This window comes from Triturus cristatus, chromosome 6 (genome assembly GCF_964204655.1).
Source record: "Triturus cristatus chromosome 6, aTriCri1.1, whole genome shotgun sequence".
NCBI classification, from domain to species: Eukaryota; Metazoa; Chordata; class Amphibia; order Caudata; family Salamandridae; genus Triturus; species Triturus cristatus.
In genome coordinates, this window is record NC_140589.1 from 983,891,170 (window position 1) to 983,963,258 (window position 72,089).

Here is a 72,089-nt window from a genome sequence, read left to right on the forward strand (position 1 = left end):
AATACGATCCTTTATGTAAAAATAAGGTATATATATCTCAACAGACTTATCACAAGACCAATAACGTTTTCGCTAGGCCGCCAGGTTATACAGCAGGCAAATGTTCTGGGTTCGTAGTTTCAAATGGATACTTTGTAGTCTCTTTACTTGTAGTTCCAGTACTCACAGAGATCGACTCCTGCGAACGGGGAAATAAGGCGTTGCGGGCCCCGAGCCCGATACTGGAGCTTCTTTCCTGATGTGGAGAGTCGGCACAGGTCGGTGCGACTCTCAGCTTGGGAAGTGTTCTTGGGTCCTCAATCAGCAGGTGTGGGCAAGTAGGCAGGCGCGGCCAGCGACCCTTTAGCACGGCGGTGCAGGAGGGTCTCCACAGCGGGGGCGGCGCGGCCTGAGATGTCCGGGGACAGCGAAGCGGGGCCACAGGGCACAGTCAGTGCAGCTGGATGACCCGGCGTAGATCACAGTCGTCGGACGGCTTCCGGCAGGAGGGGTGATAGCGCGTTCAGCGCACTCCAATGGCAGGCGGTGACAGGGGCGCAGGCGGCCTGGCCCGGGGACAGAGAGCGGCTCCGGACGGAGCGGGGCTCTCACGGGATTGCGGCAGGCGAGCTCCTGAGTGTCACGGCCCTAGGAGGGGCGATGAGGGGCGCAGTCTCTTTTCCAGCGGGATGCCCACACGGCTCGGATTGGAGGATGAGCAAGAAGCACAGAGAACCCACTGTTCCTGGGGTTCAGTTCAGGGGGCAAGCTCAGATCAAGCCCTTGGAGAATGTTCAAGCACAAAGTAGCAAAGTCTTTTCAGTAAGTCTCTTCCTCTCCTTTCTCAGCAAGGCAAGCAGCAGGCCAGCTCCTCCAGCGTCTTCTTCTCCTTCTAGTCGGGCAGAGGTTCTTTGTGGTAAACAGGATTCTGATTTCTTAGGAGCCAGGCTCCTACTTTTATACCATGATTCTTTTGTTCTTTAGCGCCAGGGGGCCTAGGCCTGGCTCAGTCCAGTTCTGGAGCACTTTGTTATGGTGACTCTGCTCTTTCCTTTCAGCAGCAGGGCAGAGACATCAGCCGCCCCACAGGGGGTGGCGCCGGCTTTGTGGTGGCAGAGCACAGGTCTATTCAAGAGTCCAGGTGTACTCCTCCCACCCATCCAGGTGTCACCTCTCTACCCACCACCTGGCAGCCAACCTGTCTCTGGGGATTCCCCAACCCTGCTCCTTACTGTTGCCAGGCAGAACACATACACACAGCAGAGGCGGACTGAGATGGTCAGGTCAGTAAATACTAACTTTCTAAAAGTAGTATTTACAAACCCAGGATATTAAAATAGACTTGACTACAAGAAGTATTTTATCATCCTGAGTTCAGGCATACCAAACTTGACACTTCTACCATGCTCTCTGAGTCCACTGGGGTCACAGCGTTGGCGTGATCCCGGCAGCCCATTCTGGCCTATGGAGAGCAGGTAGCCTTCAATAGTGAAGAACGAAAATGGCTGTAATTCACTACTAAGACATGCCACACACATCAGGGCATGTCCTACCTTATGCCTACAATGCACCCTGCCCTTGGGCCTACCAGAGGGGTGGCTAATATGTAGGTAAGGGAAGGTTTAGGGACTGGCAAGTGGGGGCACTTGCGCAGTCAGCGCGACGGTCCCGGACCGCGCACAGGGTCTGCGGTGGCAGACCCTAGACACACTTTACACGGCCGCTTCCGTGGGTGGCGCAACCAGCGCTGCAAGCCCACCAGCAGCATTGGCATTCACAAGCCCTGGCACCCCTGGTGCACTTTACTGGGGACTGACAGTGAATCCAATAAACCAATCATGGACATCAATTACAGGTACACTTTTGTTGGACAGGCCTCACAGACGGTTTGCTCCCTCCCCGCACGACAGGGCCCGAACTCCGGCCCACCTGGCATACCCCCGCGACAAGCACCCGTACTCCGTCTTCCGACGGACCCTCTGCCCTCGGACCCCTACTCATCACGGGGTCCAGCCCCACCGGCTTCCCCGGCCGGGTCAAGCCGCCCTCTTGGGCCCTGCACCACGCGGCCGCATGGCCTCACCTCGACCCTAACCCCGGGCCTGGCCGGCCCCGACATCCCGGCACCACCATCCACCCAGGAGGTGAGCGGACCACTTGGCAGGTCAATGGGAGAAAGAAGTACCAAGGGCTCTCCCCCGCCAGGTGCCGATCGCCCCCAGCTCCCCCAGGCACTGGCTCCACCCCCTGCTGGGTGTCTGGACACCTTCATCCCGGACCCTCCGACCTCCAAGTGCGAGGGTCCGGACATCAAAGGGCACCAGCCCTATAACTGAGGCAGCTCCGGAGCAGGAAGGCAGTTGTATCCTGGAGTCGAGAGACACCGAGTGAACTCAACCTTGACGGTCTACTGGCGCTGCCGTAGCCGCTCTTGTGAACCATCGTCCTGCCTGCTGGCGCTGCCGCGGCCTTCTGCAACATTCATCTTCCTGGGACCTGCTGGCGCTGCCGCGGCCCGTTGTAACGACCATCCTCACCGGGACCTGCTGGCGCTGCCGCGGCCTTCTGCAACATTCATCTTCCTGGGACCTGCTGGCGCTGCCGCGGCCCGTTGTAACGACCATCCTCACCGGGACCTGCTGGCGCTGCCGCGGCCTTCTGCAACATTCATCTTCCTGGGACCTGCTGGCGCTGCCGCGGCCCGTTGTAACGACCATCCGCACCGGGACCTGCTGGCGCTGCCGCGGACCGTACCACCTAACCACCAAGCTCGAGGATTGTGAGCTCATCATCCTCTCATCCGAACTACCTGATTGGTAAATAGACTGTCCCGCTACCCCCTTCCCTACCTTGCGAGACTCTAATCGAGGGGACCCCTGAGTCCAGACCTCCTTGTACCATTCAACCGTACCTTAAATAAGTGCTTATAAAGAACACTGAACCTTATCCGTGTGTGATATCTGTCTGTGGGGGGGAAGTTACTTGTCTGTACGATCACTGGAGACGGCTCTCCCCGGAGACCTCTCCCCCTGACCCCGGCCGGCCCTCCCGGTCCGTCTACCTTTTCTAACATTGGTGGCCAGCGGCGCGATCCGAATCAACGCGTAATCGTACAGAGAGTAGCTCACCCCACGACATAAGCACGATGTCGACCAAAGATAGCAGCTCCACCGAGAAATTCCAAATGGAGAAATTAGAAGAATACAACCACCGCGAACTGAGACAATTTTGCATAGAACTTGGCATTGCTACCACCGGCCTGAGTACCAAGGATGATCTAAAGCGCGCTCTTGAGTCATGGACAGAAACTGGGGTCACAGGACCCTCCGACCAAAACAGCGTCACACCAGAGGAGAACGCCACGGCTCCCGAGGAGCGGGGAACGGGCCTCCCACAGGAGGAGATCCGAGAAAGAGACAGAGTCAGATTACACGAGTTGGAGATGGCACGACTCAAGATGGATGGGGAACTCAAGTTAGCTGAACAGAAACTCAACCTCGAGCATATGCGGCTTCGAGAGGAACGAGAAGAAAAGCAGAGACAGAGAGAGCTGGAAGAGAAAAAAATAACGCTCGAGCACGAGCGCCGACTAGCGGAAATAGAACTGCGCAAACAGAATAAGGAACTGGGAGTGCCTGAGCGACCACACACCCCGGGGCCAAGTGAGAAAAAAGTTCACATCCCCAAGGATGTTGTCCGCGAATATGTCCGAGAAGACGACATACAACAGTGGTTTAAAGCCTATGAGATCGCCATGACCTCCCACCGGATCGACCGGAGTGATTGGGGAGCCGGACTTTGGGGGAGATTTATCAACGAGGGTCGCGATGCCCTGCTGCAGCTCCCCGATCACCAAATGTCGTCCTACGACCACATGAAGGCTGCCCTCCTCACCCGCTACGGCCTCACGCCCGAGATGTACCGCCAAAGGTTCAGAGATTGCACCCGGATCCCAGGTACAACTTGGGTGGAATACGTGAACTATTTCAGCCGGGCCTTCGAGGGTTGGATCAAGGGAAGTCAGGTCACCACCTACGAACAACTCTTCAACCTTATGGTATGGGAGCACCTGTCAAACAACTGTTTCGTCGAGCTCAGGCAGCACCTACTCGACAGTAAGCTGACTGACCCCCGGCAGCTCGCCGCCGAAGCTGACCGGTGGGAAAGCACCCGAGTGGGCCGGAGAGGGCCCCACGACCAGAACAGAAGCAACCAAGGCCAGCACCGTCCTCGGGGAGGAGGAGGGGGCCCGGGGCGAGGGAGAGACGCCTTACCAGCAACACCCGTGGCCAGCACCCCGCCTCCGGCCGGCCGGGGCAACCCCCCGATGCGGCCTGGGTACCGAGCCAACGTCACGTGCCACCGGTGCCAGCGACTAGGCCACTACGCCAACGACCCGAACTGCCCGCTAAACCAAACACCCAAGCCCCGCCAGGTAGCTGCCGCTGCCCTAGGGGAAGAGCAATCATCGGAGGGACCCGAAGAGTATGAGCCGGCCCAGCAAGGGTGGGAACCGGCCGCCATGGTCCTGGCATGCTTAGGGGGAAGAGACATGGTTCCGCGGGCTCCCCTACCCGCCAACACCAGAAAATACGGTCAGTGGGTGACCATTAATGGACAGAGAGCCGAGGCCTTGCGTGACACCGGCGCCAGCGTGACGGCCGTCCGCTGTCATCTGGTGAAGCCCGAGCAGATCCTGCCGAACATTCTCTGCCCCGTCCGCTCGGCAGATAACTCTGAGAGTATGTGTAAGATGGCCTGCGTCCCGTTTGAATGGGGGGGGGTCTCCGGCCTACTGAAGGTGACGGTCCGGGACGATGCCCCCGTGGACTGCCTCCTGGGGAATGACCTCGAGAGTTCCCCGTGGGCCACCGTCGAGAAAAGAGAGCACCTGGGGATGCTGGGCCTCCCGGACTGGGCCTGCATAACCACCCGATCCATGGCCGCCCGTGCCGCCCCCCGATCCGAAGAAACCGAATGGCCAGCACCTCCGCCCCCGGTTGCCCCCGTAGAGGACAACGGCGAGTCCGACCTCCCGGACCCGACTACCGAAGAAGACGCGCAACACCAGGACCTTCCGGATCTGGCTCAGTGGCGTCAAGAAGGGGGGCCCACCCAAGAACAGTTCCGCCAGGAACAAAAGACCTGTCCCTCCCTCGAGGGACTCCGCCAACAAGCCAGTACCCAAAACGCCGGGGACACCACCGGAACCCACTGGGTCTACTGGGATAACGACCTGCTCTACAGCGAGCAAAGAATCGCCGAGCTGGGGGCCGGTCGAGTTCTGGTGGTACCGCTCCGCTTCCGAGACTTTGTGCTCAACTTAGCCCACGATGTCCCCCTGGCTGGACACCTGGGCCAGGACAAAACGTACAGTCGCCTGGTGACCCACTTTTTCTGGCCGAAAATGAGGAATGACGTCCTGAACCACTGCCGATCTTGCCCCACATGCCAAGCCAGCGGGAAGAGTGGTCGGAAGCTGAAGGCCCCTCTGCAACCCTTCCCTGTGGTCACCACCCCGTTCGAGAGGGTGGGGATAGACATTGTGGGGCCTTTGGACCCCCGCACGGCACAAGGACACAGGTTCATCTTGGTACTAGTGGACCATGCCACCCGCTACCCCGAGGCGGTACCCCTACGGACAGTGACAGCTCCGGTGGTTGGCCGGGCCCTGATGGGGATCTTCTCCCGGGTAGGCTTCCCCCGAGAAGTCGTCAGCGACCGAGGTACGAATTTCATATCTAAATACATGAAGTCCCTCTGGCAACAATGCGGGGTCACCTACAGATTCACGACCCCCTATCACCCCCAAGGGAACGGACTAGTGGAGCGTTTTAACCGCACCCTCAAGGGGATGATTGGGGGATTGGAAGAGCCTCTCCGTCGCCAGTGGGATGTACTGCTCCCGTGCCTCCTCTTCGCCTACCGGGAAGTTCCCCAGAAGTCCCTCGGTTTTAGCCCCTTCGAACTCCTGTACGGACACCCTGTGCGAGGGCCCCTCAGCCTAGTCAAGGAAGGTTGGGAGATGGCCCCCTTAACGACCCCTCCAGACGTCTTCAAATACATCCTGGCCTTACGAAACCAGACCCGGCGCTTCAGGGAGATGGCCAAGGCGAACCTCGAGGCCAGCCAGGAGGACATGAAGAGGTGGTATGATCACAATGCCTCCTCCGTTGAATTCGAGCCTGGGCAGCAAGTATGGGTGATGTCCCCCACCGAACCATGTGCCCTGCAAGATAAGTGGACGGGGCCCTTCAAAGTGGTCGAGCGTAAAAGCCCCGTCACTTACCTCATCGACATGAGGTCCCCCCGGAACCCCCTTCGGGTCCTCCACACCAACCGGCTCAAACCACACTTTGTGCGCTCCGAACTAAGCCTCTTGATGGCTACAGACAGTGGTACAGAAGAAGACTCCGAGCCCCTCCCGGATCTCCTGAAGACTCAGGAGAAGGACGGCTCCGTGGACGGGGTCCGGCTCTCTGACGCCCTCACCTCGGAGCAACGCCAGGACTGCCGGGACCTCCTGCGGCAGTTCGCTGCCCTGTTCTCCCTCACCCCGGGGTCACCCCTTGGTGTTTGCACGACGTAGACACCGGGGACAGTCCCCCTGTCCGGCACCGGGCCTACCGCGTACCAGATCGGGTACGGGCCTGCATACAGGCGGAAGTGGCCAAGATGCTCACGATCGGGGTCATCGAGCCCTCGGACAGTCCCTGGGCCAGTCCGGTTGTATTAGTTCCCAAGGCCGCTGCCCCCGGCACCGCACCTGAACTAAGATTCTGCGTCGACTACCGGGGCGTGAACGCTGTCACCCGGACCGACGCTCATCCCATCCCCCGAGCAGACGAGCTGATCGACCGGCTGGGGGCCGCCCGCTACCTTAGTATCTTCGACCTAACGGCGGGCTACTGGCAGATCGGCCTCACACCCAGGGCTCAGGAACGGTCAGCCTTCTCCACCCCCGATGGCCACTATCAATTTAAGGTCATGCCCTTTGGCATGAAGAATGCCCCCGCCACGTTCCAACGCCTTGTGAACCAAGTCTTGGCGGGGCTCGAAGAATTCAGCGCTGCCTACCTGGACGATATCGCTGTATACAGCCGCCACTGGTCCGACCACCTCCGTCACCTCCAAGAGGTCCTACAAGCCCTCCAGCGGGCCGGACTCACCATTAAGGCCGGCAAGTGCCAAATTGGCCAAGGGTCTGTGACCTACCTTGGGCACCAAGTGGGAAGCGGGCTAGTGGCCCCACTACAACTTAAGATTGCGGCCATCCAGTCCTGGCAGCCCCCGTCACCCAGACCGAGGTCCGAGCCTTCTTGGGGCTCACCGGCTACTACCGGCGGTTCGTGAAGGACTACGGCAGCATCGTGGGGCCCCTCACGGGTCTCACATCCAAGAACCAACCGAAACGAGTCAACTGGACTCCTGATTGTCAAGCGTCCTTCGAGGAGCTGAAGGCCGCCCTGTGCACCGCCCCGGTGCTCCAGGCCCCCGATTACAGTCGGGAATTTGTGGTGCAGACCGACGCCTCCGACCACGGCATCGGAGCCGTCCTCTCTCAGTTGAACCCCGAAGGTCATGACCAGCCAGTGGCCTTCATCAGTCGACGTCTCCTGGCCCGAGAACAGCGTTGGAGCACCATCGAGAGGGAGGCATTTGCAGTAGTGTGGGCCCTCAAAAAGCTCCGACCCTATCTCTTCGGTACCCACTTCCGGGTACAAACCGACCATCGACCCCTGCAATGGCTGATGCAGATGCGGGGGGTGAACCCAAAACTCTTGCGCTGGTCCATTTCCCTGCAGGGAATGGACTTCACCGTGGAGCACCGACCAGGCCAAGACCACGCCAACGCGGATGGCCTGTCCCGCTTTTTCCGCCTCGACGAAGAGAGTCCCCAAGGAGATGGGTGACTCTCCCCGCCTTCAGCTGGGGGGGACGCATGTTGGACAGGCCTCACAGACGGTTTGCTCCCTCCCCGCACGACAGGGCCCGAACTCCGGCCCACCTGGCATACCCCCGCGACAAGCACCCGTACTCCGTCTTCCGACGGACCCTCTGCCCTCGGACCCCTACTCATCACGGGGTCCAGCCCCACCGGCTTCCCCGGCCGGGTCAAGCCGCCCTCTTGGGCCCTGCACCACGCGGCCGCATGGCCTCACCTCGACCCTAACCCCGGGCCTGGCCGGCCCCGACATCCCGGCACCACCATCCACCCAGGAGGTGAGCGGACCACTTGGCAGGTCAATGGGAGAAAGAAGTACCAAGGGCTCTCCCCCGGCAGGTGCCGATCGCCCCCAGCTCCCCCAGGCACTGGCTCCACCCCCTGCTGGGTGTCTGGACACCTTCATCCCGGACCCTCCGACCTCCAAGTGCGAGGGTCCGGACATCAAAGGGCACCAGCCCTATAACTGAGGCAGCTCCGGAGCAGGAAGGCAGTTGTATCCTGGAGTCGAGAGACACCGAGTGAACTCAACCTTGACGGTCTACTGGCGCTGCCGTAGCCGCTCTTGTGAACCATCGTCCTGCCTGCTGGCGCTGCCGCGGCCTTCTGCAACATTCATCTTCCTGGGACCTGCTGGCGCTGCCGCGGCCCGTTGTAACGACCATCCTCACCGGGACCTGCTGGCGCTGCCGCGGCCTTCTGCAACATTCATCTTCCTGGGACCTGCTGGCGCTGCCGCGGCCCGTTGTAACGACCATCCTCACCGGGACCTGCTGGCGCTGCCGCGGCCTTCTGCAACATTCATCTTCCTGGGACCTGCTGGCGCTGCCGCGGCCCGTTGTAACGACCATCCGCACCGGGACCTGCTGGCGCTGCCGCGGACCGTACCACCTAACCACCAAGCTCGAGGATTGTGAGCTCATCATCCTCTCATCCGAACTACCTGATTGGTAAATAGACTGTCCCGCTACCCCCTTCCCTACCTTGCGAGACTCTAATCGAGGGGACCCCTGAGTCCAGACCTCCTTGTACCATTCAACCGTACCTTAAATAAGTGCTTATAAAGAACACTGAACCTTATCCGTGTGTGATATCTGTCTGTGGGGGGGAAGTTACTTGTCTGTACGATCACTGGAGACGGCTCTCCCCGGAGACCTCTCCCCCTGACCCCGGCCGGCCCTCCCGGTCCGTCTACCTTTTCTAACATCTTTACTTAGGGAGCACTTGCACTGCGGCACGGATTAGCCGTGGCGCAGTGCCCTGAGCGGACAACACCAGCAAAACAGTCGAGGCACACCATCAAAAAGTGGGAGGGAAACTCACGCCAAGGTGCCAGGTCTAACAGCACCTCTCTTGCCTCTTTCTGCACCTTTCTTCCTCTTTATGTACCTCTCTTGCCTCCTTCTGCTCTTCTCTTGTCTCTTTTTGCACCTCACGTGCCTATTTCTGTACCTTTCTTCCTCTTTCTGCACCTCTCTTGCCACTTTCTGCAGCTCACTCTTTTCTTTCTGCACCTCTCTTGCCTCTTTCTGCACCTCTCTTCCCTCTTTCTGCAGCTCACTCCCTTCTATCAACACATCTCTTGCCTCTGTATGCACCTCTCTTGCCTCTTGTGGTACCTCTCTTGCCTCTTTCTGCACATCTCTTGCCTCTTTCTGCAGCTCACTCTCTTCTTTCTGCACCTCTCTTGCCTCTTTCTGTACCTCTCTTGCCTCTTTCTGCACCTTTCTTCTTCTTTCTGCACCTCTTGCCTTTGCACCTCTCTTGCCTCTTTCTGCTCCTCTCTTGCCTCTTTCTGCACCTCTCTTGCCTCTTTCTGCACCTTTCTGCACCTTTCTGCACCTCTCTTGCCTCTTTTTGCACCTCCCTTGCCTCTTTCTACAGCTCACTATCTTCTTTCTGCACCTCTCGTGCCTCTTTATGCAGCTCACTCTCTTCTTTCTGCACCTCTATTGCCTCTTTCCGCAACTCTCTTGCCTCTTTCTGCACCTTTCTTCTTCTTTCTACATCTCTCTTGCCTCTTTCTGCACCTCTCTTCCCTCTTTCTGCAGCTTACTCCCTTCTAATAGCACCTCTCTTAGCTCTTTCTGTACCTCTCCTGCCTCTTTCTGCACATCTCTTGCCTCTTTCTGCAGCTCACTCTTCTTTCTGCTCCTCTCTTGTCTCTTTCTGCACCTCTCTTGCCTTTTTCTGCACCTTTCTTCTTCTTTCTGCACCTCTCTTGCCTCCTTCTGCAGCTCTCTTGCCACTTTCTGCAGCCCACGCTCCTTTTTCTGCACCTCTCTTGCCTCTTTCTGCACCTCTCTTCCCTCTTTCTGCAGCTCACTCCCTTCTATCAGCACCTCTCTTGCCTCTTTCTGTACCTCACTTGCCTCTTTCTGTGCCTTTCTTCCTCTTTCTGCTCCTCACTTTCCTCTTACCACTTTCTGCACCTCTCCTGCCTCCTTCAGCTCTTCTCTTGCCTCTTTTCTGCACCTCACGTGCCTCTTTCTGCACATCTCTTGCCTCTTTCTGAATCTCTCTAGCCTCTTTCTACAGCTCACTATCTTCTTTCTGCACCTCTCCTGCCTCCTTCTGCAGCTCTCTTGCCACTTTCTGCAGCCCACGCTCCTTTTTCTGCACCTCTCTTGCCTCTTTCTGCACCTCTCTTCCCTCTTTCTGCAGCTCACTCCCTTCTATCAGCACCTCTCTTGCCTCTTTCTGTACCTCACTTGCCTCTTTCTGTGCCTTTCTTCCTCTTTCTGCTCCTCACTTTCCTCTTACCACTTTCTGCACCTCTCCTGCCTCCTTCAGCTCTTCTCTTGCCTCTTTTCTGCACCTCGCTTGCCTCTTTCTGCACATCTCTTGCCTCTTTTTGCACCTCTCTTGCCTCTTTCTGCACCTTTCTTCCACTTTCTGCACCTCTCCTGCCTCCTTCAGCTCTTCTCTTGCCTCTTTTCTGCACCTCACTTGCCTCTTTCTGCACATCTCTTGTCTCTTTCTGCACCTCTCTTGCCTTTTTCTGCACCTTTCTTCTTCTTTCTGCACCTCTCTTGCCTCCTTCTGCAGCTCTCTTGCCACTTTCTGCAGCCCACGCTCCTTTTTCTGCACCTCTCTTGCCTCTTTCTGCACCTCTCTTCCCTCTTTCTGCAGCTCACTCCCTTCTATCAGCACCTCTCTTGCCTCTTTCTGTACCTCACTTGCCTCTTTCTGTGCCTTTCTTCCTCTCTCTGCTCCTCACTTTCCTCTTAACACTTTCTGCACCTCTCCTGCCTCCTTCAGCTCTTCTCTTGCCTCTTTTCTGCACCTCACTTGCCTCTTTCTACACATCTCTTGCCTCTTTTTGCACCTCTCTTGCCTCTTTCTGCACCTTTCTTCCTCTTTATGTACCTCTCTTGCCTCCTTCTGCTCTTCTCTTGTCTCTTTTTGCACCTCACGTGCCTATTTCTGTACCTTTCTTCCTCTTTCTGCACCTCTCTTGCCACTTTCTGCAGCTCACTCTTTTCTTTCTGCACCTCTCTTGCCTCTTTCTGCACCTCTCTTCCCTCTTTCTGCAGCTCACTCCCTTCTATCAACACATCTCTTGCCTCTGTATGCACCTCTCTTGCCTCTTGTGGTACCTCTCTTGCCTCTTTCTGCACATCTCTTGCCTCTTTCTGCAGCTCACTCTCTTCTTTCTGCACCTCTCTTGCCTCTTTCTGTACCTCTCTTGCCTCTTTCTGCACCTTTCTTCTTCTTTCTGCACCTCTTGCCTTTGCACCTCTCTTGCCTCTTTCTGCTCCTCTCTTGCCTCTTTCTGCACCTCTCTTGCCTCTTTCTGCACCTTTCTGCACCTCTCTTGCCTCTTTTTGCACCTCCCTTGCCTCTTTCTACAGCTCACTATCTTCTTTCTGCACCTCTCGTGCCTCTTTATGCAGCTCACTCTCTTCTTTCTGCACCTCTATTGCCTCTTTCTGCAACTCTCTTGCCTCTTTCTGCACCTTTCTTCTTCTTTCTACATCTCTCTTGCCTCTTTCTGCACCTCTCTTCCCTCTTTCTGCAGCTTACTCCCTTCTAATAGCACCTCTCTTAGCTCTTTCTGTACCTCTCTTGCCTCTTTCTGCACATCTCTTGCCTCTTTCTGCAGCTCACTCTTCTTTCTGCTCCTCTCTTGTCTCTTTCTGCACCTCTCTTGCCTTTTTCTGCACCTTTCTTCTTCTTTCTGCACCTCTCTTGCCTCCTTCTGCAGCTCTCTTGCCACTTTCTGCAGCCCACGCTCCTTTTTCTGCACCTCTCTTGCCTCTTTCTGCACCTCTCTTCCCTCTTTCTGCAGCTCACTCCCTTCTATCAGCACCTCTCTTGCCTCTTTCTGTACCTCACTTGCCTCTTTCTGTGCCTTTCTTCCTCTTTCTGCTCCTCACTTTCCTCTTACCACTTTCTGCACCTCTCCTGCCTCCTTCAGCTCTTCTCTTGCCTCTTTTCTGCACCTCACTTGCCTCTTTCTGCACATCTCTTGCCTCTTTCTGAATCTCTCTAGCCTCTTTCTACAGCTCACTATCTTCTTTCTGCACCTCTCCTGCCTCCTTCAGCTCTTCTCTTGCCTATTTTCTGCACCTCACTTGCCTCTTTCTGCACATCTCTTGCCTCTTTCTGTACCTCTCTTCCCTCTTTCTGCAGCTCACTCCCTTCTAACAGCACCTCTCTTGCCTCTTTCTGCACATCTCTTGCCTCTTTCTGCACATCTGTTGCCTCTTTGTGCAGCTCACTCTCCTTTCTGTACCTCTCTTGCCTCTTTCTGCGCCTCTTTTGCCTCTTTTTGCACCCCTCTTGTCTCTTTCTGCACCTCTTACCTCTTTCTACAATTCTCTTGCCTCTTTCTGCACTTCTCTTGCCTCTTTCTGCACTTCCTTTGCTTCTTTCTGCAGCTCACTCTCATCTTTCTGCACCTCTCCTGCCTCCTTCTGCTCTTCTCTTTCCTCTTTACTGCACCTCACTTGCCTCTTTCTGCACATCTCTTGCCTCTTTCTGAACCTCTCTTGCCTCTTTCTGCATCTCTATTGCCTCTTTTTGCAGCTCACTCTTCTTTCTGCTCCTCTCTTGCCTCTTTCTGTACCTCTCTTGCCTCTTTCTGCACCTTTCTGCACCTCTCTTGCCTCTTTTTGCACCTCCCTTGCCTCTTTCTGCACCTTTCTTCCTCTTTATGTACCTCTCTTGCCTCTTTCTGCACCTTTCTTCCTCTTTATGTACCTCTCTTGCCTCCTTCTGCTCTTCTCTTGCCTCTTTTTGCACCTCACTTGCATATTTCTGTACCTTTCTTCCTCTTTCTGCACCTCTCTTGCCACTTTCTGCAGCTCACTCTCTTCTTTATGCACCTCTCTTGCCTCTTTCTGCACCTCTCTTCCCTCTTTCTGCAGCTCACTCACTTCTATCAGCACCTCTCTTCCCTCTGTATGCACCTCTCTTGCCTCTTTTGGTATCTCTCTTGCCTCTTTCTGCACATCTCTTGCCTCTTTCTGCAGCTCACCCTCTTCTTTCTGCACCTCTCTTGCCTCTTTCTGTGCCTCTCTTGCCTCTTTCTGCACCTTTCTTCTTCTTTCTGCACCTCTTGCCTCTTTTGGCACCTCTCCTGCCTTCTTCTGCTCTTCTCTTGCCTCTTTTCTGTACCTCACTTGTCTCTTTCTGCACATTTCTTGCTTCTTTCTGAACCTCTCTTACCTCTTTCTGCAGCTCACTATCTTCTTTCTGCACCTCTCTTGCCTCTTTCTGCACCTTTCTTCTTCTTTCTGCACCTCTTTTGCCTCTTTTTTCACCTCTCTTGCCTCTTTCTGTACCTTTCTGTCTCTTCATGGACCTCTCTTGCCTCTTTCTACACCTCTCTTGCCTCCTTCTACTCTTCTTGTGCCTCTTTTTACACCTTACTTACCTATTTCTGTGCCTTTCTTCCTCTTTCTGTACCTCTCCTGCCTCTTTTTCTCCTCTTACCTCTTTCTGCACCTCACTTGACTCTTTCTACGCATCTCATGTGTGAGACCGGCCTCACGGCGTATGCCCTCCCGATCATCCCGCCAACCTGCAACCACCCCCAAGACACGGCATCTCCGACTCCGGCCGCCCCAGCCACACAGACCCGAGGGCCAGCCAGAGTCCCCGACAGACTCGACACCCTACCACGCATGCCCGACCGAGGGAGCGGGAACCCCCGAGCCAGACCAAGAGGTGCCAGCCCAGCCGCACCTCAGATCACCTTCCCCCGGGGGGGCTCGATCGGCCACCAGGCCCCTGGGGAGCAGGCGCCTCGCCTGCCGAGCGTCTGGGGACCCTCCCAGACCCACCTGAAAAGACCAAAGAAACGAGCGGCAGGAAGTCCCGCCGAACCCCCTCAGTCACCAAAGACCCCTCTCTGCGAGGACTCCGGACTTCAAAGGGCAGGGGGAGTATAACAGGGGGTGCCGGAGGGACGAATAGCAGAGAAGACCTGGAACCATCGAAGCCTGCTGACGCTGTCGCGGCTCCCGAATACCGAACTACCTAGGCCTGCTGAGTGACGCGCGGCCCCCAGCCATTGAACCATCTGAGCCCTGCTGACGAGATCACGGCTCCCGAACTCCGAACCACCTGGGCCTGCTGAGTGACTCGCGGCCCCCAGCCATTGAACCATCTGAGCCCTGCTGACGAGATCACGGCTCCCGAACTCCGAACCACCTGGGCCTGCTGAGTGACTCGCGGCCCCCAGCCATTGAACCATCTGAGCCCTGCTGACGAGATCGCGGCTCCCGAACTCCGACTACCTGTGCCTGCTGAGTGACTCGCGGCGCTCCCCTCGAGTCCAAATTGGCAAGAGATCGCCCAGAGAAACAACACCCTCCAGCTCGAGGATTGTGAGCTATCCGCAGGATACTTGGCAGAGACACTACCTTCCAAGACTGTCCCGCTACCCCCATTCCCCTACCACCGATTGTAGTATCTTGTGCCGCTGATGTACTACTTACTCCTTGGATCATAAAGATCCCTTGAAACCTTCGATAAAAGAACCTATCGTCCTACAAAGAATACGTGTGGTGTCCTTCTGTTCGTAGAGTGCGTTCAGAGTGTGCGCGCCTGGCTCGGCCTACTGGGGAGAGGTGGGTCACCGGGGTGGGCAAGACGTGTACCGAACCCCCCTCCGGCGGACGCCTTTCCAACATTTGGTGGCAGACGACGGGATACGAGCCGACACAGAAAGAGAGCGTGCAAAGAACGACTGACGCACTACCAAACAGAGATGGAAGGAGAAACCTCCCTGGGTGCCGCAGGTACCGAGATGAGCTCACCGTTCCGAGAGGATCAATTGGACTATTATACGCATAGAGAGTTAAACCAATTTTGCAAAGACCTTGGAATCGCTACCACCGGATTAAGCACAAAGGAAGACTTCCAGAAAGTATTGAAGACCTGGGTCGAGACGGGGGCGCCCCCGACCCAAACGGAAGGAGACTCCGCCCATGAACCACGGAGCCTCCCGGTGAGAAACAACGGGCCAGAGGGGAACTTGTCCCCCGAGGAACTAGCAGACCGAGAGAGAAACCGCAACCACGAACTTGAACTGGCCAAACTGAAAATCGAGGGAGAAATAAAACTGGCCGAGAAAAAGTTAGCCGTCGAACAATTACGGCTACAGGGGGAACTCGAGGAGAAGAGACGCCAAAGAGAGCACTCAAAAAGAAACTCCAGCTGGAACATGAACGCAGCCTGAAAGAGATCGAGTTGAGGGCTAAAAGCGAAGAATCATGACCTTCCGGGAATCTACCATCCGCTCCCACCGTGGAAGCCAAAGTCCACATCCCCAAGGATGTGGTAAAGGAGTATTACAAAAACGACGATATCCAGCAGTGGTTTAAGACCTACGAGGTCGCCATGACCTCTCACCGAGTCCCGCAGAAGGATTGGGGGGCTGGCCTGTGGGGCCGGTTCCTAAGCGAAGGAAGAGATACCCTGCTGGATCTGCCCTCCACGGTCATGAACTCCTACAGCCACATGAAGGAAGCCCTTGTGGGCCGGTATGGACTCACCCCCGAGATGTACCGGCAACGGTTCCGAGATTGCAAAAAGATACCGGGCACCACATGGGTAGAATACGTGAACTTTTACAGCCGGGCCTTGGACGGGTGGATCAAGGGCAGCAAGGTCTCCACCTTCGAAGAACTGTTTGGTCTGATCGCCTGGGAACATTTAGCGGCCAATTGCTTTGTAGAACTGCGCCAACATCTCTTGGACAGTAAGCTCACCGACCCTCGGAAGCTGGCCGCCGAGGCCGACCGTTGGGTGAACACCCGGGCCGCCCGAGGCCCCGTGGGAGACTACGGTCGCCACAGCCAAGGACCCCCCCGCCAGAGGGGCGGAGGAAACCACGGCCGACCGAGAGACTTCCCAGGGGGCCCCCACACAGCCCTCCCAGCAGTCCACCAGCGGCAGGTCCAGCTCCGTCCCCAGCCAGCACCGGGGCCCCGGGGCGGCTAGGGCCTCGAACCAGGATCACCTGCTTCCGCTGCCAACAGCCCGGACACTACGCCAATGACCCTCAGTGTCCCCAGTATCAACGAACCACAACGACCAACCCCCCGGCCCGGCAGATGGCCTCCGTGGCCCTAGGGGAAGAGATAGAGGACTCGGAAGAGTGGGAACCAGCTGCCATGGCCCTGGTCTCCCTTGGTGATCGAGAGATGGTCCCCGGGACACCCTTGCCCGCCAACACGAAGAAGTACCGACAGCAGGTGACCATCAACGGCCACCGAGTCGAGGGCCTCCGCGATACCGGAGCAAGTGTCACCGCGGTCCACCGCAACCTAATCTCCGAAGACCAGATCCTACCTGGGGCCCTCTGTCCGGTCATATCCCCCGACAACTCCGAGAGCCTCTGCCAGATGGCTCTGGTGCCTTTCGAGTGGGGAGGAGTCTCCAGAGAATTGAAGGTAGACGTCCGAACATCACAGCCCGTAGACTGCCTCCTGGGCAACGACCTTGAGAGTTCCCCGTGGGGGCAAGTGGAACGAAGAGCCCATCGCGGGATGATGGGCCTACCCGAATGGGTCTGCGCCACCACGCGCTCCATGACCGCGCGATTGCCTCCCTCCGAGGGCGGTGAGGCCCTCCCACCGAACACTGTCCCCGAGAACCAGGACACCCTACCGGGAACGGACAACCCTCCTTCGGAGGGAGAAAAAGACCCTACCCCAGGAGAAGGGCCGGAACCTTCCGCCCCTGAAGCACTGACTGAGCTCGGAGAACTGCCCGAGATGGCCCAGTGGCGCTGTGAGGGAGGGCCCTCCCGTGAGGAGTTCTGCCAGGAACAGGCCACCTGCCCTTCCCTCGTGGGACTCCGACAACAAGCAGAAGCCCAGACCGCCGGTGACCAGAACGGGACCCACTGGGTCTATTGGGACAATGGCCTCCTCTACAGCGAACAAAAGTCAGCCGAGCTAGGCGCAGCCCGAGTACTGGTGGTACCCCTGCGCTTCAGAAGCCTCCTCCTGGGCCTGGCCCACGATGTACCGTTGGCAGGACACTTAGGCCAAGACAAAACATACCAGCGATTGGTTACACACTTCTATTGGCCCAAGATGCGAGCAAATGTAGAAGTTCACTGTAAATCCTGCCTCACGTGCCAGGGCAGTGGGAAGAGTGGCGGAAAGCGCAAGGCTCCATTACAACCTTTCCCCGTTGTGAGTACCCCGTTTGAGCGGGTCGGCATCGACATCGTGGGACCCCTGGATCCGAAGACCGCCCAGGGCCACAGATTCAACCTCGTCCTGGTGGACCATGCCACCCGCTACCCCGAGGCCATTCCCCTCCGCACCGTGACGGCTCCCGTGGTGAGCCGGGCTCTCATGGGGATCTTCTCCCATGTCGGATTCCCTCGCGAGGTTGTGAGTGATCGCGGCACTAACTTCATATCCCGCTACATGGAGTCCCTGTGGCAGCAGTGCGGAGTAACCTATAAGTTCACGACCCCCTACCACCCCCAGGGCAACGGCCTGGTGGAACGCTTCAACCGCACCCTGAAGGGGATGATCCTGGGCCTCGAGGAGCCCCTGCGCCGGAGATGGGACGTCCTCCTCCCTTGCCTCCTGTTCGCGTACCGGGAGCCGTGCGCGAAAGAACTGGATGGTTCCATGGAGGGAGTGAAGCTGTCCACCACCCTCACTCCCCAACAGACCGACGACTGTCGCCAGCTGCTCAGACAATTCGCAGACCTCTTCTCCCTCATCCCAAGGGTCACCGACTGGTGTGTCCACGACGTAGACACCGGCGACAGCCCACCTGTGAGACACCGAGCCTACCGGGTGCCTGACCGGGTCCGCACCTGTATCAAGACCGAAGTACAGAAGATGTTAACCCTTGGAGTGATCGAACCCTTCGATAGCCCCTGGGCCAGCCCGGTAGTCCTGGTCCCGAAAGCGGCCGCCCCTGGGGTCGCCCCCGAACTAAGATTCTGTGTGGACTACCGGGGGCTCAATGCGGTCACCCGGGCGGACGCTCACCCTATTCCCCGCGCCGACGAGCTCATCGACCGCCTTGGGGCCGCACGTTTCCTCAGCACCTTCGACCTAACCTGGCAGATTGCGCTCACGGAGGGAGCAAAAGAACGCTCCGCCTTCTCCACACCCGATGGACGCTACCGCTTCAGGGTCATGCCGTTCGGGATGAGAAATGCCCCGGACACTTTCCAGCGGTTGGTAAACAAGGTACTGGCCGGACTCGAGGAGTTCAGCGCAGCGTATCTTGACGACATAGCCGTATTCAGCTCTCAATGGCACGAGCATCTCCAGCACCTCCGACAAGTACTGATGGCCCTGCGCCAAGCCGGCCTCACAGTGAAGGCCAGCAAATGCCAGCTCGGACAAGGCTCCGTGGTCTACCTGGGGCATCAGGTGAGCAGCGGGCAGGTCGCCCCCCTCCAACCAAAGATCGACGCCATCAAGTCCTGGGAGCCCCCCACCACTCAGACGGAAGTCCGGGCCTTCCTGGGCCTCACAGGATACTACCGGCGGTTCATTAAAAACTATGGTAGCCTCGCGGGGCCTCTCACAGAGTTGACCTCCAAAAAGCTCCCGAAGAGGGTGCAGTGGACCCCCCCGTGCCAGCAGGCGTTCGACGCCTTGAAAACCGCCATGTGCACCGCCCCAGTACTCAAGGCCCCCGACTACTCTCAAGAGTTTGTGGTCCAGACCGACGCATCCGAACACGGCATCGGAGCCGTCCTCTCGCAGTTCAACGACAAGGGCATAGATCAGCCCATAGCCTTCATCAGCCGAAGGCTACTGCCTCGAGAACAACGTTGGAGTACCATAGAACGAGAGACCTTCGCCGTAGTCTGGGCCCTCAAGAAACTACGGCCCTATCTGTTCGGAACCCACTTCCGAGTGCAGACGGACCACCGGCACTTGCGGTGGCTGATGCAGATGAGGGGAGAGAACCCCAAGCTATTACGATGGTCAATCTCCCTCCAAGGGATGGACTTCACTGTCGAGCATCGCCCCGGGACGGATCATGCCAACGCCGATGGCCTGTCCCGGTTCTTCCGCTTCGGCGAGGAGAACCCCCCAGTGGATGGGTAGTTCTCCGTACCTTTCAGCTGGGGTGGACGCGTGTGAGACCGGCCTCACGGCGTATGCCCTCCCGATCATCCCGCCAACCTGCAACCACCCCCAAGACACGGCATCTCCGACTCCGGCCGCCCCAGCAACACAGACCCGAGGGCTGGCCAGAGTCCCCGACAGACTCGACACCCTACCACGCATGCCCGACCGAGGGAGCGGGAACCCCCGAGCCAGACCAAGAGGCGCCAGCCCAGCCGCACCTCGGATCACCTTCCCCCGGGGGGGCTCGATCGGCCACCAGGCCCCTGGGGAGCAGGCGCCTCGCCTGCCGAGCGTCTGGGGACCCTCCCAGACCCACCTGAAAAGACCAAAGAAAGGAGCGGCAGGAAATCCCGCCAAACCCCCTCAGTCACCAAAGACCCCTCTCTGCGAGGACTCCGGACTTCAAAGGGCAGGGGGAGTATAACAAGGGGTGCCGGAGGGATGAATAGCAGAGAAGACCTGGAACCATCGAAGCCTGCTGACGCTGTCGCGGCTCCCGAATACCGAACTACCTAGGCCTGCTGAGTGACTCGCGGCCCCCAGCCATTGAACCATCTGACCCCTGCTGACAAGATCGCGGCTCCCGAACTCCGAACCACCTGGGCCTGCTGAGTGACTCGCGGCCCCCAGCCATTGAACCATCTGAGCCCTGCTGACGAGATCGCGGCTCCCGAACTCCGAACCACCTGGGCCTGCTGAGTGACTCGCGGCCCCCAGCCATTGAACCATCTGAGCCCTGCTGACGAGATCGCGGCTCCCGAACTCCGACTACCTGTGCCTGCTGAGTGACTCGCGGCGCTCCCCTCGAGTCCGAATTGGCAAGAGATCGCCCAGAGAAACAACACCCTCCAGCTCGAGGATTGTGAGCTATCCGCAGGATACTTGGCAGAGACACTACCTTCCAAGACTGTCCCGCTACCCCCATTCCCCTACCACCGATTGTAGTATCTTGTGCCGCTGATGTACTACTTACTCCTTGGATCATAAAGATCCCTTGAAACCTTCGATAAAAGAACCTATCGTCCTACAAAGAATACGTGTGGTGTCCTTCTGTTCGTAGAGTGCGTTCAGAATGTGCGCGCCTGGCTCGGCCTACTGGGGAGAGGTGGGTCACCGGGGTGGGCAAGACGTGTACCGAACCCCCCTCCGGCGGACGCCTTTCCAACATCATGCCTCTATCTGAACCTCTCTCACTACTTTCTGCAGCTCACTCTCTTCTTTATGCACCCCTTGCCTCTCTCTGCACCTCTCTTGCCTCTTTCTGCACCTTTCTTCATCTTTCTGTACCTCTCTTGCCTCTTTTTGCACCTCTATTGCCTCCTTCAGCTCTTCTCTTGCCTCTTTCTGCACCTCACTTGCCTCATTCTGTGGTTTTTTTCCTCTTTCTGCTCCTCACTTTCCTCTTTACACTTTTTGTACCTCTCTTGCCTCTTTCTGCACCTCTCCTGCCTCCTTCAGCTCTTCTCTTGCCTCTTTTCTGCACCTCACTTGCCTCTTTCTGCACATCTCTTGCCTCTTTCTGAATCTCTCTTGCCTCTTTCTTCAGCTCACTATCTTCTTTCTGTACCTCTCTTCCCTCTTTCTGTACCTCTCTTCTCTCTTTCTGCAGCTCACTCCCTTCTAACAGCACCTCTCTTGCCTCTTTCTGCACATCTCTTGCCTCTTTCTGCATATCTGTTGCCTCTTTGTGCAGCTCACTATCTTCTTTCTGTACCTCTCTTGCCTCTTTCTGCACCTCTTTTGCCTCTTTTTGTACCTCTCTTGTCTCTTTCTGTACCTCTTACCTCTTTCTACACTTCTCTTGCCTCTTTCTGCACTTCTCGCGCCTCTTTCTGCACCTATCTTGCCTCTTTTTGTACCTATCTTGCCAATTAAAGCACTTCTCTTGCCTCTTTCTGCACCTCTCTTCACTCTTTCTGCACCTTTCTTCCTCTTTATGTACCTCTCTTGCCTCCTTCTGCTCTTCTCTTGCCTCTTTTTGCACCTCACTTGCATATTTCTGTACCTTTCTTCCTCTTTCTGCACCTCTCTTGCCACTTTCTGCAGCTCACTCTCTTCTTTATGCACCTCTCTTGCCTCTTTCTGCACCTCTCTTCCCTCTTTCTGCAGCTCATTCACTTCTATCAGCACCTCTCTTCCCTCTGTATGCACCTCTCTTGCCTCTTTTGGTACCTCTCTTGCCTCTTTCTGCACATCTCTTGCCTCTTTCTGCAGCTCACTCTCTTCTTTCTGCACCTCTCTTGCCTCTTTCTGTGCCTCTCTTGCCTCTTTCTGCACCTTTCTTCTTCTTTCTGCACCTCTTGCCTCTTTTGGCACCTCTCCTGCCTTCTTCTGCTTTTCTCTTGCCTCTTTTCTGTACCTCACTTGTCTCTTTCTGTACATTTCTTGCTTCTTTCTGAACCTCTCTTACCTCTTTCTGCAGCTCACTATCTTCTTTCTGCACCTCTCTTGCATCTTTCTGCACCTTTCTTCTTCTTTCTGCACCTCTTTTGCCTCTTTTTTCACCTCTCTTGCCTCTTTCTGTACCTTTCTGTCTCTTTATGGACCTCTCTTGCCTCTTTCTACACCTCTCTTGCCTCCTTCTACTCTTCTCGTGCCTCTTTTTACACCTTACTTGCCTATTTCTGTGCCTTTCTTCCTCTTTCTGTACCTCTCCTGCCTCTTTTTCTCCTCTTACCTCTTTCTGCACCTCACTTGACTCTTTTTACACATCTCATGCCTCTATCTGAACCTCTCTCACTACTTTCTGCAGCTCACTCTCTTCTTTATGCACCCCTTGCCTCTCTCTGCACCTCTCCTGCCTCTTTCTGCACCTTTCTTCATCTTTCTGTACCTCTCTCGCCTCTTTCTGCACCTCTATTGCCTCCTTCAGCTCTTCTCTTGCCTCTTTCTGCACCTCACTTGCCTCTTTCTGCACCTCACTTGCCTCTTTCTGTGCCTTTTTTCCTCTTTCTGCTCCTCACTTTCCTCCTTCCACTTTTTGTACCTCTCTTGCCTCTTTCTGCACCTCTCCTGCCTCCTTCAGCTCTTCTCTTGCCTCTTTTCTGCACCTCACTTGCCTCTTTCTGCACATCTCTTGCCTCTTTCTGAATCTCTCTTGCCTCTTTCTACAGCTCACTATCTTCTTTCTGTACCTCTCTTGCCTCTTTCTGCAGCTCACTCCCTTCTAACAGCACCTCTCTTGCCTCTTTCTGCACATCTCTTGCCTCTTTCTGCACATCTGTTTCCTCTTTGTGCAGCTCACTATCTTCTTTCTGTACCTCTCTTGCCTCTTTCTGCACCTCTTTTGCCTCTTTTTGTACCTCTCTTGTCTCTTTCTGCACCTCTTACCTCTTTCTACACTTCTCTTGCCTCTTTTTGTACCTATCTTGCCTATTTATGCACTTCTCTTGCCTCTTTCTGCACCTCTCTTCACTCTTTCTGCACTTCCTTTGCTTCTTCCTGCAGCTTACTCTCTTCTTTCTACACCTCTCTTGCCTCTCTATGCAACTCGCTTGCCTCTTTCTGCATCTCTCTTCCCTCTTTCTGCAGCTCACTCTCATCTTTCTGCACCTCTCCTGCCTCCTTCTGCTCTTCTTTTGCCTCTTTACCGCACGTCATTTGCCTCTTTCTGCACATCTCTTGCCTCTATATGCACCTCTCTTTCCTCTTTCTGCACCTCTCTTGCCTCTTTCTGCACATCTCTTGCCTCTTTCTGCAGCTCACTCTCTTCTTTCTGCACCTCTATTGCCTCTTTCTGCAACTCTCTTGCCTCTTTCTGCACCATTCTTCTTCTTTCTACATCTCTCTTGCCTCTTTCTGCACCTCTCTTCCTTCTTTCTGCAGCTTACTCCCTTCTAACAGCACCTCTCTTGCCTCCTTCTGTACCTCTCTTGCCTCTTTCTGCACATCTCTTGCCTCTTTCTGCAGCTCACTCTTCTTTCTGCTCCTCTCTTGCCTCTTTCTGCACCTCTCTTGCCTCTTTCTGCACCTTTCTTCTTCTTTCTGCACATCTCTTGCCTCTTTTTGCACCTCTCTTGCCTCCTTCTGCACCTTTCTTCCTCTTTATGTACCTCTCTTGCCTCCTTCTGCTCTTCTCTTGCCTCTTTTTGCACCTCACTTGCCTATTTCTGTACCTTTCTTCCTCTTTCTGCACCTCTCTTGCCACTTTCTGCAGCTCACTCTTTTCTTTCTGCACCTCTCTTGCCTCTTTCTGCACCTCTCTTCCCTCTTTCTGCAGCTCACTCCCTTTTATCAACACCTCTCTTGCCTCTGTATGCACCTCTCTTGCCTCTTGTGGTACCTCTCTTGCCTCTTTCTGCACATCTCTTGCCTCTTTCTGCAGCTCACTCTCTTCTTTCTGCACCTCTCTTGCCTCTTTCAGTACCTCTCTTGCCTCTTTCTGCACCTTTCTTCTTCTTTCTGCACCTCTTGCCTTTGCACCTCTCTTGCCTCTTTCTGCTCTTCTCTTGCCTCTTTCTGTACCTCACTTGCCTCTTTCTGCGCCTTTCTTCCTCTGTCTGCACCTCTCTTGCCTCTTTCTACACCTCCTACCTCTTTCTACACCTCTATTGCCTCTTTCTGCACTTCTCTTACCTCTTTCTCCCCCTATCTTGCCTCTTTCTGTACCCCTCTTTCCTATTAATGCACTTCTCTTGCCTCTTTATGCACCTCTCTTCCCTATTTCCTCACTTCCCTTGCATCTTTCTGCAGCTCACTTTCTTGTTTCTACACCTCACTTGCCTCTCTCTGCACCTCGCTTGCCTCTTTCTGCATCTCTCTTCCCTCTTTCTGCAGCTCACTCTCATCTTTCTGCACCTCTCCTGCCTCCTTCTGCTCTTCTCTTGCCTCTTTTCTGTACCTCACTTCCATCTTTCTGAACATTTCTTGCTTCTTTCTGAACCTCTCTTACCTCTTTCTGCACATCTCTTGCCTCTTTCTGTAGCTCACTCTCTTCTTTCTGTACCTCTCTTGCCTCTTTCTGTACCCCTCTTGCCTCTTTCTGCACCTTTCTTCTTCTTTCTGCACCTCTCTTGCCTCTTTTTGTACCTCTCTTGCTTCTTTCTGTACTTTTCTTCCTCTTTATGTACCTCTCTTGCCTCTTTCTCTCCTCTTACCTCTTTCTGCACCTCTCTTGGATCTTTCTTTCCTATTACCTCTTTCTGCACCTCTCTTCCCTCTCTCTGCACTTCTCTTGCTTCTTTCTGCAGCTCACTTTCTTCTTTCTACACCTCTCTTGCCTCTCTCTGTACCTTGCTTGCCTCTTTCTGCATCTCTCTTCCCTCTTTCTGCAGCTCACTCTCATCTTTCTGCACCTCTCCTGCCTTCTGCTCTTCTCTTACCTCTTTTCAGCACTTCACTTGTCTCTTTCTGCATATTTCTTGCTTCTTTCTGAACCTCTCTAGCCTCTTTCTGCAGCTCACTATCTTCTTTCTGCATCTCTCTTGCCTTTTTCTGCACCTCTCTTCCTTCTTACTGCAGCTCACTCACTTCTAACAGCACCTCTCTTGCCTCTTTCTGCACCTCTCTTGCCTCTTTCTGTACCTCTCTTGCCTCTTTCTGTACCTCTCTTGCCTCTTTATGCCCCTCTCTTGCCTCTTTCTGCACCTTTCTTCTTATTTCTGCACCTCTCTTGCCTCTTTTTTCACCTCTCTTCCCTCTTTCTGTACCTTTCTTTCTCTTTATGGACCTCTCTTGCCTCTTTCTACAACTCTCTTGCCTCCTTCTGCTCTTCTCCTGCCTCTTTTTGCATCTTACTTACCTATTTCTGTGCCTTTCTTCCTCTTCTGTACCTCTCTTGCCTCTTTTTCTCCTCTTACCCCTTTCTGCACCTCACTTGACTTATTCTGCACGTCTCATGCCTCTATCTGAACCTCTCTCACCACTTTCTACAGCTCAATCTCTCCTTTCTGCACCTCTCTTGCCTTTCTGCACCTGTCTTGCCTCTTTCTGCACCTTTCTTCTTCTTTCTGTACCTCTCTTGCCTCTTTCTGCACCTCTCTTGCCTCCTTCAGCTCTTCTCTTGCCTCTTTCTGTACCTCACTTGCCTCTTTCTGTGCCTTTCTTCCTCCGTCTGCTCCTCTCTTTCCTCTTACTGCTTTCTGTACCCCTCTTGCCTCTTTCTGCACATCTCTTTTCTCTTTCTGAACCCCTCTTGCCTCTTTCTGTAGCTCACTCTCTTCTTTGTGCACCTCTCTTGCCTCTTTCTGCACCTCTCTTCTCTTTTGCTGTAGCTCACTCCCTTCTATCAGCACCTCTCTTGCCTCTGTATGTACCTCTCTTGCCTCTTTCTGCACATCTCTTGCCTCTTTCTGCACCTTTCTTCTTCTTTCTGCACCTCTCTTTCCTCTTTCTGCACCTCTCTTGCCTCTTTCCGCATGTTTCTTCCTCTTTCTGTACCTCTCTTGCCTCTATCTGCACCTCTCCTGCCTCCTTCTACTCTTCTCTTGCCTCTTTTATGCACCGCACTTGCCTCTTTCTGCACATCCCTTGCCTCTTTCTGAACCTCTCTTACTTCTTTCTGCAGCTCACTATCTTCTTTCTGCACCTTTCTTCTTCTTTCTGCACCTCTCTTGCCTCTTTCTGCACCTCTCTTGCCTCTTTCCGCATGTTTCTTCCTCTTTCTGCACCTCTCTTGCCTCTTTCTGCACCTCTCTTCTCTCTTTCTGCATATCTGTTGCCTCTTTCTGCAGCTCACTATCTTCTTTCTGTACCTCTCTTGCCTCTTTCTGCACCTTCCTTCTTTCTGCACCTCTCATGCCTCTGTATGCACATCTCTTGCCTCTTTCTGCACCTCTCTTCCCTCTCTCTGCACTTCTCTTGCTTCTTTCTGCAGCTCACTTTCTTCTTTCTACACCTCTCTTGCCTCTCTCTGTACCTTGCTTGCCTCTTTCTGCATCTCTCTTCCCTCTTTCTGCAGCTCACTCTCATCTTTCTGCACCTCTCCTGCCTTCTGCTCTTCTCTTACCTCTTTTCAGCACTTCACTTGTCTCTTTCTGCATATTTCTTGCTTCTTTCTGAACCTCTCTAGCCTCTTTCTGCAGCTCACTATCTTCTTTCTGCATCTCTCTTGCCTTTTTCTGCACCTCTCTTCCTTCTTACTGCAGCTCACTCACTTCTAACAGCACCTCTCTTGCCTCTTTCTGCACCTCTCTTGCCTCTTTCTGTACCTCTCTTGCCTCTTTCTGTACCTCTCTTGCCTCTTTATGCCCCTCTCTTGCCTCTTTCTGCACCTTTCTTCTTATTTCTGCACCTCTCTTGCCTCTTTTTTCACCTCTCTTCCCTCTTTCTGTACCTTTCTTTCTCTTTATGGACCTCTCTTGCCTCTTTCTACAACTCTCTTGCCTCCTTCTGCTCTTCTCCTGCCTCTTTTTGCATCTTACTTACCTATTTCTGTGCCTTTCTTCCTCTTCTGTACCTCTCTTGCCTCTTTTTCTCCTCTTACCCCTTTCTGCACCTCACTTGACTTATTCTGCACGTCTCATGCCTCTATCTGAACCTCTCTCACCACTTTCTACAGCTCAATCTCTCCTTTCTGCACCTCTCTTGCCTTTCTGCACCTGTCTTGCCTCTTTCTGCACCTTTCTTCTTCTTTCTGTACCTCTCTTGCCTCTTTCTGCACCTCTCTTGCCTCCTTCAGCTCTTCTCTTGCCTCTTTCTGTACCTCACTTGCCTCTTTCTGTGCCTTTCTTCCTCCGTCTGCTCCTCTCTTTCCTCTTACTGCTTTCTGTACCCCTCTTGCCTCTTTCTGCACATCTCTTTTCTCTTTCTGAACCCCTCTTGCCTCTTTCTGTAGCTCACTCTCTTCTTTGTGCACCTCTCTTGCCTCTTTCTGCACCTCTCTTCTCTTTTGCTGTAGCTCACTCCCTTCTATCAGCACCTCTCTTGCCTCTGTATGTACCTCTCTTGCCTCTTTCTGCACATCTCTTGCCTCTTTCTGCACCTTTCTTCTTCTTTCTGCACCTCTCTTTCCTCTTTCTGCACCTCTCTTGCCTCTTTCCGCATGTTTCTTCCTCTTTCTGTACCTCTCTTGCCTCTATCTGCACCTCTCCTGCCTCCTTCTACTCTTCTCTTGCCTCTTTTATGCACCGCACTTGCCTCTTTCTGCACATCCCTTGCCTCTTTCTGAACCTCTCTTACTTCTTTCTGCAGCTCACTATCTTCTTTCTGCACCTTTCTTCTTCTTTCTGCACCTCTCTTGCCTCTTTCTGCACCTCTCTTGCCTCTTTCCGCATGTTTCTTCCTCTTTCTGCACCTCTCTTGCCTCTTTCTGCACCTCTCTTCTCTCTTTCTGCATATCTGTTGCCTCTTTCTGCAGCTCACTATCTTCTTTCTGTACCTCTCTTGCCTCTTTCTGCACCTTCCTTCTTTCTGCACCTCTCATGCCTCTGTATGCACATCTCTTGCCTCTTTCTGCAGCTCACTCTCTTCTTTCTGCACCTCTCTTGCTTCTTTCTGCACCTATCTTGCCTCTTTCTGCACCTTTCTTCTTACTACACTTCGCTTGCCTCTTTCTGCACCTCTCTTGCCTTTGTCTGCACCTTTCTTCTTCTTTCTGCACCTCTCGCCTCTTTTTGTACCTCTCTTGCGCCTTTCTGCTCTTCTCTTGCCTCTTTTTGCACCTCTCTTGCCTCTTTCTCTCCTTTTACCTCTTTCTACTCCACTCTTGCCTCTTTCTGCACCTTTCTTGCCTCTTTCTGCACCCCTCTTGCCTCTTTCTGCAGCTTACTCTCTTCTTTCTGAACCTATCCTGCCTCTGTATGCACCTCTCTTCCCTCTTTCTGCAGCTCACTCTCTTCTTTCTGCACCTCTCTTGCCTCTTTCTCTACCTCTCTTGCCTCTTTCTGCACCTCTCTTGCCTCTTTCAGCACTTCTCTTGCTTCTTTCTGCAGCACACTCTTCTTTCTTGTGAGAAGTTGGCCTGGTATATGCTGTTCACTAATTAAAGTGGACACCTTGCACCAGTACAATTCGACTCTTATGGTAGCAGGTTTAAGACAACTTTTAAAGAAAGCTATCCTAGTGGTAGCTGTGGAGAGCAGCCTTCAGGCTAAGTCTTTAGAGGAATGTAAAGCGACTTGTTTTACCATATCATCTCTTGAATTACCAAATGAAAGGACACCACACAGGTATATATATCAAATATATATGTATTTCTTACTAAACAACTCTCTACTAATCTCTTTATGAGATTAGAAGGCAGGAACATATGCACAAAAAACGTTTCACAATAAATTAAGCACAAATATGGCTGGTGCCCTAGGGGCGTACCAGACCATATACTAAAAAGAGACTTAGAGATAACGACTTGGAAAGGGACATGGCCTAGGGACTTCAGAAGCATTGGGGCCTCACAAAACCACCCAAGGCAGGTAAGTAAAGGACCCACGGGGGACGCATGCAGTGTGTTAACACAGCGGCGAATCCCTATTGACTTCAATGGAGCAAGTCGCGATTGGAAATTAAGAGTTTAAGGATACTTCGAGAGAGTCTACAAGCAAGTCACTTACAGGGAAAGTAGTTCTAGAGCCAACACCCACAGGAGCACCATAGTGCTAGAGTTACCTCTTCCAGGGAAGCTGGGTGCATATGTGTCTTTTGGTGTCGGGACACGGCGTCGTTTACAATGGGAGCCAATGAAGACTTGCTGCTTGTGAAGACAGAAGAAGTGTCCGGTGGAATCTCAGCCTGGATTCAGAAGAAGGAAGGCCTGAAAGTAGAGGGGACAGTTGTAGGAGAGTAGGATCTGCACTAATGTTGCCCCCACTTTATTCTGATGTTTACACTGGTTTCTGGCTATAGTCTGGCTGGGACCCTGCTAATCAGGGCCCCAGCCTCTCTGTTCTCTCTAAACAACTTGGAGTGCATATTAGATGCACTAGTGATTGGATACAGTGAGCCCTTAGTATATGGTACCTTAGGTACCAAGGGCATAGGTACTTCACAGGCATACCAGGGGCTGAAGCAAGTATTATGCCACCCCTGGGAAGCAGACTAAATCTGACACCACAGGCCTGCTACTGCAGCCTGGATGAGGTAGTGTTAGCACTCCTCACTGAGGTATAGATTCCTATATCTCATCTTACACACACATATAAACCTATCAGTCACCCCTAAGGCAGGCCCTATCAATCCTGAGGGCAGGGTGCTTGGTTTACATGTGAGGGGGTGCCTCTGCCTGAGCAGGGCCCCTCTGCAGCCCTCAGAGTCTATTCCCCGTGGCTGTTTGTGGATGCGGTTAAACCATATACTCTTAAGTGCATTATAACCTTGCGGCAAATGCTAACTCTGGGATGGCTGCATCAAAACATGTCATGTTTGGTGTCAAACGCTTTGGAATCATACCACCAGACCAGTACATGGTGTGGGAGTATGATCCCACACTTCTAGAGGGGAAGACATGTACCTACTGTGGAAACACGGTAGAATCCTGAAAGAGCCCTGGCATCACAAAATGGATGCCACCAGCACAGACACTGGTCTGCCCTCCTGCTGCTGACCAAAACTTGCAGTGGAGGAGGCCCAACAATAGGCATCCTGTCACCGGGCGGTGTAACCACCTTCCAGACAGGATTTAGTGTATTGGGGCTGGGTGGGTGCACTCCTAGAGTGCTTTGAAGTCCTGCCCTGGGGGAGCAATAGGCTCCTCTGTGCATATGCCAGCTCAAACCAGTTCAGGGGCTACCTGCCCCTGCTCTGGCGCGAAACTGGACAAAGGGAAGTGGGTGTAACCACCCACTCCCCTGACCCTCCCAGAGGAGTGGTCATAGAGCTAGTCCCTCCCTTTTATTTTAGTATAAGATAGGGAACCCTTCCATTGCAAACTAGATATCCCTGGATGACGCTCTACAAGAAGAATCCTGGACCTTCGACGTTCCACTACATTTGGAAGACTGAAGAATCTCCCTTGGAGTCAAGGAGTGACTCCCCTGCCTGGCAGGCACCAAAACTTTGAATCAACGGTCACAAACTTTCCCGCTCCCACCGGAGTCCAAAGTCCCTGCAGCCCTGGAAGTAGATTTCCTGACCTCTTGACGGCCATCGTGAGTCCCCAGCAGAGCTGAGGCAAGAGGACCCTACGAGTGACGAGGAACAGCAACACCCGGGTACCGTGCACTGTTTTCGAGTGCAACCCCTTCACGACATTCTACAAACTTGTGCATTGTACCATGGGTGGTTTGTTGGCTCCAATCTGGTTACCGACACCTCAGTAAGCTGCAGACATCGTGGGACACTCCGAATCCAGCTCCTGGCTGTCATCAACGCCTCCTGGACCTCGTGGCTGAAGGGTCAAGACACCCGTGATCACCTAAAATCACCCGACGACTGTGGGCATCCATCTTAGTGGGCCCGGGTCACTGGCAAGTGACTTTGAACACTGTCTCCTCTGCTTTCAGGTCTTCTTTCTTCAGAATCCAGCCTTGGATTCCACCAGACACTTCTCCTGTCTTCACAAGCAGCCAGTCTTCTTTGGCTCCCATTAAAAACGACGCCGCGACCTGACACCAAAAGACACCTATGCACCCGACTTCCCTAGGTGAGGTAACTCGAGTACTCCGGTGCTCCTGTGTGTGTTGGCTCTAGAACTACTTACCCTGTAAGTGACTTGCTTGTAGACTCTCCCGAAGTATCCTAAAACTTTAAAATTCCAACCGCACTTGCTCCATTGAAGTCTATTGGGATCCACGACTGTGTTCTCACACTGCATGCGTCTACCGTGTGTCCTTTACTTACCTGCCTTGTGTGGATTAGTGAGGCCCCAGTGCTTCTGAAGACCTTAGGCCTTCTCCCTTCTCAAGTCGTTCTTCTTATACCTCTTTTTTAGTATATGGTCTGGTACACACCTAGGGCCCCAGCCATATAAGTGCTTAATTTGTTGTGAAACATTGATTGTGCATATGTTCCAGACTTCTAATCTCATAAAGAGATTAGTAGAGTGTGTCTAGAAATAAATACATATATATTTTATATATATATATACCTGTGTGGTGTCCTTTCATTTGGTAATTCAAGAGATTATAAGGTAAAACAAGCTGCTTTACATTCCTCTGAGACTTAGCCTGAAGGCTGCTCTCCACAGCTACCACTAGGATAGCTTTCTTTAAAAGGTTGTCTTAAACCTATCTACCATAAGAGTCGAATTGGACTGGTGCAAGGTGTCCACTTTAACTAGTGACCAGCATATGCCAGGCCAACTTCTCACATTGGTGGGCAGCGTGTGGGATTACAGCTTGCCATTGTTTTACCAGAAAATCTCTATTTGAATTACTAACTGAAAACCACTAAAGGTACTCAAGGTACATATAAAGCCAAGCTTAGTAACAACAGTTCTACTGAACTTAGAGCTGTGAGTGAAGGGATAGCACACCCTTGCTACAGCTCAAGCTAGCATCAGTAGGCCAGAAACTAGTATAGGTAGTACAACACTGCACAACACTAGAATGTCCTTAAGGGTTGGAACCAGTGGGTCCACCCAGCCTCAGTATAAGTACATGACTTTCTTTGACTTGAAATCCATGTGTACTGCAAGGCACCTGAGGATAGGACAGAGTCCCTCCACACTACATCTGATAGATCTGCTGACCGCAGATGATCTTAGATTAGCTCTAGGAGCTAAGGGGTCTGAATCAGGGAGTGGGTCAGCTATAGTCTCTTTTCTAGAGGCTCTCTGGAGCTCAAAGGCTTCTCTATCTAATGCCAACTGCTTGGCCTTGATAGTCTCTGGGTCAGATGATGAAAATCAAGATGTCCTGGACTCTGTGGTTGAAGGGCCAGATCCACAGGGATCTGAAAAGGACAGAGGAATTCTCCCTAAAAGAGCTGACAGAGTGGAAGAGAGGCCTAGGTCCCCTTCAAAGGAATCTGACCACTCCTATCACTCCGTCAGAGAATCTGTCCACCAGACGAACTTATATCTTCCTAGAAGAGAAGCCTCCTCTGAAAGAATGTACAAACTGCTACAGTATGAGTTGGCAGGGTATGCTAAGACGTGAGTCAATTGCTCACTTTGCCACTGGATTCAAGCAAGCCTGGCTGAAGATGGCTGAAATGCCAGAAACCGGTCCTAGGATGCTTGTTTCCAGTCCAGGGAAGGCATGGCTTGGTAGTTCGGGCTGGACTGTTCCCATGAGGCACAGGGTCAGACTGATTTGCATATGGCCATCTCTGAACTGGGGTGACAGAGTGGGCTAAAGAATGGTGATGGATCAAGCCCAGATCTGCTGACTGGGTGTGAGTGTTTGATTGGCTCTGATGCTCCGTCCATCACCACCCCCTTTTGTACTGCTTTGTTCACCATAAGTTGGCAGGGTATACTCAGACGTGAGTCCCTTGCTCACTTTGCCACTGGATTCAAGCAAGCCTGGCTGAAGATGGTTGAAATGCCAGAAACTGGTCCTAGGATTCTTGTTTCCGGTCCAGGGAAGGCGTGGCTTGGCAGTTCGGGCTGGACTGTTCCCATGAGGCACAGGGTCAGACTGATTTGCATATGGCCGTGTCTGAACTGGGGTGACAGAGTGGGCTAAAGAATGGTGATGGATCAAACCCAGATCTGCTGACTGGGTGTGAGTGTTTGATTGGCTCTGATGCTCCGTCCATCACCACCCCCTTTTGTACTGCTTTGTTCACCATAAGTTGGCAGGGTATGCTCAGACGTGAGTCCCTTGCTCACTTTGCCACTGGATTCAAGCAAGCCTGGCTGAAGATGGCTGAAATGCCAGAAACCGGTCCTAGGATGCTTGTTTCCGGTCCAGGGAAGGCATGGCTTGGCAGTTCGGGCTGGACTGTTCCCATGAGGCACAGGGTCAGACTGATTTGCATATGGCCGTGTCTGAACTGGGGTGACAGAGTGGGCTAAAGAATGGTGATGGATCAAACCCAGATCTGCTGACTGGGCGTGAGTGTTTGATTGGCTCTGATGCTCCATCCATCACCACCCCCTTTTGTCCTGCTTTGTTCACAATAAGTTGGCACAGTATGAGGAAGCAAGAGTTGCCATCAAGGCCAAGCAGTTGGCATTAGATAGAGAAGCCTTTGAGCTCCAGAGAGCTTCTAGAAAAGAGGGGTTAGAACACCCTGGTTGCAGCAACAGTGTCCCTAGAGTCAGCGATTAAATTCCAGACCATAGGAACCTGTCCTAGGTTATTCCTCCCTACCAGAGTGGGGATGATATCCACAAATGGATAACTGCTATGGAGAGGGCCTGTAGAGTACAACAGGTCCCCCAGAAACAGTGGGCAGCAATCTTGTGGCTCTCCTTTTATGATAAAGGTAGAGACAAGCTCCTCACTGTTAGAGAAGAGGATTCTGATGATTATGAAGTCCTGAAGAGTGCATTAATAGATGGGGTTGGCTTAAACACTGAACAGTACAGGTTGAAGTTCAGAGACACCCAGAAAGCATAGACTCAGGACTGGACTGACTTTGTAGATTGTGCAACCAAGGCTCTGGAGGGTTGGCTGGTTGGCAGTAGAGTTTCTGATTTTAAGGGATGGTATAATCCTATGATGACAGAAGAGATCCTTAATAATTGCCAAAACCAGTTGTTGCATCAGTACCTGGTGGACTCTGATCTGACCTCTCCCCAAGAATTGGGAAAGAAGGCAGACAAATGGGTCAGAACCAGGGTGAGGCAGAACACCCAGAACCAAGGGGGTGACACTAAGAAGCAAGATCCTAAAGGCTCTGAGAAAGGTGGGGATAAGTCAAAAGACCAGAAGTCTTCACAAGGGCCCCAAAAATCTGCATCTGGTGGGGATTCACAGTCCAACAAGGGAAAAGGCCAAAAGAAGCCCTGGTGCAAATTCTGTCAACAGAAAGGGCACTGGATTTCTGACTGTAACAAGTCCAAAGACCAAACCACCACCCCTCCTGCCCCTAAGGCAACTGTTCCCCCAGTACAGCTACTGGTGGAGGTGGTAATCAGAATAGGGGTGTAGTAGGTTGACCCTGGGTTCTGAAGTGGACTCTGGCCTAGTCAGAGTACCCACTCAGGCATTGCTGAATTGTGAGGGAGACATTGATATGTCCTTCCTAGTGAGCCCCAGTGATGTGGACAAATACAAACAGCGGCCTGTAATAAATGGCAAACAGGCTTTGGCATTTAGGGACACAGGTGCTAGTGTCACCATGGTGGCAGAGGATCTTGTGGACCCTGAGCAGATCATCCTGGGTGAAATGTACCAGGTTACCAATGCAAGCAATGTAAGGACAAACCATAGTCTGGCAGTTGTGAATTTCTCCTGGGGAGGGGGAACTGGCCTTAAGAAAGTAGTAGTCAGTGCAGACCTCCCTGTCGAATGTCTATTGGGCAATGATCTAGAAACTTCAGCCTGGTCTGAAGTAGAGTTATGGACCCATGCTGAGATGTTGGGAATACCTGCAGAGGTATTTGCTGTGACCAGGTCACAGGCCAAAATGCATAAAACTGAACCAGCTCCGGATCCTGAAAATATGGACCAGATGCTAACCAAGAAGAGAAGCAGTAGGGTTAGGGCAGTGCCTTCCCCTCTGTCTCAGATCACAGGTTCACATCTTGAGGGAGGTGAAGTAGATCCTGAAGAAGGAACCGCCCCCGAGGGACTTGAACCTGATCAGGTTGAGTTCTTGGGGGCAGGGTGCCCTTCTAGGGAAGATCTGAGCAAAGAGTAACAGTGCTGCCCCTCTCTTGAACCCTTCAGACAGCAGGCTGCTGCTGAGGCTGCTGGGAGTGCTAGTGGGTCCCATAACGTTTATTGGGATGAGGGACTCCTATATTCTGAGGATAGAGATCCTACCCCTGGAGCCACCAGGTTGGTAATACCTCACAAGTTTAGGGGGTTTCTCTTGACCCTAGCACATGACATCGATTTAGCAGGACACTTGGGCCGAAACAAGACCTGGGATAGGCTTGTTCCACATTTTCATTGGCCACATATGTCAGAGGACACCAAGGAGATTTGTCGCTCCTGTGTCACTTGCCAAGCCAGTGGCAAGTCAGGTGACACAAAAAATGCCCCCCTGATACCACTACCTGTGGTGGGGGTACCCTTAGAAAGGGTAGGGATTGAAATTGTTGGTCCCCTTGACCCTCCAACAGCATCTGGACACAGTTTTATCCTGGTGGTAGTGGATCATGCCACCAGGTACCCAGAATCAACTCCCCTGAGGACCACCACAGCCCCTGTGGTGGCAAGAGCCCTCATTGGAGTCTTCTCCAGAGTGGGTTTCCCAAAGGAGGTTATATCTCACAGAGATACCAACTTCATGTCAGGGTATCTAAAAGCAATGTGGAAGGAGTGTGGTGTAAATTACAAATTCACTACTCCCTATCACCCACAATGCAATGGGTTAGTTGAAAGGTTCAACAAAACCCTAAAGGGAATGGTTAAAGGCCTCCCAGAAAAGCTTTGGCGAAAATAGGACCTTTTACTTCCCTGCCTTCTGTTTGCATACAAAGATGTTCCACAGAAGGGGGTTGGTTACAGCCCGTTTGAACTTCTGTTTGGGCATCCTGTAAGAGGTCCATTATGTTTGGTGAAGGAGGGCTGGGAGTTACCTCTCAAACCTCCCAAACAGGATGTGATGGACTATGTACTTGGTCTCCGCTCCAGAATGGCCGAATACTTGAAGAAGGCAACTAATAACCTGGGGGCCATGCAAGAACTACAAAAAACTTGGCATGACCAAAAGGCTGTGCTGACTGTGTACCAGCCAGGGCAGAAAGTGTGGGTGTTGGAGCCTGTGGCCCCAGCAGCTCTCCAAGACAAGTGGAGTGGCCCCCACACCATTGTTGACCAAAAGGAAGAAGTCACCTATCTGGTGAATCTTGGAACTCCCAGGAGACCCCTTGGGTGCTCCATGTCAACAGATTGAAGCCATATGTTGACAGGGCTGACATGGGCTTGCTCATGGCAACTGATGAGGAACAAGAGGAGGAGAGTGACCCTCTCCCTGACCTGCTCTCACAGAACCCTGGTGATGGGTCAGTAGATGGTGTTTCTTTGGCAAGCAGCCTCACTGATCATCAGCAAACTGAATGCAGACAAGTTCTGCAACAGTTTAGACATATCTTTAGCCTGACCACTAGTTAGACTTCCTGGTGCACCCATGAGGTGGACACTGGAGACAGTCTGCCTGTCAAGAGTAAAATCTACAGGCAACCTGACCATGTCAGGGACTGTATCTGGACTGAAGTCCAGAAAATGTTGGAACTAGGTGTAATTGAGCCTTCAGATAGCCCTTGGACTAGTCCAGTAGCCCTTGTGCCTAAACCTCATACCCAGGGTGGTAAGAAAGAAATGAGGTTTTGTGTAGACTACAGAGGCCTCAATGCAGTCACCAGGACTGATGCCTATCCAATTCCCAGGGCAGATGAACTGATTGATACTTTGGCCTCAGCCAAGTATCTGAGCAAATTTGACCTAAAAGCTAGCTACTGGCAGATCAGGTTAGCTGAGGATGCCAATGCCAAAACTGCATTCTCAACCCCTGGTGGGCACTACCACTTTGTGGTGATGCCCTTTGGTTTGAAAAATGCACCTGCCACTTTTAAGAGGTTGGTGAATAAAGTTCTGACAGGTATTGAAACTTATTGCACAGCTTATCTAGATGATATTGCTGTCTTTAGTTCCTCCTGGCAGGATCACCTGGTCCACCTCAGAAATGTTTTGGAGGCCCTGCAAAAAGCAGGCCTCACTATCAAGGCCACTAAGTGCCAGATAGGGCAGAGTCAGGTTGTGTACCTGGGCCACCTTGTAAGTGGAGGCCATGTTCAACCTTTACAGAGCAAAATCCAAACCATCATGGAATGGGTTGCTCCAACCACCCAGACACAGTTGAGAGCATTTTTAGGCCTGACTGGGTACTATAGGAGGTTTGTTAAGGGATATGGATCTATAGTGACCCCCTTAAATGATCTTACCTCAAAGAAAATGCCAAAAAAAGGTTCAGTGGACAGCTAGCTGTCAAAAGGCATTTGAAGACCTAAAGCAGGCCATGTGCACTGCCCCATCTTACAGAGTCCAGACTACACCAAAAAGTTAATTGTCCAAACAGATGCTTCTGAGCTGGGTGTGGGAGCTGTACTGTCTCAACTGAATGATGAAGGTCAAGACCAGCTAGTAGCTTTTATAAGCAGAAGGCTGACCCCTAGAGAGAAACGTTGGTCAGCTATAGAGAGGGAGGCCTATGCTGTGGTGTGGGCCCTGAAGAAGCTGAGGCCATACTTGTTTGGCACTCACTTCATAGTTCAGGCTGACCACAAGCCCCTCCTATGGCTCAAACAGATGAAAGGTGAAAACCCAATACTTTTAAGGTGGTCCATTTTCCTACAGGGGATGGACTGTACAGTGGAACATACTCCTGGGACCCAACATGCCAATGCAGATGGACTAGGGTGACCAGATTCTCAAAACAAAAAACGGGGACAGGTCATAGACATAGAAGTAGGACTGCGGTTTGCAGTAACCATCGACATAAAAGTAGGACTATTTGACAGCTGTCATAGACCTAGAAAAAGGACTACAATGACAGCTCCCTCCACTGACCAAGATGAAGCATTACAGACAACAAATCAGAGGTCTCTTATTGGCAGTAAGCATTAATTCCATTTAAACAGACTTTGCCTCAACATTTGCTATAGTTGGTAAATTCTAAGTATGTTTTCTTATCAAGTAAGTGTATAGATATATATATATATATATATATATATATATATATATATATATATATATATATATATATATATATATATATATATATATATATATATATATATTATGACTGTTAACTGTGAACAATAAAGAAAATCGCACAATTGAAGAGGAGTTCGTACTCTCTTGTTTTCTCCGCCAGGAAGTGAACGAGTGAACCGCTATCGAGTTTGAGATATATATATATATAGTAGTCGTCAAAATCAGATACTGCTGTTTGTAGAACACTCCTCCCCGTAAAGCACTCCCCCTACATTCAGCACAGTTGACTGAAATATAAATAATGTTTGATTTATTTTTTTTAAAAACTTTCACATTTAAAGGCATTCTTTATTGAAGCCCCAATGCAACTGCACCTGCGGCACTAATTATAGCTGCAGCCCTGAGTACCAGGGTAACCCCTCTGCCTGTTTCACACATTCTCCTCCAAGCCTGGCTATCACCCCAGTTTTAAAACAGGCTCTGTCCCTTTCAGAAAACATGAGCTCCCATGTGTTTCCCACTTCTTTGCAGCAATGGTGCTCTTAGCCCTAATGCTATCCAGGATGCCTCTATTCTAAAGTAAGACTGTCATAATTGTGATGGAGGGGGCCCTTCACACTCCTGTGTAGGGCACCATTGCACCTGTCTCACTAATAGGAGCTAATGACCTGTGAAGCATGACATCTCCGCTGCCCCTTGTTACCCTCCTCCCCCCATCCTCCTTTCTGCTATCTCTTTGAGGCCTTAACTAAGGTGTCTCCTCTGCATCAATGTTCTCCTCTCAGGTGCCATTAGTTCAATGCTCCTAACAACACTGGCAACCAAGGGAGCATTGAGCTCTAATATATGAAAGGAATGATGGTAAAACAGCCATAATAGTTGTTAAGTTGGTATGTCACGCCCCTTGGACCTGGTGACACTGCACCTGCAACAGAATTATACCTACTACTCTGCCCACACTACGGGGCCATTTCTGCAAGGCCAAGGCCTAAAGGAGGCTGTCTGCTCCTCTCTGTAAAAAAACTGAAAAAAAATCAGGAAAGGTCCTAAATGTTGCCCCTCTGTTGCTTGGGACCTGTTCGCTGTGCAGCAAGGGGGGCTAGGGCCCAAAATCCAACCAGGAAAAAGGCTCCCCACTCTGTCTTTTTTGCTAGTGACATTTCCATAATTGGGGTGTAGTGATTCCTCACACCATTGTCCCAGTGCCAATGCACCTGCTGCATTAATGGTAGTGATGGCACTAAAAATAAAAAATAAATGAATCCGTATTTCTTGAAACCTTCTTCATAGCATCTCATTCAGGAAGTCGGGTAGCTGTCTCTGTCCATTTGTGAATAAAAAAATTAGACCCCCACATAACGTTTTCAGGGTCATCTCTTTGAATCTATCCTTGGATTTTGCTCTGTTCCCTTTTTCCTGAGGCCCAAGTGGTCAGGACGATCAGGGATCGGAATATGACCCTATTGGTCTCTTTCCTACAACCCCCTCTACTCACCTGAGAGGACATCTGCATGAAAACAGAGGTTGAAATTGGCTACGTGTATGGGGACCAAGGTGTTCTTAATTTTACAAAACAGTTCCCATCTAGTGTGTTAAAAACAACAATCACTGAATTGTTAATGGGGACCTGGAGTATTTGGAGGGTGCCAAAGGTGGAAGGTCAGGGGAGAGGTCTCTAAAGTTCTTTAATTTAGGGAGTCACTTGAAGTTTCCTGAAGACAAACATTTATAACATTTTTGAAAGATAAAATAAGGATGCTGAGTTTTAAAAAGTGTCCTTTAATGGACTTAAAAAAATGTCTACACTAGGTTAGTTATTATGAATATGTATTCTTGGAAAGTACTTGTTTCCATCATATACACCAAATTATTGTATGGCATCCTATCTTATATTTTTACAATTTTAAAATAATGACATCAATATTTTCAGTTCTTTTCGTTACTTGTTGGGACCTCAGACCACTATAAATACGTGTCAGTATTCTGCACTGTGCCAAGTTGAATTCGGTTCTGTCACTCTGGTCTCACAAAAAGACATCTGCAGTGAGTGCATTAACCAATTAGTGTTTCATAACTGAAAAAGTGCATTTCCCAACAATTAATTTCATTTTCATTAATTTTTTTATTTAAGATGTCTTTTAAGAGCCTGTGCAGTATTTTATATGCAGTTGCCGTGATTGTGAAAAAGTAAAAAAATACTTATAGAATATTTAGTTGTGTTTTGACATGTTTTTTACATCGCAACCACAGGACTCGGGAACACAGTTGCGGGTATGACCTGTAAGTTAATGTCGATGCAAATATTAATAAATCCTAACATGTGAACAGATGGCAGGCACTTTTCACTGTGAAAGGTGGCGCTGCTATCCTCACCTGCTTCATGTTACTACAGACGGCCTAGAAACAAGGGAAACAAAGAAAGTCACATTTTCAGGCCATCATTGTTTACAAGTAATTAGTGAAGCATTTGCGCCCCCTGGGAATGCCTCCACGGACCCCCAGGGGGGCGGGCATGTTTGAAGACCTCTGAGATAAGCGCTAGCAGTAACTGAAGAATCAGAACACCAGAGCCGATGGCTGGATTGATGGCGCTGCGTTGTAGAAAGAGAAGGGAAATCCCGAGAGAAAGTGTCTCTCTTCAAAGGATTTCCCTTCCTCCTACAACGCTCACCTAGGTGACGTCACCCTTAAGCAGTGCAAACCTAAACACCAATAAAAAACCGGGACATTTCTATGTTTAAGCCGGATACAGTTTAAAAACCCGGACATTTCATTAAATTGGAGAAAAGTGTCGGGACACCGGGACACTTCTCCAAAAACGGGGACCGTCCGGGGAAAACCGGGACGCCTGGTCACCCTAAGATGGACTCTCAAGGTATTTCCACTTAGAACATGAAGACTCAACTGGTCAAGGTTAGTTTAGTGTCCCTGTGTTTTGGGGGGGGGTTGTGTAGGAGAGTAGGATCTGCACTTATGTTGCCCCCACTTTTTTTCTGATGTTTACACTGGTTTTTGGCTATAGTCTGGCTGGGACCCTGCTAATCAGGGCCCCAGCCTCTCTGTTCTCTCTAAACAACTTGGAGTGCATATTAGATGCACTAGTGATTGGATACTGTGGTACCTTATGAGCCCTTAGTATATGGTACCTTGGGTACCAAGGGCATAGGTACTTCACAGGCCTACCAGGGGTTGAAGCATGTATTATACCACCCCTGGGAAGCAGACTAAATCTGACACCCCAGGCCTGCTACTGCAGCCTGGGTGAGGTAGTGTTAGCACTCCTCACTGAGGCATAGGTTCCTATATCTCACCTTACACACACATATAAACCTATCAGTCACCCCTAAGGCAGTCCCTATCAATCCTGAGGGCAGGGTGCTTGGTTTACATGTGAGGGGGTGCCTCTACCTGAGCAGGGCCCCTCTGCAGCCCTCAGAGTCTATTCTCTGTGGCTGTTTGTGGATGCGGTTAAACTATATACTCTTAAGTGCATTATAACCTCGCGGTAAATACTAACTTTGGGATGGCTGCATCAAAACATGTCGTGTTTGGTGTCAAACGCTTTGGAATCATACACCCAGGAGGCCCAACAATAGGCATCCTGTCACCGGGAGGTGTAACCACCTTCCAGACAGTATTTAGCGTATTGGGGCTGGGTGGGTGCACTCCTAGAGTGCTTTGAAGTCCTGCACTGGGGGAGCAGTAGGCTCCTCTGTGCATATGCCAGCTCAAACCAGTTCAGGGGCTACCTGCCCATGCTCTGGCACGAAACTGGACAAAGGGAAGTGGGTGTAACCATCCACTCCCCTGACCCTCCCAGAGGAGTGGTCATAGAGCTGGTCCCTCCCTTTCTTTTAGTATAAGATAGGGAACCCTTGCCATTGCAAACTAGATATCCCTGGATGACGCTCTACAAGAAGAATCCTGGACCTTTGACATTCCACTACCTTTGGAAGACTGAAGAATCTCCCTTGGAGTCAAGGAGTGACACCCCAGCTTGGCAGGCACCAAAACTTTGAATCAACGGTTGCAAACTTTCCCACTCCAACCGGAGTCCGAAGTCCCTGCAGCCGCAGAAGTGGATTTCCTGACCTCTCGATGGCCATCGTGAGTCCCCAGCAGAGCTGAGGCGAGTGGATCCCACGAGTGATGAGGAACAGCAATACCCGTGTACCGTGCACTATTTTCGAGTGCAACCCCTTCACGACGTTCTACAAACTTGTACATTGGACCACATGCGGTCCAAGCCTCCAGCAGGATTTCCACCGAGAATCAGTGGCCTACCTCATCCCGAGTGACTGTGGCCTCCTGTGAAGTGAATACTCCTGAGGCGTCTTCGCGATCCCTTGCCGGTTGGCTTGTGGGTTCCCTGAAGACTTTTTCATCAAACCAAAGGGCTCCCCTGGTTGCTCCAGGCCTGCCCTGACTTACCCTTGCTGGGTGAGTTCCTCAGACCTTGCTGGTCTGCACCGCTGACTTTCTTCGCATTCCACAAGACTTGCTGTTACCAAGGCTTGTTGTCTCCAATCCGGTTGCCGACACCTCAGTAAGCTGCAGACATTGTGGGACACTCCGAATCCAGCTCCTGGTTGTCATTGATGCCTCCTGGACCTCGTGGCTGAAGAGTCAAGACACCTGTGATCACCTGAAATCACCTGACGACTGTGGGCATCCATCTTCCTGGGCCCGGGTCACTGGCAAGTGACTTTGAACACTGTCTTCTCTGCTTTCAGGTCTTCTTTCTTCAGAATCCAGCCTTGGATTCCACCAGCTGCAAGTCTTCTTTGGCTCCCATTGAAAACGACGCCGCGACCCGACACCAAAAGACACCTATGCACCCGGCTTCCCAGGGTGAGGTAACTCGAGTACTCCGGTGCTCCTGTGTGTGTTGGCTCTAGAACCACTTACCCTGTAAGTGACTTGCTTGTAGATTCTCCTGAAGTATCCTAAAACTTTAAAATTCCAACCACGACTTGCTCCATTGAAGTCTATTGGGATCCGCGACTGTGTTCTCACACTGCATTCGTCTCCCGTGGGTCCTTTACTTACCTGCCTTGGGTGGATTAGTGAGGCCCCAGTGCTTCTGAAGACCTTAGGCCTTCTCCCTTCTCAAGTCGTTCTTCTTATACCTCTTTTTTAGTATATGGTCTGGTAAACCCCTAGGGCCCGGGCCATATCAGTGCTTCATTTGTTGTGAAACATTGATTTGTGCATATGTTCCTGACTTCTAATCTCATAAATAGATTAGTAGAGTGTGTCTAGAAATAAATACATATATATTTTATATATATACCTGTGTGGTGTCCTTTCATTTGGTAATTCAAGAGATTATAAGGTAAAACAATCTGTTTTACATTCCTCTGAGACTTAGCCTGAAGGCTGCTCTCCACAGCTACCACTAGGATAGCTTTCTTTAAAAGGTTGTCTTAAACCTATCTACCATAAGAGTCGAATTGGACTGGTGCAAGGTGGCCACTTTAACTAGTGACCAGCATATGCCAGGCCAACTTCTCACAACAGTGTTGGCAGTGACCCGGGGCAAGGAAGGTGGATGCCCACAGTCGTCGGGTGATTTCAGGTAGTCCACGGGTATCTTGACTCTTCAGCCACGAGGTCCAGGAGGCGTCGACGATGACCAGGAGCTGGATTCGGCGTGTCCCACGAAGTCTGCAGCTTACTGCGGTGTTGGTGACCAGATTGGAGCCAACAAGCCTTGGTAACAGCAAGTCTCGTGAAAAGGACAAAAAGTCAGCGGTGCACACCAGCAAGGTCTGAAGGATTCACCCAGCAAGGGTAAGTCAGGGCAGGCCACGAGCAACCAGGGGAGCCCTTTAGAACTGTAGAAAAGTCTTCAGGGGACCCACCAGCCAACCGGCAAGGGATCTCCCACCATCACTCGGGATGGGGTAGGCCTCTGATCTTCGGAGGGATTCCTGCTAGAGGCTTGGACCACACGTGGCCAATGCACAGGTTCGTAGAACGTCGTGAAGGGGTTGCACTCGAAAATAGTACACGGTACCCTCGTCACTCGTGGGGTCCACTTGCCTCAGCGTCGCTGGGGACTCACGATGGCCTTGGAGAAGTCAGGTAATCCTCTCCCTGGGCTGCAGGGACTTCGGGCTCCGGAGGGAGCGGTGGAGTTTGCGACCGTAGTTTGTAGTTTTTGGTACCTGCCTAGCAGGGGAGTCACTCCTTGACTCCAAGGGAGATTCTTCAGTCTTCCAGAGGTAGTGGAACGTCGAACGTCCGGGATTCGTCTTCAGAGCGTCATCCACGGGTATCTAGTTTGCAATGGCAAGGGTTCCCTAACTTATACTACAAGGAAGAGAGGGACTAGCTCTATGACCACTCCTATGGGAGGGTCAGGGGAGTGGGTGGCTACACTAAACTAACCTTGACCAGTTGAGTCCTGTGTTCTAAGTGGAAATACCTTGAGAGTCCATCTGCATTAGCATGTTGGGTTCCAGGTCTATGTTCCACTGTATAGTCCATCCCCTGAAGGGAAATGGACCATCTTAAAAGTTTTGGGTTTTCACCTTTCATCTGTTTGAGCCATAGGAGGGGCTTGTGATCAGTCTGAACTATGAAGTGAGTGCCAAACAAGTATGGCCTCAGCTTCTTCAGGGCCCACACCACAGCAAAGGCCTCCCTCTCTATAGCTGACCAACGTTTCTCTCTAGGGGTCAGCCTTCTGCTAATAAAAGCTACTGGCTGGTCTTGACCTTCATCATTCAGTTGAGACAGTACAGCTCCCACACCCAGCTCAGAAGCATCTGTTTGGACAATTAACTTTTTGGTGTAGTCTGGACTCTGTAAGATGGGGGCAGTGCACATGGCCTGCTTTAGGTCTTCAAATGCCTTCTGACAGCTAGCTGTCCGCTGAACCTTTTTTGGCATTTTCTTTGAGGTAAGATCATTTAAGGGGGTCACTATAGATCCATATCCCTTAGCAACCCTCCTATAGTACCCAGTCAGGCCTAAGAAGGCTCTCACCTGTTTCTGGGTGGTTGGAGCAACCCATTCCATGATGGTTTGGATTTTGCTCTGTAAAGGCTGAACCTGGTCTCCACCCACAAGGTGGCCCAGGTACACAACCTGACTCTGCCCTATCTGGCACTTAGTGGCCTTGATAGTGAGGCATGCTTTCTGCAGGGCCTCCAGAACATTTCTGAGGTTGACCAGGTGATCCTTCCAGGAGGAACTAAAGACAGCAATATCATCCAGTTAAGCTGAGCAATAGGTTTTCATCCCTGTCAGAACGTTATTCACCAACCTCTGAAAAGTGGCAGGTGCATTCTTCAAACCAAAGGGCATCACCACAAAGTGGTAGTGCCCACCAGGGGTTGAAAATGCTGTTTTGGCCTTGGCATCCTCAGCTAACCTGATCTGCCAGTTGGCAGCTGTTAGGTCAAATGTACTCAGATACTTGGCTGAGGCCAAAGTATCAATCAGTTCATCTGCCCTGGGAATTGGATAGGCATCAGTCCTGGCGACTGCATTGAGGCCTCTGTAGTCTACACAAAACCTCCTTTCTTTCTTACCACCCTGGGTATGGGGTTTGGGTAATAGGACTACTGGACTAGCCCAAGGGCTGTCTGAAGGCTCAATCACACCTAGCTCCAACATTTTCTGGACTTCAGTCCTGATACAGTCCCTAACATGGTCAGGTTGCCTGTAGATTTTACTCTTGACAGGCAGACTGTCTCCAGGGTCCACTTCATGGGTGCACCAGGAAGTCTGACTAGGGGTCAGGCTAAACATATGTCTATACTGCTGCAGACCGTGTCTGCATTCAGTTTGTTGATGGTCAGTGAGGCTGCTTGCCAAAGCAACTCCATCTACTGACCCATCACCAGGGTTCTGTGAGAGTAGGACAGGGAGAGGGTCACTCTCCTCCTCTTGTTCCTCATCAGTTGCCATGAGCAAGCCCATGTCAGCCCTGTCAACATATGGCTTCAATCTGTTGACATGGAGCACCCAAGGGGTCTCCTGGGAGTTCCAAGATTCACCAGATAGGTAACTTCTTCCTTTTGGTCAACAATGGTGTGGGGGCCACTCCACTTGTCTTGGAGAGCTGCTGGGGCCACAGGCTCCAACACCCACACTTTCTGCCCTGGCTGGTACACAGTCAGCACAGCCTTTTGGTCATGCCAAGTTTTTTGTAGTTCTTGCATGGCCCCCAGGTTATTAGTTGCCTTCTTCAAGTATTCGGCCATTCTGGAGCGGAGACCAAGTACATAGTCCATCACATCCTGTTTGGGAGGTTTGAGAGGTAACTCCCAGCCCTCCTTCACCAAACATAATGGACCTCTTACAGGATGCCCAAACAGAAGTTCAAAGGGCTGTAACCAACCCCCTTCTGTGGAACATCTCTGTATGCAAACAGAAGGCAGGGAAGTAAAAGGTCCTATTTTCGCCAAAGCTTTTCTGGGAGGCCTTTAATCATACCCTTTAGGGTTTTGTTGAAACGTTCAACCAACCCATTGCATTGTGGGTGATAGGGAGTAGTGAATTTATAAGTTACACCACACTCCTTCCACATTGCTTTTAGATATCCTGATATGAAGTTGGTATCTCTGTCAGATATAACCTCCTTTGGGAAACCCACTCTGGAGAAAACTCCAATGAGGTCTCTTGCCACCACAGGGGCTGTGGTGGTCCTCAGGGGAATTGCCTCTGAGTACCTGGTGGCATGATCCACTACCACCAGGATAAACCTGTGCCCAGATGCTGTTTGAGGGTCAAGGGAACCAACAATGTCAATCCCTATCCTTTCAAAGGGTACCCCCACCACAGGTAGTGGTATCAGGGGGGCCTTTGTTGTGCCACCTGACTTGTCACTGGCTTGGCAAGTGACACAGGAGCGACAAAACTCCTTGGTGTCCTCTGACATATGTGGCCAATGAAAATGTGGATCAAACCTGTCCCAAGTCTTATTTTGGCCCAAGTGACCTACTAAAGGGATGTCATGTGCTAGAGTTAAGAGGAACCCCCTAAAATCTGATGTATTACCAACCTCCTGGTGGCTCCAGGGGTTGGGTCTCTAGCCTCAGAATATAGGAGCCCCTCATCCCAATAAACGTTATGGGACCCACTAGCACTCCCAGCAGCCTCAGCAGCAGCCTGCTGTCTGAGGGGTTCAAGAGAGGGGCAGCACTGTTGCTCCTTACTCAGATCTTCCCTAGAAGGTCCCCCTGCCCCCAAGCACTCAACCTGATCAGGATCAAGTCCCTCTGGGGCAGTTCCTTCTTCAGGATCTGCTTCTCCTCCCTCAAGAGGTGAATCTGAGATCTGAGACAGAGGGGAAGGCACTGCCTTAACCCGACTGCTCCTTTTCTTGGGTAGCACCTGGTCCCTACTTTCAGGATCCAGAGCTGGTTCAGTTTGATGCATTTTGGCCTGTGACCTGGTCACAGCAAATACCTATGCAGGTATGCCCAACATCTCAGCATGAGTCCATAACTCTACTTCAGACCAGACTGAAGTCTCTAGATCATTGCCCAATAGACATTCGACAGGTAGGTCTGCACTGACTACTACTTTCTTGAGCCCAGTTACCCCTCCCCAGGAGAAATTCAAAACTGCCAGACTATGGTTGGTCCTGACATTGCTTGCATTGGTAACCTGGTACATTTCACCCAGGATGATCTGCCCAGGGTCCACAAGATCCTCTGCCACCATGGTGACACTAGCACCTGTGTCTCTGAATGCCAAAGCCTGTTTGCCATTTATTACAGGCTGCTATTTGTTTTTGCCCAGATTACTGGGGCTCACTAGGAAGGACATATCAATGTCTCCATCACAAATCAGCAATGCCTGAGTGGGTACTCTGACTAGGCCAGAGCCCACTTCAGAACCCAGGGTCAACCCTACTACACCCTTATTCTGATTACCACCTCCACCAGTAGCTGAATTAGGGGGGACAGTTGCCTAAGGGGCAGGAGTGGTGGTGGTTTGGTCTTTGGACTTGTTACAATCAGAAGTCCAGTGCCCTTTCTGTTTACAGAATTTGCACCAGGGCTTCTTTTGGCCTTTTCCCTTGTTAGACTGTGAATCTCCACCAGATGCAGATTTTTGGGGCCCTTGTGAAGACTTCTGGTCTTTTGACTTATCCCCACCTTTCTCAGAACCTTTAGGATCCTCTTTCTTAGTGTCACCCCCTTGGTTCTGGGATTTCTGCCTCACCCTGGTTCTGACCCATTTGTCTGCCTTCTTTCCCAATTCTTGGGGAGAGGTCAGATCAGAGTCCACCAGGTACTGATGCAACAACTGGTTTTAGAAATGATTAAGGATCTATTCTCTCATTATAAGATTATACAATCCCTTAAAATCAGTAACTCAACTACCAACCAGCCAACCCTCCAGAGCCTTGGTTGCAAAATCTACAAAATCTGTCCAGTCCTGTTTCTGTGTTTTCTGGGTGTCTCCGAACTTCAACCTGTACTGTTCAGTGGTTAAGCCAAACCCATCTATTAATACACTCTTCAGGACTTCATAGTCATCAGCATCATCTTCTCTAACAGTGAGGAGCGTGTCTCTGCCTTTATCTGAAAAGGAGAGCCACAAGATTGCTGCCCACTGTTTCTGGGGTACCTGTTGTACTCTACAGGCCTTTCCAAAGCAGTTATCCATTTGTGGATATCATCCCCACTCTGGTAGGGAGGAACAACCTTAGACAGGTTCCTATGGTCTGGAATGTATTCTCTGACTCTAGGGACACTGTTGCTGCCACCAGGAGCTTCTAACCCCTCTCTTTTAGAAGCTCTCTGGAGCTCAAAGGCTTCTTTGCCTAATGCCACCTGCTTGGCCTTGAGGGCAAACCTTGCTTCCTCATAGTGCAGCAGTTTGTACATTCTTTCAAAGGAGGTCTCTCTTCTATTAAAGTATGAGTTCCTCTGTTGGACAGATTCTCTGCCAGAGTGATAGGACTGGTCAGATTCCCTAGAAGGGGACCTAGGCCTCTCTTCCACTCTGTCAGCTCTCTTAGGGAGAATTCCTCTGTCCTTTTCAGATCCCTGTGGATCTGGCCCTTCAACCACAGAGTCCAGGTCATCTTGATTTTCATAATCTGACCAAGACACTGTAATTGACCTACCCCCTGATTCAGACTCATTAGCTCCTAGAGCTAATCTAAGGTCATCTGCTGTCAGCAGATCTATCAGGTGAAGTGTGGAGGGACTCTGTCCTATCCTCAGGTGCCTTGCAGCACACATGGCTTTCAAGTCAAAGAAAGTCATGTCCTTATACTGAGGCTGGGTGGACCCACTGGTTCCAACCCTTAAGGACATTCTAGTGTTGTGCAGTGTTGTACTACCTACACTAGTTTGTGGGCTACTGATCCTAGCTTGAGCTGTAGAAAGGGTGTGCTATCCCTTGGCACACAGCTCTAAGTTCAGTAGAACTTATTGATACTGAGCTTGACTTTATATGTACCTTGAGTACCTATAGTGGTTTTCAGTTAGTAATTGAAATTGAGATTTTCTGGTAAAACAATGGCAAGCTGTAATCCCACCCACTGCCCACCAATGTGAGAAGTTGGCCTGGTATATGCTGGTCACTAGTTAAAGTGGCCACCTTGGGGGGGGGGGGGGGCATGGCTTGGCGCCGACTGCAATGGCGGAGTAGCTCCGGAGCTCCATAGGGGCCGGCGGCCTCACCGGCAAAATCCGCTAATAATCCGGCATCTTGAGGGCATTATAAGCGCACAGGCGGCACCGGAGGACAAGGAGCGGGCCTGGGATCGCTTTTTGGAATCTTACCTCCCGCTACAGCTGATATATCCGAGAGGTGCTGGAATCGAGAGCGGCGGGCCGGCCGTGACGTAGGTGGGTGAAGTCTCGTAATCCGGAGACCCGCGGCGAAACCCAGGGCCAGGACCTATGACTGCGTGAGGGCCGCGGCTGCAGGCCTTCCCCCTCTTGACTGCGCGCCAGGTACTGACGACCCCCTGGGAGCGCCGTCCATGTGCAGCTACCGCGGATCTCCTTCACGGTGAGACCTGGGAGGATAGCGGGAGACCTCCCCCTCTTCCCCCGTGTGAACTGGAAGCTTGACGCCCGGCCCCCCTCCTGAGGCTTGCCTGCAGCGTCTGAATGGTGGCATAATTTGGGACACATCGTAGCAGCAGGGGGGCAAGGCAGCGGGTGAAAACTGTGGCTAATTGGGGGAATCACCATCGGAATACCACCACCGGCGCCTGAGCTGTGGGGAAGGAGGGCAACCCCCAAGAGGGTGAAGACGCGCTGCAGGAAGTCTTCGGGCGTATAGCCTCGCTCCTCCCCCCTCCCTTCATTGGCGCTGCAAGTGGATCGGGCAAGAAAAGACTGAACGCAGTGCGAGGCCACAAATGGGACCCCACCACAAAGTCTGGCCTCCAGTCGACTGCCTGCGTGTAGTCCTGGCCCTCTACCCCTAACGCAGCATATATACTGGGAACCAAACTGCGAGACTGCGGAGGAGTGAACGGGAATTAAGTGTGACCCAGTGGGTACCGAGCGGTGCTGCGGGGGAGTCTGGACTGGCGGGCGACCGCTCCTGCGGCCTGGATTGACGCGGACTGACATTAAGCGACACCTACTGCCCGCAACTACTTCCAAGACAGCTCTTGCCACGGCTCAAAATATTGGGACTCTCCCTGACGGTGCCATATCGCTTGGGTTGAGGCCTCAGGGCACTATGACGAAACCTAAAGGCACTGCAGCAACCGTCCAACTCAACAAGATGGACAAATATGCGATCCCTCGCCAGCCTGCGGCGGCGGATGGAACAAATGGAGAAACTGCACCCACAGAGGAACCGTCTCTTGGATCAATTATGGCAGCGATACAGACAGTCGGCGCTAACCTGGAGACAAAAATCGATAAGGTCACAATCGAGTTGAATTGAAAGAGAGCGGACATGAGGAAGACCTCTGACAGAGTTACGGCTACGGAGGGGAATGTCGAAGAGCTCCAGACTGTGACACGTAAATTGGAAGAAAAGGTTCAACAATTAATTCACCACCATAAAGAAATGACGCTTCACCTAGACGATCAGGAAGGAACGGCCCGTCGCAACAACATAGGGTAGTGGGAGTGCCGGAAGGGACGGAAGGGCCCAGTGTGGACCTCTTCCTCGAAGATCTTTTCCTAAATCATCTAGAGCCCAAGAGACTCTCCCCATTATTCTCCATTGAAAGAGCACTCAGAGCCCCGATCCCGAAGCCAAAGCCTGGAGCGCCACCTCGTACCATCATTGCGCGCATCCTGAACTTTCGTGACTGAGGTGCGATCCTGCAAGCTGCAAGAGTCGCTGGAGACCTTCAGTATGACAATGCAACGATCCAATTCTTTCCAGACTTCACCTTGAAGGTGCAACGAGAACGACGCTCTTTCGAAGACATCAAACAGGCTCTCCGAGACAAGGGCATTAAGTACATGATGTTCTTCCCCGCCAAGCTGAAGGTCATCGACGGTGAGAAGTCATGGTTTTTTATGGCGCCTGAAGAAGCACAACGATCCAGTCCAGTCCAGATGGGTTAGGGGGGACGGGCGGGTAGGGATTTCACAGGATCTTGCAGGGATTAGTCCCGCAACAACCCCTTATATAGACGCAAACTGTAATATTCTATGTATAAAGATAGACCAAGTTGGGGTGAAGTACTACGTGGGGAAGTTTTAATTGTTGATGTTTTATTAGTTCTTGATCTGCAAATAACAATGTACAGACACTGTAGTAATGGGTTCCTCATCTCCCTTGCTGTCGGACATGTCACGCGACTTGATGTCCTCAATGTCTTCAACTGATCCAATGACACACCACACGAGAACACCAACATTATCGATCATCTCCTGGAATGTCAATGGTCTAGGAGATAAGATAAAACGAGGGTTAGTGCTCCAATATCTAAAACGTAGCTCCCCGACGGTTGTATTGCTCCAGGAGACACATCTGATGGGCTCCACATGCAAAGCCCTTGACCGGTGGGGGTTCCAATTAATGGCCCATTCCGAATTTACCACGGGCTCCCGGGGAGTAGGGATTTTAGTGCGAAAACGATTCCCCCTCATTGTTCACCGCACCTTTAAGGATGACCAAGGTCGATTTGCGGCCTTATCGATTCAATGGGAGGGTCGAATGTTTAACGTAGTATCTGTTTATATCCCCCCGGCTTTGCACTCCCCAGCCTTTCAAGATCTGGGCAAATTCCTCCTCACCCTACCAGACGAAGACTTAGTAATAGGAGGGGACTTTAATATGACTGTGAGTGACGCACTGGACTGCACACCTAGCCGACCGCAACATCGCACCAGTTCCCCACTGGCTGATGTTTTGGAGCCACATGGTTTATTAGACACATGGAGGCTTCAAAACCCGAGGGGGAGACAGTATACATTTCATTCAGGAGTGCATAATAGCCTCTCCCGCATAGATTACATACTTGCAGCCATGGACAATCTAGGAAAGATGGGAACGACCACACACTTACCCAGAGGGATCTCGATCACTCCCCGGTAAAGATAGAGCACTGTGCACACTGCACTACCCACAGAGACGAATATACCCCATCTATCCAGGGTTCCTCCTGAATTAAAAGATCAAGAAATCCTTAACTACGACAACCACACAATACTTCCTAGAAAACGAAGCGTCAGTCTCCTCTTCTCTAACGCTGTGGGAAGCTTACAAACCAGTAATAAGAGGCCAAGCTATTTCTCTGATAGAGGGGCACAAATGGGAACAACGGAAAGAAATAGAGACCCTGGAGCAGAAAGGACAAAACACCTAGAATCTCAACATGCAGCCTTCCCCACTGACGAGACAATGCATGCCCTACGCGTTAAAACACAAGACTATAAAGAACATCTCACGGCTGCCGCTCACTCTCGTTTGCAGGCGGTCCAACATCAGATCTATGAGTCAGGAGACAAAGCAGGTAAACTCTTGGCCTGGCTCGACAAGAAAGAACGGGCGCGTAGATGGATAGCGCAGATTAGAACTGAAGACGGTGCACTCACGTCGAACCCACAACACATAGTTGATACACTGGCACGACACTACGAGCAAGTATACACCTCTACAAATAACACCACTGTACGAGAAGCGCTCGCATTCCTTCATGATATTCATATGCCGTGGCTCACGCCTCAAGATGCAGAAACTCTGGAAGCAGACATCACAGTTGATGAACTCAAACTGACTATTTCCAAAATACAATCTGGCAAGGCCACGGGTCCCAATGGAATCCCGATAGAATTATATAAACACACGTCGGAAAAGATAGCCCCATATTTCCTACAAATGTTTGAAGCCAGTCGTGAAATAGGGACACTCCCTAGAGACCAACGGCTGACAACCATTGTAGTCATCCATAAGCCTGGGAAATCGGCAGAGGGATGCACGTCCTATCGCCCTATCTCCTTAATCAATGCCGAAGGGAAAATCTTAGCTAAAACACTGGCGCTCAGACTTACTCCCCATCTCCGTACATTGATACACCCGGACCAATCTGGCTTTATGCCTGGTAGGAACACAGCCCTGAATCTTAGACGCCTCCAGAGCGTAATAGGTCGTAAACACACTATTCAGGAAGACGCTGCGGCCCTATCCTTGGATGCACGGATGGCATTTGATTCGGTGGAATGGGCCTTCCTCTTCGCGGTCCTTCAACATTTGGGGTTCGGACCGAAGTTCTGCTCATGGATACGCTTACTCTATACCGATCCGGTGGCGCACGTAGTACGCATGGTCACATATCGAGAGAATTCACCCTGGAGAAAGGTACAAGGCAAGGCTGCCCATTGTCACCCTTATTGTTTGCGTTGGTTCTAGAGCCACTGGTGGCGTGGATACGATGGGACCCCATGGTTCGAGGGTTAAAATGGAGGGAGGACTGGGAAGATCGCATTTCTTTATATGCGGATGATGTGTTACTATATATTGCCTCACCAACGAGATCGCTGCATGTGCTACTTAACATATGTGCTGTATCCGGATATGTCATCAACTGGGGTAAGTCTGTATTATACCTGTTACGTGAACCGCCCCCACGTCTCCCAAAAGGCTGTGAGGTCCAGATAGCCATGGACAATTTCAAATACCTTGGAATATATATAACCTCAGACCGCGACACATTCTTAACACTGAATTTACAAGCCACCCTGCAACAACTGAAATGCGGTATTCGGCATTGGAAAACATTACCACTCTCCCTTCTGGGTAGGGCGGCGCTCTTTAAAATTATGGCCCCACCCAGAGTTCTATATGCCTTGCACAATACCCCTTATCCAGTCCCGGATTCATATTTTAGAGCAGTAAACGCTGAGGTAGCGGCTCTCCTCTGGGATGGCAAGCCGGCGAGAGTGGCAGCGACGAAAATGGTGAGGAGTTGGTATGACGGCGGGATAGCCCTTCCGGATATCAAGGCCTACTATTGGGCCTCGCAACTTACAGTCATTAATCAATGGCTTCACGTGCCAGATTCGGACCCAGCTTACCACCTCGACAGAATGACTCTAGGAAAAGGCGGTTTTAATAGAGCGCTGTATAATACCCAGAAAGCCCGTGACCTTGTCGGCCCGGCGTCACATACCGTCCACATCTGGCACACAGGAAACAGGCATTTGGGCTGGACTGTCAAACTTACGAAACATACACCATTGTGGGACGCACGCAAACTTGGAACACTGGGCAATAGTAAAGGATTCCACAGTTGGGATTTGATCGGCATTTCCCGACTGGGGGATCTCTGGCAAAAAGGGAAAGTAGTCAGCTTCACTCACCTGCAAGATCAATACTCTATGGCTCCAGGCGAAAGGTTCCGATACACCCAAATCAAACATGCAATTGAAACAGCACTCCTAGCGGAAGCGACGCTTCCGGTAGCCTCCCCCTTGGAGGACCGATTACTCACCGACCACCTCCAAAAAAAACCGACTTCATTGACATATAAAAAAATTATCAGCAATCGACCGGACCCACTCCTCCGACTCAGGGAACTCTAGCAGTCCGAAGTGAGAGATATGGACGATCCCGATTGGCGCGAGGCAGTCGCCTCGCCTAAAGAGGTGGCAATTTCCTCTAGATTGCGCCTGGTGCAGTTCAAAATACTGCATAGGACCTACTACACACGGACGGTACTACACAAGATGGGGAGGGCTCCTGAACCTAGTTGTTTGCGCCTCTGCGGGGATGTAGGAACCTATTATCACACCTACCTTAAACTTATGCCCTACTGGGAGGAAGTGGTAGGCACAATTGTAAAAGTCACCGGGAAACAGGTTCCACTCGAGCCTCAGTGCTGTCTTCTTAATGTCTGGGGCCCGACAGACCTTAACCATGCAGAACGCCTTTGGGCCACAAATGGCATGACGATAGCCAAAAGGAACATAACGCAGAAATGGGGAGCAGGAATAATGCCAACAATACTACAGTGGTATAGAGACATGGATATGGCCATGGTGGCAGAGAAGGCCACCTTTATAAACAGAAAATGCCCTTGCAAATGGGCTAGGGTGTGGGGAAAGTGGAACACACATAGAGGAGACATGTGTTCCCCCCCAGAACAGGATGGCGATTCGGACGGAGACGTAAAGGTGTGAGAATAGAGCTGTATCGAAGTAAGATTGTTTTGACTAAGTGACTGTAAAGAAAGTATATTATGATTGTGTAGTAACAAACGCAGATCTGTATTGTTATGTTATACAATTTATTAAAAATAAAAATAAAATAAATAAATAAATTTAAAAAGTGGCCACCTTGCACCAGTACAATTTAACTCTTATGGTAGATAGGTTTAAGATAACCTTTAAAGAAAGCTATCCTAGTGGTAGCTGTGGAGAGCAGCCTTCAGGCTAAGTCTTTAGAGGAATGTAAAGCAGCTTGCTTTACCTTAGAATCTCTTGAATCACTAAATGAAAGGACACCACACAGGTATATATATAAAATATATATGTATTTATTTCTAACACACTCTACTAATCTCTTTATGAGATTAGAAGTCAAGGACACATGCACAAATCAGAATTTCACAACAAGTTAAGCACAAATATGGCTGGGGCCCGAGGGGCGTACCAGACCATATACTAAAAAAGAGGTTTAAGAATATCGACTTGAGATGAGACAAGACCTAGGGCCTTCAGAAGTGCTGGGGCCTCACTAATCCACCCTAGGCAGGTAAGTAGAGGACCCACGGGAGACGCATGCAGTGTGAGAACACAGCCACGGATCCCAATAGACTTCAATGGAGCAAGTCGCGGTTGGAATTTTAAAGTTTTAGGATACTTAGGATACTTCGGGAGAGTCTACAAGCAAGTCACTTACAGGGTAAGTAGTTATAGAGCCAACACACACAGGAGCACCGTAGTGCTGGAGTTAACTCACCCAGGGAAGCCGGTGCATAGGTGTCTTTTGGTGTCGGGTCACGGCGTCGTTTTCAATGGGAGCCAAAAAAGACTTGCTGCTTGTGAAGACAGAAGAAGTGTCCGGTGGAATCCAACGCTGGATTCAGAAGAAAGAAGACCTGGAAGCAGAAGGGACAGTGTTCAAAGTCACTTGGCAGTGACCCGGGGCAAGGAAGCTGGATGCCCACAGTCGTCGGGTGATTTCAGGTGATCACGGGTGTCTTGACTCTTCAGCCACGAGGTCCAGGAGGCGTCGACGACGACCAGGAGCTGTTTTCGGTGTGTCCCACGAAGTCTGCAGCTTACTGAGGTGTCGGCAACCGGATTGGAGCCAACAAGCCTTAGAAACAGCAAGTCTCGTGGAAAGTGTGAAAAGTCAGCGGTGCAGACCAGCAAGGTCTGAGGGACTCACCCAGCGAGGGTAAGTCAGGGCAGGCCTGGAGCAACCAGGGGAGCACTTTGGTTCTGTAGAAAAGTCTTCTGGGGACCCACAAGCCAGCCAGCAAGGGATCGCGAAGACCACGGTCACTCGGGGAACCGCGTTACACCGGCGCCACCGGCAACGCTTGCTGCACGGGGAGACTATAGCTCCCAGACTCCTCCTTGGGCTGCATCAGCTGAGCTAATTCGGCACCAGGAGGCGCTTTAAGATCCTCGCGGCTCCCGCTCCGCGAGAACCGTGCTACACCGGCGCCACCGGCAACGCTTGCTGCACGGGGAGACTACAGCTCCCAGACTCCTCCTTGGGTTGCATCAGCTGGGCTAGTTCCACGCCAGGAGGCGCTTAAAGATCCTCACGGCTCCCACTCCGCGGGACCCGCGCTACACCGGCGCCACCGGCAACACTTGCTGCACGGAGAGACTACAGCTCCCAGACTCCTCCTTGGGCTGAATCAGCTGGGCTAATTCCACGCCAGGAGGCGCTTAAAGATCCTCGCGGCTCCCGCTTCGCGGGACGCACGCGGGCACACCTGGGCAAAGCCCAGGCTAAGGGTGGGCCCGTCCTTGCCCGTCTGTGACCGGAAGAGGCCAGGATGGCCAACCCTATAACGCCAGCAATGGGTAAGTGGAAGCAATTATGTAGTCAAGACCAGGGCGGGTTAAAAGCAAAGATGCCTAGAATTTCAGCATCTATTATCTCTTACTTAACCTCGGCGGTAGGGGCCCTGAACAAGGAAATCACCAATGCAGAAAAAGAGCTGGGCTTGGGCACGAGGGACGACTCAGACGAGCGGAACGCTATACCCGACTCTGTGACAAATATCCCCGTTCCCCTGGATCCCCTGGTTCTGATAACAACACCACTAGTTGTGCAGTGTTCCTCAACTGGGGTTGCCGCTCCATCTGGGGATATGGTTTTTGTTTCTGATGAGCCTCTGCCGGTCCTGGAGGTGGTTACAAAAGGTCCGCCATGGGGTCCCAGTGGTAAAAAGAGAATCCTCAGAAAAACATGTAAACGAGTCAGAAGTTTGAACAAAAGTAACTCTATTCAAGCGAATGCTGTGAGTGAGCATACTGACCAATTTGTCCAGAACATAGTGGAGGAGATGTTCACATCACGGCTGGAACTTGCTCTCACTAGCATAGCCAAAGACATTATAGATACTTTGAATACTTGTGTTGCTGCGATTTTGAAAAAATTTGAGCGTATCGATTCCTTTTTAACAGCTTCAAAGCCATTACTGGCTATCCCTAGTTTAACTATCGCTCCAAAAGCCCAACTAGAGTCCAGGTTATGTTCTGATATAGACTTTATGGATGGTCAATCACATCCCCTATTAATAGGGGATGGTTCAGTCTCTGGTTCTTTGTGGAAACGTGTGGCACACCAGGGCACCTTTGAGAGGAAGGATCATTATGGCCGTCCTAATGGGTCTTCTGTGGATTTGACAGCTAATGTACAGACCTTGGTCGCCAGTGGGCCCCTACTCTCACAGGAGAGGCTCGTTAGTACAAAAAGTTGTAGTCTTAATCTCCCCCCAGAAGCAGGACCCCTGGTCGCGGTCCTTGTAAGGGTACCACCACTTGGTGTAGACGATAAAGAGTCCACCCCGGCCCTGATAGTAAAAGCCAAAAAATGGTGTGATCAGTACTGTACTGGAAAGACTGAGATTTTCTCTAGTATTATAATGGACAAGAGTGTGGAGTGGGTGGGCAATTGTCCCAAACAAGTTGATGGAAATTGTATTGTTGTTAACTTTAGTAATAGACATGTAGCTGACAGATTGTTTTCGGATGCTTCGAATTTGGGGAAGGGGAAGGGGGGTATTAGAGCTCTGCCATTGGGTTTCTTTTATCCCCCAGTAAACTGACCAAACGCATTTGTTAAAAATTTTCCTGAGGCACATCCGAGGAGGTTAAATCAGCCCCCCCAACGTTATGTTGAAACCAATAATTTGGAGGGTCGTTCAGAAAGCCCCAGTATTAAAGATAAATTAGACCCACAAACACCCTTTAAGAATACAGGTCTTGAAGGTGGGGGTATATCCTTATCAAACAGATTCTCTCCACTGTCTCAGTTAGAGGAGAATGACTGACTATACTCATCAACTGATTGTTCTTTGAAATTTGGTTATAATTTAGAGTCCAATGACCTGGATGTCCTTTTTAATATCTATGTTACTCCGCTTGTTTTTCTAGCTGAAACTTTGGGGGCTAAGGTGATGGCTTACGCGGACGATACTCAACTGCTGTTTTCCTGGGGACGAGACGAGGACTCTGTCCTCCCTGCTCAACAGTGTCTTTCCTCAGTTTTTCGCTGGCTTGCTCAGGCTCAGCTTAAATGTAACGAGGAGAAATCGGAGATCCTCCTGTATGGCTCCTTCCCGGACGACTTCAGAAGGAGACTATGGCCTCCTGGGTTTCCACTGCCTTGTTCTAGGGGTGACTTTGTCAAAAACCTTGGGATCTGGTTTAGCGAGAACCTGATTTTTTCCTCGCAGGTAAAGAAGTTAACAGGTTCCTGTTTTAGCATTCTCAGGTCTTTGAGGAAGTTCCTTCCTCTTCTGCCCAGAGCTGCGAAGGAAACTGTGGTTCGTGCGCTAATCCTCTCGCGCCTTGACTATGCCAATGCATTGTATGCTGGCATTCCGGGTTACCTGTTGGATAAACTGCAGGTGATCCAAAATGCTGCCGTCCGTCTTCTGCTGGGCCTTTCAAGCAGATGCAGTGTGCGCTCACACTTGCGATTGTTGCATTGGCTTCCTGTCAAGTCCCGCATAAAATTCAAACTTTTATCCATCGCTCATAAAGCCCTGTATGGTTTGGGCCCTATTTATTTACAGAACAGGCTGGCCTTTTAAACCCCGGTACGACAGCTGCGTTCGTCTTCTCAGAGACTCCTTGTTTTAAGCGCTTAAGACTGGGCGGCTGCTCTTTCTCACGGCTGGCGGCTCAGGCTTGGAATGCTCTGCCATTGAATCTGAGGGGTATCAAAGACCCTGTGATTTTTAAAAAGCATTTGAAAACCCTCCTGTTCTAGTCCTCTTATCTTTGGCTGTGTTATCCTTGTCTGGTTCGCGCCGGGACACTCTTCGGAGTATCTGTGCGCGTTACAAGTGTATATAACATAACATAACATAACATATAAACCTATCAGTCACGCCTAAGGCAGGCCCTATCAGTCCTGAGGGCAGGGTGCTTGGTTTTCCATGTGAGGGGGTGCCTCTGCCTGAGCAGAGCCCCTCTGCAGCCCTCAGAGTCTATTCTCTGTGGCTGTTTGTGGATGCGGTAAAACCATATACTCTTAAGTGCATTATAACCTAGCGGTAAATGCTAACTTTGGGATGGCTGCCTCAAAACATGTTGTGTTTGGTGTCAAACGCCTTGGAATCATACCCCCACACCAGTAACTGGTGTGGGACTATTATCCCACCCTTCTAGAGGAGAAGACATGTACCTACTGTGGAAACACGGTAGAAATCTGAAAGAGCCTGGCATCACAAAATGGATGCCACCAGTACAGACACTGGGATGCCCTCCTGCTGCTGACTGAAACTCGCAGTGGAGGAGGCCCAACAACAGGCATCCTGTCACAGGGAGGTGTAACCACCTTCCAGGCAGGATTTAGTGTATTGGGGCTGGGTGGGTGCACTCCTAGAGTGCTTTGAAGTCCTGCACTGGGGGAGCAGTAGGCTCCTCTGTGTGTTGAATAACTTTATTCGATATAAAAATATCATAAAAGTATGCTCATAGCAAAACATTGTTCATGATACAGCATAAAAAGTTAAAAGGACAATAAAAAACATATATATACAAGATATACAAGATAAAAGACCCTGGAAACACATCTTCATGACAGAGAGTAAATACATCTAAATCTAAAGGGCCAAGCACTAGACATTTAATCAATTTACTACGAATCAGCCAGGCGCATCCTATAAATTTGGCTACCCCACAAACCATTGCCAGGGAAGAGGTATCGGACAACAAGGAGCGGTGTGCCTCCCTAAAATTTGCAAATCCCATATTCTTACAAATAGGCCTGAGCCACTTCTTCCTAGCCGCTCTATAAGCCGAGCAGGCAAAGAGGAAGTGAGGAACAGATTCAGTAGGGGCAGAGCAGCCCGGGCATTTGGGCTGAAATGGAAGGCTGGCAATTCCAGCTTGCCCTCAATGCATTTATCGGGAGGGACCCAAACCTGAGCATCATGTATAACATCCTGTCTCTTGAACATAGGATGAAGTCCAGATATTGCTCATATTTGGGCACCATCTGGTGCTCCAGGAACTGATCAGTAAGTCTGCCACGATTGGGATTTCTGGCTTCCTCTCCCTTCACCCAAACCCAATAAGCTTTTTTAATGATTTGTTTTTCCGGGGGGGTTTGATTAAGCCAGGCCTCGCCGTGCCCAATATCAAAGACCAGCCGTCTTAGGTTAGAGATCCATTTAATCTTATTGCCAGAGTTTAAGGTAATTAACTCTGACAGGGCTTCAGCATAGCAAGCCAATTCTGGGGTGCGTCTCAAGCGCACCCAGAAAAGCAGAGAGTGTATCCTTGCTAAGTCTCTAATGGAGCGCTGCCCCAGATCCAAGCGGAGTGGAAGCAAGGGGGTAGAAGATGGTAGGGAGGCCAAACCTCTCAAAAAGTGATTCTCGGATTTCTCCAGATCACAGGTGTTCTCGAACCCCCAAAGTTCCGCCCCATAAAGGGCTGAGGGTAAGGCCTTCCCATCAGATACCTTAAGGGCATCTGCTATTGGTCTACTAAGGGAGAGCCGCTGTTTTCTTAAAATAGCTCCCGCCACCCTTTTGTGGTTAAGGAGCATTTTGGCTAGATGTTCCTTCCAGTGCATTGCCTTGGTGACCCTGATGCCCAGATAGTCAAAGGAGTCAACGATCTCAAGTGGCAATCCCTTGAGTGAGAGGCCATTCCTAAAGCGTTTAGATGGGGCTAAGGTCATTAGCTTTGTTTTGGAGGTGTTAATTTCAAGACCTCTTGCATCACAAAACTGGCTAAACCCATCAAGTAGCTTTTGAAGGCCGCTTGGGGTTTTGGACATCAAAAGGGTGTCGTCTGCAAAAAGAAGGGTTGTTACTTTTTCCCCTGCCAACACAGGAGCATCAGTTGGAACCTCTCTCAGACGGTCGACCACCCCATTTATAAAAAGCGAGAACAAAGTAGGGGCCAACACACAACCCTGACGGACCCCCCTGACAACTGGTACCCTGTCAGTCAACTGACCTTGATTGCCCCACCTGATATTTGCATAATTCCCCTCATGGAGGCGCCTAACGATGTTAAGGATCAGATGGGGGAATCCCAGGTCAGACAAGACCGACCAGAGCTTGGAGTGAGGAACCAGGTCAAATGCTGTCCTTAGATCGATAAAGGCCAGATATAAACTGCCTTTCCCGATGGTGACCACTTTCCAATAAATCATAAGAAACCGTAAGACCTGGTCCAACGTACCCACCCTAAGTCTAAAACCAGCCTGGAGATGTGAGAGGACATTGACATCATCCATCCAGGACCTGACCCTCATCAAGAGGACCCTGCCAACCACCTTCTGAATTATGTCCTAAAGACTTATCGGCCTATAATTGGCTGGATCCTCTCTATTTCCCTTCTTAAAAATGGGTACCACTTCCATGAATCCGGGACAGGATGGCCTCTGGCGATTAGATTCAACAAGTGCTGAATAACAATAGCCCAAGGTTTGGGGTTGTAGAGAAGGAGATCGCCCGGAATGCCGTCAGGGCCTGCCGCCTTCCCAGATGCTAATCCTGTAATGGCTAAAATAACCTCATTGAGCTTAAAAGGATCAGGTGCACTGGCAGATACAACAGAGTCGTCTGTAGAGGAGACCTCAGAAAGTAGGAAGGACTTGACGCCATTAGAGTGAGGATGGTCAGTGGGATCACTGTACAAGCTAGAAAAATGGAAGTGCCACTGTTGTGCCGTGATGTGGTTAGGAATTAGATCATCACCCATGCGGCTACCTTTGTCGATGAGACCCCAAAACAGCATAGGCTCCTCTGTGCATATGCCAGCTCAAACCGGTTCAGGGGCTACCAGCCCCTGCTCTGGCATGAAACTGGACAAAGGGAAGTGGGTGTAATCACCCAGTCACCTGACCCTCCCAGAGGAGTGGTCATAGAGCTAGTCCCTCCCTTTCCTTTAGTATAAGTTAGGGAACACTTGCCATTGCAAACTAGATATCCCTGGACGACGCTCTAGAAGAAGAATCCTGGACCTTCGACGTTCCACTACCTTTGGAAGACTGAAGAATTTTCCTTGGAGTCAAGGAGTGACTCCCCTGCTTGGCAGGCACCAAAACTTTGAATCAATGGTCGCAAACTTTCCTGCTCCCGCTGGAGTCCGAAGTCCCTGCAGCCCTGGAAGTAGATTTCCTGACTTCTTGATGGCCATTGTGAGACCCCAGCAAACCTGAGGTGAGTGGACCCCACGAGTGACGAGGAACAGCAATACCTGGTTACCGTGCACTATTGTCGAGTGCAAACCCTTCACGATGTTCTACGAACTTGTGCATTGGACCACGTGTGGTCCAATCCTCCAGCAGGATTTCCTTTGGAAATCAGGTGCCTACCTCTCCCCGAGTGACCGTGGGATCCTGTGAAGTGAATCCTCATGAGGTGTCTTTGTGATCCCTTGCCGGTTGGCTTGTGGGTCCCCTGAAGACTTTCTTATCAAACCAAAGGGCTCCCCTAGTTACTCCAGGCCTGCCCTGACTTTCTCTCACTGGGTGAGTCCCTCAGAACTTGCTGGTCTGCACCGCTGACTTTCTTTACATTCCACAAGACTTGCGGTTGCCAAGGCTTGTTGGCTCCAATCCAGTTGTTGACACCTCAGTAAGCTGCAGACTTTGAGGAACATTCGGAATCCAGCTTCTGGTTGTAATCGACGCCTCCTGGACCTCGTGTCTGAAGAGTCAAGACACCCTTGAATCACCTGAAATCACCCGATTAACGTGGGCATCCATCTTCCTGGCCCCGGGTCACTGGCAAGTGACTGTGAACACTGTCCCTTCTGCTTTCAGGTCTTCCTTCTTCTGAATCCAGCCTTGGATTCCACCGGACACTTCTCCAGTCTTCACAAGCAGCAAATCTTCTTCGGCTTCCATTGAAAACGACGTCGCGACCCGACACCAAAAGACACCTATGCACCCAGCTTCCCTGGGTGAGGTAACTCGTGCACTCCGGGGCTCCTGTGGGTGTTGGCCCTCGAAGTACTTACCTTGTAAGTGGCTTGTTTGTAGACTCTTCCGAAGTACCCTAAAACTTTAAAAATCCAACCGCAACTTGCTCCGTTGAAATCAATAGGGAACACACGGCTGTGTTCTCACACTGCACGTGTCTCCCGTGGGTCCTTTACTTACCTGCATTGGGTGGATTAGTGAGGCCCCAGTGATACTAAAGGCCCTAGGCCTTGTTCCCTTGCAAGTCGACATTCCTAAACCTCTTTTTTAGTATATGGTCTGGTACGCCCCTAGGGCCCCAGCCATATAAGTGCTTAATTTGTTGTGAAACATTGATTTGTGCATATGTTCCTGACTTCTAATCTTATAAAGAGATTAGTAGAGTGTGTCTAGAAATACATACATATATATGTTATATATATACCTGTGTGGTGTCCTTTCATTTGGTAATTCAAGAGATTATAAGGAAAAAACAATCTGCTTTACACTCCTCTGAGACTTAGCCTGAAGGCTGCTCTCCACAGCTACCACTAGGATAGCTTTCTTTAAAAGGATGTCTTAAACCTAGCTACCATAAGAGTCGAATTGGACTGGTGCAAGGTGGCCACTTTAACTAGTGACCAGCATATGCCAGGCCAACTTCTCACATTGGTGGGCAGCATGTGGGATTACAGCTTGCCATTGTTTTACCAGAAAATCTCAATTTGAATTACTAACTGAAAACCACTAAAGGTACATATAAAAGTCAAGCTTAGTATCAACAAGTTCTACTGAACTTAGAGCTGTTTGTGAAGGGATAGCACACCCTTGCTACAGCTCAAGCTAGGATCAGTAGGCCACAAACTAGTGTAGGTAGTACAACACTGCACAACAATAGAATGTCCTCAAGAGATGGAGCCAGTGGGTCCACCCAGCTTCAGTATAAGGACATGACCTTCTTTGACTTGAAGGCCATGTGTGCTGCAAGGCACCTGAAGTTAGGACAGAGTCCCTCCACACTACACCTGATAGATCTGCTGACAGCAGATGATCTTAAAATAGCTCTAGGAGCTAATGGATCTGGATCAGAGGGTGGGTCAGATGATGAAAATCAAGATGACCTGGACTCTGCAAATTAAAGGTACAGACCCACATGGGTCTGAAAAGGACAGAGGAATTCTCCCTAAGAGAACTGACAGAGTGGGAGAGAGGCCTAGATCCCTTTCTAGGGAATCTGAGCACTCATATCACTCTGGCAGAGAATATGTCCAGCAGAGGAACTCATACTTTAATAGAAGAGAGACCTCCTCTGAAAGAATGTACAAACTGCTGCAGTATGAGGAAGCAAGAGTTGCCCTCAAGGCCAAGCAGTTGGCATTAGACAAAGAAGCCTTTGAGCTCCAGAGAGCTTTTAAAAGAGAGGGGTTAGAACCCCCTGGTGGCAGCAAGAGTATCCCTAGAGTCAGAGATTACATTCCAGACCATAGAAACCTGTCCAAGATTGTTCCTCCCTACCAGAGTGGGGATGATATCCACAAATGGATAACTGCTACGGAGAGGGCCTGTAGAGTACAACAGGTCCCCCAGAAACAGTGGGCAGCAATCTTGTGGCTCTCCTTTTCAGATAAAGGCAGAGACAAGCTCCTCACTGTTAGAGAAGAGGATGCTGAGGACTATGAAGTCCTGAAGAGTGCATTAATAGATGGGTTTGGCTTAACCACTGAACAGTACAGGTTGGAGTTCAGAGACACCCAGAAAGCACAGACTCAGGACTGGACTGACTTTGTAGATTGTGCAACCAAGGCTCTGGAGGGTTGGCTGGTTGGTAGTAGAGTTACTGATTTTAAGGGATTGTATAATCTTATGATGAGAGAACAGATCCTTAATAATTGTCAAAACCAGTTGTTGCATCAATACTTGGTGGACTCTGATCTGACCTCTCCCCAAGAATTGGGAAAGAAGGCAGACAAATGGGTCAGAACCAGGGTGAGGCAGAAAACCCAGAACCAAGACACTAAGAAGCAGGATCCTAAAGGCTCTGAGAAAGGTGGGGATAAGTCTAAAGACCAAAAGTCTTCACAAGGGCCCCAAAAATCTGCATCTGGTGGGAATTCACAGTCTAACAAGGGAAAAGGCCAAAAGAAGCCCTGGTGCAAATTCTGTAAATAGAAAGGGCACTGGACTTCTGACTGTAACAAGTCCAAAGACCAAACCACCACCACTCCTGCCCCTAAGGCAACTCTTCCCCCAAGTACAGCTACTCCTGGAGGTGGAAATCAGAATAAGGGTGTAGTAGGGTTGACCCTGGGTTCTGAAGTGGACTCTGGCCTAGTCAGAGTACCCACTCAGGCATTGCTGGTTTGTGAGGGAGATATTGATATGTCCTTCCTAGTGAGCCCCAGTAATCTGGGCAAATACAAACAGCAGCCTGTAATAAACGGCAAACAGGCTTTGGCATTCAGGGACACAGGTGCTAGTGTCACCATGGTGGCAGAGGATCTGGAGGACCCTGAGCAGATCATCCTGGGTGAAATGTACCAGGTTACCAATGCAAGCAATGTCAGGACAAACCATAGTCTGGCAGTTGTGAATTTCTCCTGGGGAGGGGTAACTGGCCTCAAGAAGGTCGTAGTCGGTGCAGACCTCCCTGTCGAATGTCTATTGGGCAATGATCTAGAGACTTCAGCCTGGTCTGCAGTAGAGTTATGGACTCATGCTGAGATGTTGGGCATACCTGCAGAGGTATTTGCTGAGACCAGGTCACAGGCCAAAATGCATAAAGCTGAACCAGCTCTGGATCCTGAAACTATGGACCAAATGCTACCCAAGAGGAGGAGCAGAAGGGTTAAGGCAGTGCCTTCCCCTCTGTCTCAGATCACACATTCCCCTCCTGAGGGAGGAGAAGCAGATCCCGAAGAAGGAACTGCCCCAGAGGGACTTGAGCCTGATCAGGTTGAGTTCTTGGGGGCAGGGGCAACAGTGCTGCCCCTCTCTTGAACCCCTCAGACAGCAGGCTGCTGCTGAGGCTGCTGGGAGTGCTAGTGGGTCCCATAAGGTTTATTGGGATGAGGGACTCCTATATCCTGAGGCTAGAGATCCTACCCCTGGAGCCACCAGGAGGTTGGTAATACCTCAGAAGTTTAGGGGGTTCCTCTTGACCCTAGAACATGACATCCCTCTAGCCGGACTCTTGGGTCGAAACAAGACCTGGGATAGGCTTGTTCCACATTTTCATTGGCCACATATGTCAGAGGACGCCAAGGAGTTTTGTCGCTCCTGTGTCCCTTGGCAAGCCAGTGGCAAATCAGGTGGCACAACAAAGGCCCCCCTGACACCACTACCTGTGGTGGGGGTACCCTTTGAAAGGGTAGCGATTGCCATTGTTGGTCCCCTTGACCCTCCAACAGCATCTGGGCACAGGTTTATCCTGGTGGTAGTGGATCATGCCACCAGTTACCCAGAAGCAATTCCCCTCAGGACCACCACAGCCCCTGTAGTGGCAAGAGCCCTCATTGGAGTTTTCTCCAGAGTGGGTTTCCCAAAGAAGGTTATATCTGACAGAGATACCAACTTCATATCAGGATATCTAAAAGCAATGTGGAACGAGTGTGGTGTAACTTATAAATTCACTACTCCCTATCACCCACAATGCAATGGGTTGGTTGAACGTTTCAACAAAACCCTAAAGGGTATGATTAAAGGCCTCCCAGAAAAGCTTTGCATTTGTAACCTTGTGTGCTGAACTTGAAAATATGGTGAACTTGTGACCTGTTAGTTCAGTTGAATGTTCCATGAACTGCTACTATGGAAACTGGCCTTATGCAGAATGAGGGAAGGGTTGAAACTTAACTGTGGACTTAAAATGTGAAATTGTAATTTATATATATAAGTGATATGTTATTAAAGTATAATTTCCCAAGTCAGTACTATCTTTAGAAGTGGTGTGTTCTTAAAAAATAGTGGTATTTTTTTTTGTAATCTATTTTTGAACTTCCTTATGGATTTGCGGCTCCATCGCGTAGGTGCACGGTGGAATCGCGACTCCAAAACTTTCCAGAACCAGTTTGGTCACTTTAAAAAGTCAGTTGGTAAGGGTTTATGTGTCTAACCAATAGGAACGTGTTTTACAATTTGAAATTACTTAGGAAGCAATGTGATAGGTTACTTACATTTATTTGTGTGGAGAACGAGAGGAAAAGTGTGCCATTAGTGGTTTTACCTTGTTGGGAGTAGTGCATTACATTGATTGAGGGCATAAGAAAATCTTTTATGAGTTTGTGATATTTCATATTCTACAAATCAATTTGGAAGGTGAGTTATAAATTTGAGAGGTTAATATGTATTAGGTTTATTTATAATCTTTGAAAGTTATTCAAGGACTGTGATGTTTGAAATATATTATTAAATGTAGAGATGTGTATTGTAGTTTGTTTTGTTGTAGTTAAATGTTGTTTGAAATAGATTCTGTATACTAATATGTGTATATTGGAAGATAGATTAGTGGTAATGGTAGTTTGTTATAGTGTGTGAATATGTACATTTGTAGTATACCGCATCATTTTAGGTGTCTCCTTCAAATTGGAAGTGCGGTCTGTCAAGTTTTAAGGTGTGCATGGACTTGTGTCTGAAGTATGTATATGTATTTTCATATGTCTTATACATTTGAAGGTGCATGATGTATAACAAAGAGGTGTTGTTGCTTCTTATGTGGTAGGCTCAAGAGTGTGAGTAGTAGTAGAATGGCGAAGATGCAGCATAAAAGTGTGGTTTAAAAGATGTTGAAATAAGATATTAGTTATTAGGCTTCTTTTTTTAAGTCTCTATAGAGGTACAGTTGAAATATGCCACATAATGTTTGCTGTTTTCTAGAAATTGGAAGTTTGTTCTATGAAGTTTTGAGGTGTGGATAGTGTTGTGGTACAGATATATGCATGCATGCTTTTAGGAATATGGTGAGACTTTTAGCAGAGACATGTGAAGGGTTCCTGCTTTGTATTTGGCGAGGTGTAACATTTTAAGTAGTTGGAGAATGGTAAAGCAGCAGCAGGTTTGAGATATGTTTGCAGAGATATTATTTATTAGAGTAATTTGTATGATGTGTGGAATGCTATATTTCATATATACCTATAACTTTCAGTGTCTGTTTGAAATTTGAAGTGTAGACTGTGAAGGTTTTAGCGGGTGATGGTGTTGTGACTGAGGTATGTCTCAACTTGCACATGTATTATGGTACGTGTTATGTGCCTGAAGATGATAGATGTATAAAACACCGGTATACATCTATCTGTATATTACTTTTATATATGATGCTGCTAGCAAAAGGTACAGACATATGCATGCATGCTTTTAGGAATATGGTGAGACTTACAGCAGAGACTTGTGAAGGGTGGCTAGTTTATATTTGTGTAGGTCCAATAGCATAAGTAGTTGCAGAATGGTGAAGCTGCAGCTCAAAACTGAAAAAGTTCACTTGAAAAATGCCGCAGAAATCTAGGTGTGGGTTTGAAATTTTAAGTGTACTTTGTCAAGTGTTAAGGCCTTCATGGTCTTGTGAGTGTGGTTATGTTTCTACTTCACATGTATTCTGATATGTGTTATGCTTTTGGCACTAGGTGCAGATAGAAGCATGCATGCTTTTAGGAATATGGTTAGAGTTATGGTAGAGACGTGATAGGCCGCTGCTTTATGTTTTGCCAGGCCTAATATTTGTACAATGATGAAGCTGCAAAACAAAAGTGAGTTTAAAGACATGTTGGCAGAGGGATTATTGAATAGTCTACTTTCTATGAGTCTGGGGAAAGGTACACTTGCAATACACTGCAGAAATGTAGCTGTGTTTTTCAGTTGTAAAGTGCATTCTATTTGTTTAGGTCATTTATATATTATGTTGATTTCAAAAGGTAGACACATATGCATGCATGCTTTCAGGGAAATAGTGAGATCTATAACAGACATATCTGTAGGTTTGATGCTTTACATTTGGGTATACACAACAGCCTGAGTAGTTACAGAATGGTGAAGCTGCAGTACAAAAGTGTAAACCATGTCATAAACCTCACTTTTTGTGCTGCAATTTCACTATTCTGCTACTGCTCAAGATGTTGGGCGTAGTCAAATATAAAGCAGCAATCCATGATATGTCCTACCTGTAAGTCTGCAATCACATAGACACTACTGATGCACTCATCCATGCCCTGAGGCACTATGTATGCAGTCCTTCAATCAGCCAGGCACTACCCTTGCACTTGTGCAATCAGTCATGCTTTACGCATGCAGTCCTTCAATAACCCAGGCACTATCCATGCAGTTATAAAATCACCCAGCACGACCTAAGCACTCATCCATGCACTGAGGCACTATGTATGCAGTCCTTCGATCAGCCTGCACTATCTATGCAGTCATGCAATAACCCAGGCACTATCCATGCAGTTCTAAGATCACCCAAGCAGTACCCATGTACTCCTTCAATCACCCAGTCAGTACCCATGCACTTATCAAATCACCCAGGCACAACCTATGCAGTCGTCCAATCACCCAGGTACTATCTCTGCACTCATGCAATCACCCAGGCTTTAGCCATGCATTCCTTCAATCACTCAGGCAGTACTCATGCATTTATAAAATTACCCAGGCTCTACCAATGCATTCCTCTAGTCACCCAGACACCACCCCTGCACTCGTGCAATCACCCAGTCATTAGTCATGCACTCCTCCGATCACCCATCCAGTACCGATTCATTTATAAAATCCCCCAGACACTACCTATGTACTCATGGAATTACCCAAGCACAACCTCTGCACTCATGCAATCACCTAGAAACTATGTATTTACTCATGCAATAATCCAGGCTGTACCCATGCACTCCTCTAATCACCTAAAAACTACTCATGCAGTCATGGAATCACTTATATTCTCATATGTGTTATGCATCTGAAGATGCTACATGTATAAAATAGAGATATATCTTTATTTGTATGTTTCTATTATATATGGTAGTACTAGTAAAAGGTAGAGACACATGCATGCATGCCTTTAGGAGTATGGTGAGATTTATAACAGAGCTATGTGTAGGTTTGATGTTTTATATTTGGGTATGCCCAATACCCTGGACAGTTAGAGAATGGTGAGGCTGTACTAGACAAGTGTACACCATGTCATAAACCACACTTATTTCTCTATACTTCTACTACTCAGGATGCTGGGTGTAGTCAAGTATAAAGCAGCAACAGGAAGAGATGTCTGAGCTGTAAGTCTGCAATGACCCAGGTGCTACCCATGCACTCATCCATGCACTAAGCCACTATATATACAGTTCTTCAATCAGTCAGGCACAACCCTTCCACTTATGCAATCACTCAGGCACTATCTCTGCACTCCTCCAATCACCCAGACAGTACAGATGCACTGATGCAATTACTGAGGCACTACAGATGCACTCATAGATGCACTCAGCCACTTCTTCTGCACTTATGAAATCACCCAAGCACTACCCATGCAGTTCTCCAATCATTCTGGCACAACCCTTGCACTCATGCAACCACCCAGGTACTACCTATGTATTGTTCCAATCAGTCAGGCACTACTCATGCATTCCTCCATGTACCAAGGCAGCATCTGTGCAGTGCTCTAATCACTCAGGCATTGTCTTTGCGCTCATGGAATCACCCAGGCATTACCTATGCAATTATTCAATCACTCAGACAGTACCCTTGCACTCCTCCAATCACCCAGGCATTAGCCATGCACTCATGCAATTACCCAAGCATTACCTATGCACTTCGGGTAGTACTCATGAAGTCCTCTAATTCCATAGGCACTTCCCCTGCACTCATGTAATCACTCAGGCACTATCCATGAAGTTATCCATGTTCTCAGTCACGACTTGTGCAGTTATTCCATTTACTGATGCACTCATTAAA